Source organism: Chionomys nivalis, chromosome 2 (genome assembly GCF_950005125.1).
Source record: "Chionomys nivalis chromosome 2, mChiNiv1.1, whole genome shotgun sequence".
NCBI lineage: Eukaryota > Metazoa > Chordata > Mammalia > Rodentia > Cricetidae > Chionomys > Chionomys nivalis.
This window is the reverse complement of record NC_080087.1, coordinates 1,959,647-2,022,858: the sequence shown is the minus strand read 5'-3', so window position 1 is coordinate 2,022,858 and position 63,212 is coordinate 1,959,647. Positions and strand designations below refer to the sequence as shown.

The window sequence follows — 63,212 nt, the reverse complement described above, 5'->3', positions numbered from 1 at the left end:
ACAGAAACTGTTTTGCAAAAGTATAAAAGTTGGGGAGAGCCTTTAGTTCTAATTGTTCAAAGAAGAGGACCATATCTAGTAGAATATAAGCAATTTGTTATTTGTAGCATAAAATAAGCTTACTGAATTACTTTCTACTGTTTTTTTTCTCCAAGATAACATTTTTATTATTTATTTTGGAATTTTGTACAATGCAATCATATTGCACTTGCTTTCCATTTCTCCCAGGTCCATTCTCTCAACTTTGTTCCGCCATTCCCCACAAAAATAGATAAATAAATAAAAAATAAAACTGACCAATTCCAAATTGCGATGCCCATATACTCACTGGAGAATAGTCAAGCTCACAGTGACCAGCCCCTTAAAGAAAACAGACCTTCCCCACCCCATCCTGCCAAAAGCCATCAACTGTAAAGAACAACCCTTCAGCATCTTTCTCAGCTTTTCAGGACTCTTTGCAATAGCTTCTTTACTAGACTCTTGTTTTTTTTTTGGGGGGGGAGGGTAAGTTGTCCCAGAAGCCTTTAATGTTTCTCATTCTCAGTTATGAGTCCACATCCATTGATAACATTGCAAAAAAATCCTATTCTCAACATTTATTATGGAAGGAGCTAGCATAGAGGACATTCTCAGTTCAGTACAAACTGTATTGTATAAAGTATGTGATTTCTCAACATTAAGGTCTTACTATGTAGTGATGATGGACAACCATCATCAGTAACAGATTATTGTTTTGTTTACCTTTCACTGGAATTTTTATTTAACAATCCATGACTTATGGAAGAACAATTGTCCACACATGCAAGATACTTCCATTCAAACTCCCTTAATTGTTATTATTAATTAATTAAAAATTTCCTAGCCCAATTACATTCCCTCCCTCCTCTTCTCCCAGTTCCACTTTAACCTCTCCCCCATCAAGTTCCTCTCCTTGTTCTTCAGAAAAGTTCATGCATTGCATATATATCACCCAGCCATGACATACCAAGATGCAGCAAGACTAAGCACCCACTCTCCTATTAAGGCTGAGCGAGTCAACCCAGCAGAAGAAAAGGATCATAGGAGCAGGCAACAGAGTCAGAGAGAGCCCTTTTCCCTCTGCTGTGATTCTTACAAGAAGACCAAGAAACACAGCTGCCCCACAAGTTCCGAAAGCCCGGGTCAGTTCCATGAAAGTCTTCTGGTTGATAGTCAAACTCTCTTTTAAATAGAATATTGAATTGTCTTAAAAAATAGTAGGCTTCCATATGACCCTTACAAACTTCTTTAGTTTGGTATTTGTTTACCTTATTCCTCACCCTTCAACTCCTTCATCGTTTATCTACATCTATGCTGAAATCTTTCTATACTCATTCCCACTATCATGTTTTGTTTTGTTTTGGAAGACACATCTAAAGGGGAGAGTAAGGGATAAAATTCTCCTAAAAGTATATACATCAGACTCTACTTGATCTATATTTCTCCCTAGTGCTTTTAATGAAACTATGATCCACTGCATTTAATGAATAAGTATAACACTTGTTTTTAACACCTTGACAAATTGTTGCCTTTATTAATGTGCTATATCTGTCTACATATTTTTTAACTAATATTGGTTTGCAGTCCACTATTAAGACCTTTAATTGCCTAAGTAATCCTAAGCATAAATGAAACTATTGGAGGTATTAAAATACCCAACCTCAGATCATTCTAGGAAGTCCTAGGGACAAACACAGCATGGCATCATGACTAAAGTGAGATACAATGGCAAAGGGAACTAAAAGACAGAAATAAACATGCTGAGTCAAGGTCAATTAACTCTTGAGAGTAATGACAAAAAAATATATTTTGGAAAAATGACAGCCTGTTCAATAAATGGTGCTCAGCAAACAGGATATGATATGAAATAAAAATAAAATTAGATTGATTTCTCTCAATCCTCTCTAAATTACCTTGAAATTGATCAAAATATTTAGCATAACATAACAGAAAATACATTATTTAAATCACTGCTTGGCACATTAGCTCTAGCTTCTTATTGGCTAACTCATAGATTTTAACTTAACACGTCTCCATTAATCTGTGCATCACCATGAAGTCATGGCATATCAGCAAAGTTTTAGCAGGTCTGTCTCTGGCAGCAGCTCCATGGCTTCTCCTTAATTCCTTCTTTCTCTCAGCATTCAGCTTAGTTTTCCCCACCTACCTTTATTCTCTGTGCAGGCCCAAGGCAGTTCTTTATTAACCAATGGGATTTACAGCATACAGAGAGGAATCCCACATCAGGAAGACAAATTTAAAATGTTATGATTCCACTTCTCAAGGCTAAGAAGATGGTTAAATGGTTAGGCATGGTTGTTTTTTGCAAAGGAGACCAGGGTTCAATTCTCAGTACCCACATGGTGACTTGCAAACACCTGTCACTGTGATCACAGTTCCAGTAGGTTCACTACTCTTTTCTGACTTCCAAGAACACTGCATATAAGTAGGACGCATATATACTTATGTGCCCAAAAGTTAAGAAGAAAAAGTTAAAAGTACATTAAAAAATTCCTTTTCACTTCAGTCAAAGTGGCCATCAAGAAGACAAATGAAAACAAAAGCTAATGAGGATCTCAGTAATGAGAAATCATTATTCATGACTTGCAGACACATGACTGCTGAACCACTATGGACATCAGTGTGGAGGTTTTCTTCAGAAAATGAAACTATTAAGCTCACCACTGATTTCTTAGTCCTAACACAGTGATATTTGTTCATCTATGTTAACTGCAGTTTCACATTAGCTAAGAAATATGTTTGAAGAACTCTACTAACTACTAAATAGATAATGAAGTGCAATTAAGAGCCAGTGAGATGACTCAGCTGGTGAACATGTTTTCTATCATGTCTGACACTCTGAGCTCAATCCCCAGAACTCCCAGAGCCTAATGGTGAAAAAAGCCTGTGGAATCATGCAAGTTGTCATCTGTTCACCACAATACACTATGGCATGCACATAAAATCTTTCCCTCAAGAAATAGATTCATCAATAGATGATAGATAGATAGATAGATGATAGATAGATATAAAAAGGAAGATATAATCTTCAAAAAATGAAATTGCAGTTTTGCAGGAAAATTGATGGAACTAGAAAGCATCTCAAGTTAATTATGCTACACCCAGAAATATAAATGCCACATTTTTAATATGCAGATTCTAGATTTTTTAGAAATATGTTTGTATAGTTGTATGTGTGTGTGTAGGGCATATGAGCCATAAAACAAAAAATGGAAACTATGAAAATGGAGGATTTGAACTCAGTTTGTTAGGTTTAGTGGAAAGCATCATTATCTAATAAACATCTTCTTGGTCCAATAGCTTTGTCTGAGAAAAGAATCTTCCTGGCTGGTTTGGAACTTGTGACTTACCTCAGGCTGCCCTCGAGCTTGCAGTGTTGCTCCCAGCATTGTCTCCTAAAAACTAGTGTGACTTCCATGTTCTACAGCATAAACCCTCACATGCAGACCCAGTGCTATATTGGTTTCTCGTTATAATAAACACGTTTTCCAAATCATTTGTTATATGAAAAGAATGAAAAAAACATACAATTTTTTAACCTTTAAAAGCTATTAATCCTCAAGTTAATTCTTGTATAGAGAAATAACTTTACAATTAGTTTATAATTCTTCATATATTTTATATTTTCTTTAATAACAGTCTTAGCCTCCACATTCCCCAAACTATTCATATTTTATATAAAATTAATACCAAAATATTGCATTTTTATTAATGGGTAGGCTGTGTATTACAAGTCTCAGGTCCTAGGCTTGAGAGAAATATGGGATTTCATGTAAAATCTTTTGAGACACTATATCCCATTTCTATAAAGAGTGTTATGTTCTTTAATTGAATGAGAATTTAAAGAATTATCAAATAAAAACTTAATAAAATATTAAAAAAATAAAAGATAAATTCTAATTTGGCTGTGGCATACAAAATAAGTATAAACACTCGAAAAAATGAAAGGCAGACCAAACTGTGTTTAGAAACCAATGCTGCCAGCTCTTTTTCAAACCCTGGGGAACCAAAAGTGAATCTCACAGGTTCATGACCTCTCAAGGAAAGTTCCTTAAACTCCAGTTGGAACCTAGGAGGAAAGTTTACTTCCTTCATTTTATTTTGTCTAAGACCATGGTGGAGATAGTACTAGAAAAGGCTGATAGCATCTTCACCTGTATCCCACAGTCCCCTTCATATCTCTCCTATAGGGAAAAAGGAAGAGGATACAAATATAGTGTTTTGTTCACCACTAAAAGTACTTCTTCACAGAGAAGAAAGAAGAGTATCTTGAGATTTTCACAGAGTTGGAATGTAGGACTTCTCTCTCTTTCTCTCTCTCTCTCTCTCTCTTTTTTTTTTTTTTTTGCATTTTAAAGGTGCTTTTAAACTATAAAAATATGCTAGAGTACAGATTGAGGGCAGACTGCTGTGTTTAATGTAGTTATGGACCTTTGACTTTGTAACTGTTCTTGAGAGAGTTACAAAATTCTGGTGTTTAGAGTTCTCATCTTTAGTATAGAACACATAGCAAGCACAATGCAGATATTCAAGAATGAAGAGAACATGTGGAGCAAATAGGACAACATTTTGTAAGTGTCAAATATGTAACAACTGTTAGAGTACAAACTCCCTCTTTAATGTTTTCCTCTTCCTTTTATCATTCCATCATTCCTTCCTCCCTTCCTTATTACTTTCTTCCTTCTTTTCTTTCCCTTCCTCATACTTACATTACTTTTTTCCTTTCTTCTATATTCCTTTCTTTCATTTCTTCATTATGAACAGATGTTTCAAAAGCTCTTAAACTGTTACAAAATTAAACTTTTAGCTTGAAACCAAGCAAACTGAAAAAGTCATTAAATGGACATTTTTCTTATTCTATCTCTAAATAGGACTTTGGTTTTAGCAATCACAGTATCATTAATGTAGTATACTAATGTTCTCATCATTCTTCTGCTTTTTAATAAATATAGTATAGTTTGAGACTTTATAAAGAATACTGACACTGTCAGAGATTGAAGTGATATTCCACCTTATATATTTATTGTGAGAGAAGATAAAGTGTATAGTTTCTACAAATACATATTAACACACAGCACAGAGAAGAACATTAAATATCAGAGTGACTCCAACTATTGAGGCAATTATGTCCATTTAATTTTCTCTCATTGTGCTGGTTCTGTAGACATCATCAGGTTTTCATCCCAAGAATGTTCAGAAAAATGTTAAGTGGTTGATGTTCTGAACTAGGTTAGTGCTTTAGGCATGACGTGGTCTCCTTCTAAAAGAAATATAAATTATTCAGAGAAGAAAATTAGAAAGTTAGTCATCTATTAAGAAGAAGAAAAAAGGAGACAGATAATGGTACCTTCCCCTACATTTCATAAATAGTAAAACACTAAAGCTGGGACATTTAGGGAAATCTAAAGTGCAACAGTGAGAAGAGAGAGTGATTGTTAGTAACTGAAGGGAACAAAGACATCATAGAAAAATGTCTGCTTGGCTGAATTAATATGAAACATTTATTTTTAGTGATAATCTTAGATCAAAATAGAATAGGTTTAAGGAATTTGACATAAAAGCCAATTTAAACAAGATGTTCAGTCATTCTTTTCCTTAGTAAAATCTGTATTAGTTTGAACTATATCTTATAGAAATAGTATTTATACTGACAAAGTGCTACTAATCCTTCTGATAAACTTGAGTGTTATATATAACTTTTCATTAATATAGAAATCCTATTATTTGAAAAATAACAAAAATGTTGCTAACAATAGACTTGTTAAAATTAATGCGAAGGAAATAGTGCCAATGCAAACAGTGGGAACCAGAAAAGCATTTTTCCAGAAATCCCTTCTCCAGGATTTACCTCAGTGGCCTAATCTTTTGTGAAGGATCCCTGAACATGGTCACTTTCAAGATTTTGGTTCTTTTTAATTTTTTATTATCTTTTCATTTATTTTACATAAGATTTTGTTTCTTAAGGAAACAAAAATTATGGAATATTTCTGGAGACATAGACAGAATAAGTTGCTCCATAAATGAGAATGGGGATTTGAAATCTTTACCAAAGAACATATTGTGGTTGGGGTTTTGGTCCATGGTATTGCTGTTTATATAAAGTTTATAACAGTCTTACAGTGTTAATGAAAACAGTTTTGTAGTATTAGCCTGACTTTCATATCCACAAATATCATTCCTTCTTTAGAATTTAAGAAAGTAGATTATGTATTTACATTTTTATTCAAATTTTTTCTTCCAATATATTTTGTCCTTATTATTTCCCTTCCCTTAATTCACCCCAAATCCTCCCCTCTTCCCTTCCCACTCAATTTTTTAAAAGAAGAAAAGTTGATTTGGGGAATTTTCAACTATATTTTCTACTCTAAATATTATGACACTAGTAAATGACAAATGCAGATAAATTAGAAGTCTCCCCTACTGTGATATACTACCTTCTAGGTAATAAATTGCATGTATACTATCTATATTAGATTTTTTTCCACTTCCTCACATAGACTATTATACTGTTCAATCATTCCAACTTCATACAATTGGAATTTTACTTATATTAGTGATTTGCATTAGTGAATTTTAATAAAATTCTTGTTTAATTAGATCACTGTTACTGAATTGTTAAGTTATTTTAATTTCTCAGTATGTTTGTGATGCAGTAACATATTATGATATGAAATTTCCCCATCTCATTTTAGCTGTAGAATAAAATTTTGGAACTTGGGTTACTAATATAAAAGATTGAAGATTTTAATGATCTTGAAATTATTTATTAATATATTTTCTAAAGGGATTATTTGGATGAACACATTTTATAATTATAACAAAGTACGATTTTAATGAGGACATTTTAGGATTGATTAAAGTTATATATCAATTTGTATTTGCAGATATTTACATTTTCCTTTGTACTTACACCTTTCATAATGTTATTATGAAGAATTATATTCATAACCTTTCGAAAACCGATGATTTGAGGTGAACTAGTTTTCTCAATGCTACCTAGAATTCAGGCCATGTAATTATTTTGCTATCTTTAATAAATATATTGCTTCATTTTGGAGTATTATAATATAATTGCATCATTTCACTCCTATGTTTCATTGCCCCTCAGCATCCTGCATATCCCTCTCTGCTCCTTTCAAATTCATGGGTTTTTTTCCACTAATTATTACTATGTTTTTGATAATAAGAAATAAGAACATTTATATTTCTCTTTAATGTTTATTTTTACTAATTTTGAGGTAAATGAATATCATAACACCCCTACAAAGTCCTACTTAGTTTCATTTTATTTTTTTATTTTATTTATTTTTATTAAAAATTTTCACCTCTTCCCCTCCTCCCATTTCCCCCACCCCCTTCCTCTCTAGTCCAAAGAGCAGTCAGGGTTCCCTGCCCTGTGGGAAGTCCAAGGTCCCCCTCCATCCAGGTCTAGGAAGGTGAGCATCCGAACAGACTGGAATCCCACAAAGCCAGTACTTGCTGTAGGATCAAAACCCATTGCCATTGTCCTGGGCTTCTCAGTCAGCCCTCATTGACCGCCACATTCAGGGAGTCCGGTTTGATCACATGCTCCATCAGTCCCAGTCCAGCTGGCTTTGGTGAGTTCCCATTAGATCAGCCCCATCGTCTCAGTGAGTGGGTGCACCCCTCATGGTCCTGACTTCCCTGCTCATGTTCTCCTTCCTTCTGCTCCTCATTTGGACCTTGGGAGCTCAGTCCTGGGCTCCGGAGAGATGCCTCAGAGGTTAAGAGCACTGTTCGCGGCCCGATTGTGCTGATATCCAGAGGACCCGATTTCTATTCCTGTGGAACTCACGGTGGCTCGCAGCCTTCCGCCCTGAGCTCCTGCGCCCTCTTGTGGCCCGTATGGAAAAAAACTTAGCTTCATTTTATAAGTTCACCTTACTAAATATAAAATTTTATATTTGAGTTTTCACTACTTTGTGTTTTATTAATGTTTCCTACTTAATTAATTACTCATTTTAACATAGTTTTCAAAAATTTATGTGACAGTAGTTTATATATATATATATATATATATATATATATATATATAAACACTTATACACAATGTATTATGATAATTAGGAATTCACATCCCTGTCTCCTATTTTTATAACTCCTGCTAAGCCACCTTCTTTTCTCAACTATTTCCCAAGTGCTGACTTCTCTGTCTTTCTTTTTATCTTATTTTATTATTATTATTACAAATTTTCACCTTCTTCTCTTTTCCCATTTCCCTCCTCCTCCGCCCATTCCCCATCCCCCTCCCTCTCCAGTCCCAAGAGAGTCAGGGTTACCTGCCCTGTGGGAAGTCCAAGGACCTCCCCGCTCCATCCAGGTCTAGGAGGGTGAGGATCCAAACAGACTAGATTCCCACAAAGCCAGTACATGCTGTAGGATCAAAACCCAGTGTCATTGGCCTTGGCCTCTCATCAGCCCTCATTGTCAGCCATGTTCAGAGAGACCGGTATGATCACATGCTCCATCAGTCCGAGTCCAGCTGCCCTTGGTGAGTTCCCATTAGATCAGCTCCACCGTCACAGTGGGTGGGCGCAGCCCTTGAGGTCCTGACTTCCTTGCTCATGTTCTCTGTCTTTCTGCTCCTCATTTGGACCTTGAGAGCTCAGTCCAGTACTCCAATGTGAGTCTGTCTCTATCTCCATCCATCGTCAGATGAAGGTTCTATGGTGATATGCAAGATATTCATCAGAGTGGCTATAGTATAGGGCCAGTTCAGGTTCCCTCTCCTCAGCTGCTCAAGGAACAAGCTGGGGACATTTCCTTAGACACCTGGGAACCCCTCTAGAGTCCAGTCTCTTGCCGACCTTCAAATGGCTCCCTTAATTAAGATATATACTTCCCTGCTCCCATATCCACTCCTCCTACATCCCAACTGTCCCATTCTCCCAAGCTCTCCCCATCCTCCCCTTCTCACTTCTCTCTCCCCATCTCCCCTTACCCCTGTCCTACTCCCACCCCCAAGCTCTCAATTTTTATTTGCTACAAATTTTTGTCTTTTCTCTGTCCTGAAGATAAACTAGTCACTGTTAAATTGAGATGGAGCGTGTGTTAAAGTCACTGGTCAATATTGGAGTTGAGAATACATGGGAATTGTTGCTTTAAGGCAAAAGCACATAGTTAAGTCCTGTAGTTCTATAAACATATAATAATGTGTAAACCAGATACATTCATTGAAATAAGCTCATCTTTCTTTATTTATATATAGATAAATAGACAGTGGAATATATACCTTACTCTTTTATTCAGATATTTTAACACACATATATAAACATACATGTGTGTGTGTGTGTATGTGTGTGTGTGTATGTACATGAAAACAAGTGGGCATAAAATTGTACTAATAAATTTATTAATATATTTCAGTGTTCTTCACAAGAGAGGACTCAGACACAGTTGAAGTAGTCTCTGCCTGTGAAAATGAATTCAAGAGCTGGAATATTTATCTGGTGGTTTCATGGGAAAACAGAATAAGACAGCTGACTGTAGAGATGAATTATAGCTAGAGTTGGTAAGGACACTATGTGAGTCCTCTTTTCACTTGTTTACATTTTATGTTTTACATAAACCTTTCAGTTGAACAGGTAAGCTATTTATAAACACCCCTGCTATAGGGCAGTCTTAAAAATTTCAAATCTTGTATCTTAAAAACTTTGTTTGCATAAAAAGGCAATATTGAACAAATATTTGGAAAGTATAAATTATAAGACTCTTCAATCTACAGTTTTTCTTCTATGTAACTGTGGCCAATTTCTATATGTGCATGATTGAAACATTGATTTTTAATACTTCATCATTTCTCCTGTTAACTTTGTTAAGATATGTCAATCAAACATCAACAAAGAAAGAGGATACTTCAATTTTTATACCTAGAAATAAAGTATATAAAGACTACCACCACTCGGTAGTTCCTGTCTGAAAATATAAATCATCTTTCTTTTGTGCTCATTTCAAAGACAGATTGTGCATTTTAGAAACATAAAGTCTCTGTTAAAATACCATATAACGTCTTTTGTGAGTTTGAAATTAACATATTTTACTAATGTTCTCCATGAAAATAATAATAAACCTACAACTTCTCATTACCTAAGTTCAAAGCAGAAGCTTAACTTGTATTATCTCAGTTATCATGACAAAAGGCATTATTATATCATAGAGTTTAAAATGATGAATTAAAGAAAAATCTCTACACTTTTAACATTCACATTATAAACAAAAACAGACATACTAGGTCTATATGCTTTTTTTAAAAAACAAATTAATTCATTTGACATTCAAAAAAATCCTCAGAATGATCAAGACAATTTAACACGTGGTGATGATTTTCAATTTCATTCTAAACTATATTTTGCCCATTTTTCTGTTGGCGGATGCATGTTCTGATCAGACATTTCAGAATATTATCCTCTGTCTTCTAAGCAAATAGCAGACATTATTAATTCATAGTCTGTTCACTATGTGTATAACATAGAAATGGCTTCAAAATGTGTTTTGATATTCTATTTCGGGAATCCACTAGAGAATCATAACTGTCAGCATTTCAAAGACAAACTGCATGTGGTTGCTTTAGAAAATAAAAATAACAAGCAATTCAATTATATATGACATCTCAATATTGACTTCAGGAAATTATTTTTTTCTTTTTAAAAAAATTCATACATGTACACCTTATCAAGATTATTCCCACTCTTACTTTCTTCTTTCCCCTTCAAACTTCTACTCTACTTCCCCCAAATTCATTGCCTTTTCTTATATTACTTATATTAATATATGTGATATATTAATATATATGTGTATATGCCTATCATATCTACCTGTTATGTATCTATGTATCTATCTATCTTCCCATCATCTATCTGTCTACATATGCAAAAATGTATATATATATATATATATATATATATATATATAATCTTCAATTCAGTTAGTGATGTATATGTGGTGGGCAATGTACTTTTTTTCTATTCTCAATCAAGAAAAAAATTATTTACTACTACCCCAACTTGATGATAATAGCATACGTATTTGAAGCATTTTTTCCTGCTATTCACAGATTCACTTCTACATTCTCCTTGAAATTATGCAAAACCAGAGTTTTGTAACAGAGTTTATATTTCTTGGACTTTCACAAAACCCTAAAGTCCAGAAAATAGTTTTTATTGTATTTTTCTTCATCTACATTGCAACTGTTGGAGGCAACATGATAATTGTGGTGACCATTGTCTGTAGCCCAGCACTGATTGACTCCCCCATGTACTTTTTCTTGGCATTCTTGTCACTACTGGATGCATGCTTCTCTTCTGTCATCACACCAAAAATGGTTGTGGACTCCCTCTATGAAAAGAAAACCATCTCCTTTGGCGGATGCATGGCGCAGCTCTTTGCTGAACACTTCTTTGCTGCAGTAGAAGTGATTGTCTTGACAGCCATGGCTTATGACCGTTATGTGGCCATTTGCAAGCCCTTGCACTACTCTTCAATCATGAACTGGAAGCTCTGTGTCACGTTGATGGGAATAGCGTGGACAGGAGGATTCTTGCATTCTATCATACAAATTATCTTTACTTTGCAATTACCCTTCTGTGGACCCAATGTCATTGATCATTTCATGTGTGACTTGTTCCCATTACTGGAACTTGCCTGCACTGATACACATATATTCGGCTTTTTGGTGGTGGCCAACAGTGGGTCTATCTGCATAATAATCTTCTCTATTTTACTTGTATCCTATGGTGTCATCTTGTTCTCTCTTAGAGCCTATAGCTCTGAAGGGCAATGGAAAGCTCTCTCCACTTGTGGATCCCACATTGCAGTTGTGGTGTTGTTCTTTGTTCCGTGCATATTTATATACGCCCGGCCTCCATCTGCATTTTATTTTGACAAAATGGTGGCAATATTTTACACTATCCTAACTCCCTTGCTCAATCCTCTGATTTACACTTTTAGAAATGAGGACATGAAAAGCTCCATAAAGAAACTGTGGAAGAGATTGATGCAGGTGTCTGATAGAGACTGAGATGTAGAACCTTATAAGAGCTGTAGTCCAGCTCTGGATGAGGGCAGGGTCTGAAGTGGGTGTATGCAAAAGCAGTAAAGGAGAATTCAGAAATAGGAAACCTTTTTATTTTCATTTTATAGGAGATGGGCAGAAGGAAGTACATCACGTGACCTACTATGGAAACCTGCATCTCTGATAGACTTTATTATACACAAATCATTTCTTCATAGATTTTCTAAAGTCTTTTTGGACTACGTAAGCATATCAAAGTAAAAGAGGAAAAATGAGCGAACGACAGAGCTCATAAGAACTATGATCTACATTATAATAAAATTAGTTCTTTTAACTCAATGTCTTTTTCCTGAAAATTAGTGTCACAAAGCTTGTGGTTACATAAATAATACACAGAATGTCTCTAAGTTTAATTAAATTAATAGATCAGAAGTTATTTCATATAACCTCTTCTATCAAGCTTATCTTGTATAATTTTATTAACCTACTATAAGGAATATCTGATTATTTTATGGAAACAAAACCACTCAGTTCCTTTTTAATTTTTCTTTTTCTTCTCTATTTGTCTTTCATATCTGATATAAGACCACAACCTTTTTTTTTTGGCTTTTGAAGTGATGTGCTCTGCTTTTTATTCTTTATGCAATATCAGAAAAATCTTGATTTGAGAATTCTGCTCAGGAAACCAGGCAGTTCACTAAACCAGAATATTTCCTGTTGTGTCTTTGTCGTAAATCTTTGTTTCAAATTCTTCCCCGTCTTTATTAAAATCCTGGAAATGTTAAAAGAAAATCAAAATGCCTAAAACTTCTCACTTTACTTTCAGGAGGGTACCAAGGCTTTTCATTAGATTTATAATCAAAATATCTTCCTACCAATGATAATTCAGTGTTTCTGAGGCATAAGGTGAAAATCCAATGATTCATTTTTAGTTAGTAAGCTTCTAAACTTTCCCTAATCTTTTTCTTTAATGTCTTTTCCCAGATCCTGTGTCTCATGTTTACTAATACCACTTAAACAATATGTTCTATAGAACACTCAATAGTTTGAATAGCTGATTCTCCTAGGTGGACTACCATAGGTTTTGTTCTTTTAATATCTGCTTTTATAAGAATTGCTACATTAGCCCATATCTAGTTGTGAGAAACACTGAATAGCAAGGGAGACAAATAATAAACATGTCAAAAACACAGGCAAGAGTTTTGCTGTAAATGCCACCAAGGGCAATGAAGAGCCAGTCCAAGTTGTCCAAGCACTGGAGCTTTGATAAGTAGTGCCTTCAAGATGCTTGGCACTGGGGGCTGGAGAGATGGCTCAGAGGTTAAGAGCACTGCCTGCTCTTCCAAAGGTCCTGAGTTCAATTCCCAGCAACCACATGGTGGCTCACAACCATCTGTAATGAGGTCTGGTGCCCTCTTCTGGCCTGCAGGCATACACACAGACAGAATATTGTATACATAATAAATAAATAATTAAAGTAAAGAAGCCAAGATGATTTTGATAAAGACGTTCTGAGTTCTCCTTTGACTATAACACGTTATGCCTATCACTAGCAAAACATCTTAAAAGGGTTAGAAATGATGTGCTAATTTTATTTTGAGTGTCAGTTCTTGGCTGGTAACTCATTATTTTCAAGTGTATATTAAAGAGGTTAAAATTTGTGCTTCCTTACATTGTAATAATTTTAGAAAAATGAAAAAAATATGGATATAGTTACCAAGGGCAATGAAGAGCCAGTCCAAGTTGTCCAAGCACTGGAGCTTCAATAAGTAGTGCCTTCAAGATGCTTGACACTGCAGCATCAGTAAAGAAGCCACGATGATTTTGATAAAGACGTTCTGAGTTCTCCTTTGACTATAACAAGTTATGCCTATCACTAGCAAAACATCTTAAAAGGGTTAGAAATGATGTGCTAATTTTATTTTGAGTATCAGTTCTTGGCTGGTAACTCATTATTTTCAAGTGTATATTAAAGAGGTTAAAAATTTGTGCTTCCTTACATTGTAATAATTTTAGAAAAATGAAAAAAATTATGGATCTAGTTATTTGTCATTCATTTTACATTAATCACAATTCTAAAAATTTTGTGGATTTCATTAATTCCTGGAAATAGTCAGGGCTAAAGACAGGCAAACAGCAAAGAACTCACAGGAGTCAGTAATACACGTTTCTGTGTCATAGGATGCCAGCATTTAGTATTGCCATATCTGCAGGAGCTACATAGTGTGAGTACCATTTGAATTTATTGAAATGTGTAATTTGATTAAATAAAATGTGGATGTGTTCCTCTAGTGACAGGTAAGAAACTCTTTCATATTGATTTGATATAGCAATTAATTGGGGAAGATGCTTATTTTTTAACTTTTTTATTGAGCTCTACATTTTACTCTCTGCTCCCCTCCCTGCCTCTCCCATACCCATTCAACCCTCCCCCAAAGTCCCCATGCTCCCAATTCTCAGGAGATCTTGTCTTTTTCTGCTTCCCATTTAGATTATATCTATGTAAGTCTCTCTTAGTGTCCTCATTGTTGTCCAAGTTCTTTGGGTTGTGATTTGTAGGCTGGTTTTCTTTGCTTTATGTTTAAAAACCACTTATGAGTGAGTACATGTGATAATTGTCTTTCTGTGTCTGGGTTGCCTAACTCAAAATAATGTTTTCTAGCTCTTCCATTTTTTTTGCAAAATTCAAGATTTTTTTTTCTTCTGTGTAGTACTCCATTGTGTAAATGTACCACATTTTCCTTATCCATTCTTCAGTCGAGGGGCATTTAGGTTGTTTCCATGTTCTGGCTATGACAAACAATGCTGCTATGAACATAGTTGAGCACATGGCCTTGTGACACAATTGAGCATCCTTTGGAAATATACCCAAAAGTGGTATTACTGGGTGTTGAGGAAGGTTTTTTCCTAATTTTCTGAGAAATAGACACACTGACATCCAAAGGGGCTCTACCAGCTTGCATTCCCACCAGCAATGCAAAAGTGTTCCCTTTTTTCCCACAACCTCTCCAGCATAAGTTCTTATCAGTGTTTTGAAATTGGCAATTCTTACAGGTGTAAGATGGAATCTCAGAGTTGTTTTCATTTGCATTTCTCTGATGACCAGGATGCTGGATATTTCCTTAAGTGTCTTTCAGCCATTTTAGATTCCTCTGTTGAGAGTTCTCTGTTTAGGTCTGTACTCCACTTTTTAAATTAGATTATGTGCTCTTTTGATGACAAATTTCTTGAGTTCTTTATATATTTTGGAGACCAGACCTCTGTCTAATATGGGGTTAGTGAAGATCATTTCCCATTCTGTAGGCTTTCATTTTGTCTTGTTGACTGCGTCCTTTGTTTTGCAGAAGCCTTTCAGTTTAGTAATTGTTTCTCTCAGTGTCTGTGCTGCTGACATGATGCTTCTTATTCAAGTATCAAGAAAGAGAAAACTTAAGCAAACCCTGTATTAGTAACATATGGAAATGGTGTGGCCCTATTTCCATAATTTCTGTAGTAACATGGTAGCCAAAGAATTAAAAACCATAAAGTTGGTTTTAAAAGTAGATTGTGGCTTAAATTTCTTATCTTTAGCTACAGAAATGAAAACAATTTTAATGTAATAATCATCAGCAAAATGACATTTTAATTCTGCCACATATTACACATAAACCCCTTAGATGAATTTCATTAGTCTCAGCTAGCCATGTGGTTTCTGAAACAAATATATTTTTCAGAAAAAATGAATTTATTGTTGTATGAACATTGATCAATTGTCAATTAACCATGTAATGCAGAAACAATACAGAAAAATCCATTCTATTCTTTTCTTAGTCTTTCATGACAGTTCAGAGTAAAAGAGTGCATTTCCCCCCTCAATATCAATATGACAGAAGATTTAGTCAATATAAGGATTGTGATTAGGGTCTAACAATCATCTGAAACATGCTGCTACATTACATATGATCACATGTGTAACAAAACCTCAGGGGCTTAAACAGGGCTCACCTCTCCAATTCTGTGCTCCATCATCTTTCTTCCTCCTAACATGGTTTGATTTTTGATGTCTTTGTCCCCATGACACAAGAATTTTGGCTCCTGATCACGTCATTTACTTATGAGAAGTAACCAGGCAAACTAATTCTGGCTCAATTTTTTTTAATGATACTTAGAATCCATATTTTGAAATACAAAACAATAAAACTTTACTCAGGCCATATTGTAGTGATCGATATAGATTTATTTCCAATCCACAATTAAAATCAAGCACTTGCTTATAATTTTATTCTTTCACTCCTCTGTATAAAATCTATCAATGATATGTAAGGAGAAGAATTCACAACACTTTTCACAGAGATAAGCAAATGCTTAGTGACGGTTACTCAATGCTTTTTATTCTTACTAGTTTTGTTAATGGTTTGACAAAGGTCCTTCTATAACAATTGCTGATTTAGGTTTTCATTTTGTTTTCTAAGCTGAGTTACCATAAGCATGGGAAAAACTACTTTCATATTTTTAACTCTTGGACAAAAAAAAATGTTGAGTTCACACTCAATTAGCTCATTGTAGTTACCATAAGTATTTAAATAAATTTAAATAATTTATTTCTGCAGAGAGCCGTGCTCCAAATGTTCCAATGACCTGGAATGAATGTGTAAAGTTGGTGCGATAAAGAAACTATGACAACCTGTTTCAAAATGAACTAGAGAGCGTGGACTGTTTTTAACTTATACAGTTAAATGGTTTGCATGAACAGTTTTACAATCAAATTTGTTTCCCTAATCTCATTCCCCTTCTGTCCCCTAACTTTCCTACCACTAACCATTAGCTACTTGATTTATAGTTCTAGTGTTAGAAGCATAGGCAGTGTTACAAGCAACAAAGGAAGTTATCTAACCAGACACACCTATATGCAGAACAGTGTGTCCAGTTTGCAGAATGTGTAGTTACAACATCATGCAAAGTGAAAGTTTTTTCTCTAGTGGTTAATATTTACAACTAGTAGGGTTTCAGTTCTTCCAATCAGCTCACCACCTGAAGCTGACTCAATTTATTCTGCATTCTGTACTACTCTGTCTCTTCAAGGAATATAAGTGTTTTTTCTATTATCCTATAAGCAATATAACTTTGAGAATTACTCATAATAGCTGGTTTTGCTTATCCCTTGTTCTGAAGTTCCCTTCCTCTCAACTTCCTACAGTCCTGGAACAGCTGTTAAAAATGAGGGCTTTGTGGGTTTCTATGATTTTGCTTCATTTTCTGTTCTTAGACTGTTCCCATTAACTGATGCAATCTATTTTTTAAATTTCTCTTAGACTCTTTTGGTTAAAATCATTCTTTCCAGAACAGTTATGTAAATTTTAATATTGACATGAACTTCTGTGACTCGTTCAGACTAGTCATGAGGTGCATTGGAAAGGCAATATCCTGTTCATAAGAATCCTAAATTTATGGTAACACTTTAACATAAAAGGCTTTAGTAGATGAATTAAGTCCACTGTAATCATAACAACATCTCCTCTGGTTCACCCAGAGGAGAGTCATCAGTGTGAAGCTTTTCTTATATAGTATCTATCCTATCCATAGCTCCTAGAAAGCAAAACTAGATGCAATCAGCAATATGATTTGCATAATGAAAACAAAGAAAGCAGGTAGTATGTGTGCTTCAAGGGTCATGCTCAGAATTGTTCAGTGAACTAACTATCCATTGGTCTTGCCAAAAACGGGTCAGAGTCTCCAGAGTCTTGCCACAAGGAGAGTTTGTTCATGCTATTCTAAGGCCTTGTTTCATGAGGAAGTCACATGACTCCTGGCAGATTTTCAATGTTAAAGTGTGGATTTTAAAAATATCTGGGGTCACATAATCTCTCTCTCTCTCTCTCTCTATATATATATATATACATATATATATATATAAATATATATATGTGTATTGTATGTATATTGAAGACTTATGTATGTGTATTTGTATACATATATACATGTACAGAGAGAGAGCAAGAGAAATAGCATTTCTCAAAAAGCTCAGGTTCTCCTTGATTGTTTTAGTTAGCTTTGCCCTCAGTTTGATATCTTGCATCTATCTACAAAGTGTGAAAATTCAGTCAGTATTGCGCCTTGCTCTAAAGTGCTAGGAAACAGCCTAGTGCCTTGTGTTTGCCAGGCATGGATGCAAATATATGAAAAGTATTCAAGAAGTGTGTGTGTGTGTGTGTGTGTGTGTGCCTGCACAAAAGCACAAGCATCTACATTTGAGTATATTCACTTGTGTGCATGAAGACAAGAGGTCAGCATCCAATGCTGTATCTCAGGATGCATCCTTCTAGTTTTCTTGAGCCAGCCAGTGTTTCTCACTGACAAAGAACCTCCAATTAGCTAAGCTGGCTGGCCAGTGAGCTCTAGGGCTTTTCCTATCTGTGCTTCCACAGCTCCGTGTTTATAAGTTTGCCATTATTCCTAGATTCTTTATATAGTTTCTGAACTTGGATTAAAGACCTTGCTCTTGTAGAGTGAATTATATAACATACATTTTTTTTTTTTGAGAAAAGGGCAAATCTGACTGGTTTGGATAATTTTATGTCAATTTGACACTAGAGAAATCAGCTAAGAGTAGAGAAACTCAATTAAGAAAATGTCTGCATACTATAAAGCCAAAGGAATGCCTGTAAAACATTATCTTAATTAATAATTTATGGAGGACATATATCATTATTATTGGTGCCATCCATGGGCTGGTGGTCCTGGGATGATAAAGCAGGATGAACAAGCCAAGAGGAACAAGTCAGTAAGCAACACCTGTACATGACCTCTACATCAGCTGCTGACTCCAGGTTCTTGCTCTGTTTGAATTGTTGTCATGACTTCCATTATGATGAACAATGCTACAAAATTGTACGCTTTATTTAAACTCTTTCCTCCAAACATATTTTTGGTCATGGTGTTTCATCACAGCAATAGAAGTCCTAAGTAATACACTGACCATGGTGGTTTGTAAGAAAATGCTACCACAAAGGGTGTAGCATTACTTGAAGGTGTGGTCTTGTTGGAGTTGGTGTGGTCTTGTTGTGTTACTGTTGCTGGCAAGTCAAGATCTAGGACACTGGGCAACTTCTCTAGCACTGTATCTGTCTACTCACCACCATGTCGCACTATGATGATAGTGGACTAGTCCTGTGAGAATGTAAGGCACTCTAAACATTTTCACTTATAAAGTTTGTCATGTCATGGTATCTCTTCACAGCAATAGAAACCATAAGTAAGAGAGAAATTGGTATCATGAATAAGCTTAATGTTGCGAGAGGTCTGGCAATGCTTTTGTTTGATGGAATATGGACCTTAGGACTGGGGATTTCAAAAGAAGCTAAATGTTTTAAATACTGCTTCATGCGCAAGTTCCCAGGTGAGGTGGCATGGGGCAAAGGGGAAATGGGATGAGAAATATGAGAAGGGGAGGATGGGAGGAGCTCGGGGGATTGGGATGGTTGGGATATAGGAAGGATGGATACGGGAGCAGCGAAGTATATATCCTATCTATGGGAGCCATCTTAGGGTTGGCAAGAGACTTGACTCTTGAGGGGTTCGCAGGTGTCCAGGAATATATCCCCAGCTGGTACCTTGGGCAACTAAGGAGAGGGAACCTGAAATGACCCTATCCTATACTGATGAATATCTTGCATATCACCTTAGAACCTTCATCTGGCGATGGATCGAGGTAGAGACAGAGTCTCAATTTGGAGCAACGGTCTGAGCTCTTAAGGTCCAAATGAGGAGCAGAAGGAGGGAGAACATGAGCAAAAAATCAGGACCACGAGGGATGCACCCACCCACTGTGACAGTGGAACTGATTTATTGGGAGCCCACCAAGGCCAGCTGGTCTGGGACTGAATAAGCTTGGGTTGATTCCGGACTCTCTGAGCATGGCGGTCAATGAAGACTGATGAGAAGCCAAGGACAATGGCACTAGGTTTCGATCCTAATACATGAACTGGCTTTGTGGGAGCTTAGCCTGTTTGGACGCTCACCTTTCTGGACGTAGATAGAAGGACCTTGGTCTTCCCGCAGGGCAGGGAATTTGGACTGCTCTTCAGTATCGAGAGGGAGGGGGAATGGAGTGGGGGGAGGAGAAGAGGAGTGGGGATAGGGGGAGGGAAGTGAGGGGAGGGGGCAATATTTGGGAGGAGGGGAGGGAAATGGGAAACGGGGAGCAGGTGGAAATTTTAATTAAAAAAGAATAAAAAAAATAAATAAAAAAAATACTGCTTCATGAGTCATGGTAAATAGAGCAAAGATAAAGGAAGTAGTGACCTTATGGCCAGATCCTACCCAGGTAAATTTCCAAATTGTGAAAAAGAATTAAATAAAACCTTAAGGTCAGGTGTAGTTGTGCATGTCTTTAATCCTTGGTCTTAGAAGCAAGAGGCTGGTAGATCTCTGAGTTTAAGGCCAGACTGGTCTACAAAGCAAGCTGCAAAAGAGCCAAGTTTAGGCAGTAAAGGAAACCATTAAAAACAGAGCTGGTGAAGATGTAATTAAATAAGGGAGATATGTTCCAGCCCTAACAAGCACCACAACTTGGCAACTTCATCCATGTGTTCCTGGTTTTATAATCAAGGAGTGATGAAGGAAAGCTGCAGAGGTCAGGCATATATCAAGGGTGTCCCTGAATGATAACCTAAATATGGCATTACAAGAAGCTAAGGTGAAGTTTGGATTGACTTGGAGACACCAAAATTTTGGGGATGACATAGTGGTAGAATACATGCCAAGGAAAGCTGCTAACAGGTATGGAATTAGCCCAAGAAAGAGAAATGTGTTTCAGTCAACAAAGCTTAAATAAGTTGGGGATCTGGAGAACATTTGATAACCGACATGAAAATGTACAGTTTGGTTTTCACTTTTGCTTTGGTTCAGTATTTTCTTGATATTCTCCCTTTCTTACATTTTGGAATGGTAATGTATATCTTGTGTCATTACATGTTGGAAGTATTTGATCTGATATTTGATTTTGATTTTACAGGGTATTACAATTAATATTTTTGCATGGATCTCAGAAGAGATGTTGAACTTCAGACATTTAGATAAGTTCAAGACTGTGATAGACAATGGTGACTTTTGTAGTTGGTCTGGATGCATGTTTGCATGATGATATGGCTATAAGTTTTTGGGTGTCAATGATTTAAATGTGGAGGTTAAAAAAATGACCTCTAAAGGGAGTAGCACTAATGGGATGTATGTCCTTGTTGTAGTAGGTTTGGTCTTGTTTGAGGATGTGTGTCATTGTGAAGGTGGATACTGAGGTTTCATATATACTCAAACCGTGCCCAGTGAGACAGACAGCATCTTGTTGTCTGCAAGGCAAAATGTAGGACATTCGGCTACTTTTCTGAGAGTAGGTCTGCCAGTACACCACCATGTTGCAGCTTTATTATAATTGACTAAAGTTCTGTAAATATAAGCCACCATAATTAATTTTTTTCCTTTATTGTGAAGACCTGACTTTGCAAACTCCAGTTTATAGAAGGGGCTTCATCTTAAGCCTTATAATGAGCCTGGGGGAAAGCAGATCTCAGTTCCAGAAATGTGCTCTTAGAGCAGAAATTTTAACAGATACCATCAAAATAGCCAATTAAAAACAGGACCATAAAATTTAACGAGTTCCAGATGTTCTTGGGAGGCATCTTGTGCTTGAAGATACATTGTCAATAATTTATAGCTTTTTGTTAATTTATCATGCCCCAAAACTGACCAATGGGTTCAGAAACTACCCTATTTTATGTACTCCTCACCCAGTCACAAAACTAGAGGACATAAACTTTCCAGACCATGGCATTTCCCCTTCCTCTTCTTTGGAGCTACAGTTCCCTTGCCCACTGCTTTGATCTGGTGGAGGTGTAGTCTTGAGTTTGAATATTAATTAAAACCCTCATATAATTTGCAACAGAAACCTGCTTCATGAATTCATTTGAGGATCAGAAACTTGGGCATAACATTATAAAAGTTGTTGTGATTATTGTGTCTCTACCCAGCAATAGAAACCCTAAATAAGACACTGACTAATAAGTCTTTCTATGTCATGTGAACGTCACATGACTCATGAATCTCTATCTTGTAATGTGAATGTATTTCCCATATATCCATCCCCATTGTCATTCCTAATGTCATATTATAGGAGGCCATTCCCAGATGTCAAAATGGTAAGTCTACCCAATTCAACCTCAAATAAAGTGCACAGATATTTTGCATGTAGTTGTAGAAACTGGGTTATCATTTACTTAATGGCTATCATATACTTATAAACAAATACATAGTATATTTATCTACCTAGGTCTCAGTTATCTCATACAGAATAATTTTTCCTAGATCCATTCATTTGCCTGCAAATATCATGATGTCTCTTTTTAACAATTGAGTAATATTTCACTGTGCGAATGTACCACATTTTATTTACCAACTCTTCTGTTCAGGGATATTTAGGTTATTTCTACTTTCAGATTATTTTGAATAAAGCTACAATGAACATATGTGATCAAGGCTTCTTATGGTAGTATGGAGTATCCTTAGGGTACATGCCAAGAGTGGCATAGCAGGAATTGAGGTAAATACATTTCCAACATTCTAAGTAAAAGTCACACTTATTTCCATAGTGGCTGCACAAGTTTGCACCCCCTCCAGCAAGTTGAGGTTTTCCTTATTCCACGTTCTTGCCAGCATTTGCTGCCTCTAATGTTTTGACAGGTATAAGACAGAATCTCAAAGTAATTTTGATTTACATTTTCCTGATGGTTAAGGATGTTGAGCATTTCTTGTAGTGTTTCTTAGCCATTTGAGTTTCTTCTATTGAGAATTCTCTGTTTAGGTATATAAACATTTTAATTGGATTATTCATTTTCTGATATGTACTTTATTGAGTTCTTTATATATTTTGGATAGTAGTCCTCCGTCAGATGTGGAGTTAGTAAAATCTTCCCATTTTGTAGAGTACTGTTTATCTGAATGACAGTGTCTTTTTTCTTGCAGAAGCCTTCAAATTTATGAGGTCTCATTTATTAATTGTTGAGAGTAATGCCTGTACTAACAGTGTTCTGTTCAGAAAGTCATCTTCTCTATCAATATGCTCAAAGCTATGTCCCCTTCCTCATCTATCAATTTCAGTGTGTCAAATTTTATGATGTGGTCTTTGATTCACATGGACTTGAACTTTGTTCAGAGTGAAAGGCATGGCTCTATTTGTATTCTGCACACAGCCACTCAGTTTTATCAATACCATTGTTGAAGATGTTACTTTTTTCTAGTATGTATTTCTGGATTCTTTACCAAAAATCAGGAGTCCATAGGTATGTGAGTTTATGTCTTCATCTTCAGTTTGAGTCCCCTGATCAATATGTTTATTTTTTTTTTACGTGAATATCATGTGGTTTATAATCCTATTGCCCTGTATTACAATTTGAAGTCAGGGATGTTGATACTTCTAGTAGTTCTCTCTCTCTCTTTCTTTTTTTGCTTTAGCTACAACTGTGTTTTGTATTTTTCCATAAAGAATTATATCAACTTTGATGAGGATTGCATTGAATCTGTAGATTGATTTTTGGTAGGAAGATCATTTATACTATGTTTATCATAATGATTTTTTAGCATGGAAAATCTTCATCTTCTGATATTTTCTTCAAAAATTTGAACTTTTTATTATATACATGTCTTTAACTTACTTTCTTATAGTTATCCCATGATAATATACATTATTTTAAGCTATGGTATAAGTTATTGGTTCCCTTCTTCTGTCTGTTTTCTATCTCTATAAGAGATCTGATTTTTGTGAGTTAATCTTATGTCCAGCTACTTTGCTGAGAGTGTTTGTCAGCTGTAGGAGTTTCTACATGGAATTTCTCAGGTAAATTATATATACTACTATTTCATCTGCAAATAAATGAGATTTTGACTTCTTACTTTCTCATTTCTACCCTTCTGATCCCCTTCAATTGACTTATTAATCTAATTAAAGCATCAAGTATTATATTGAATAAATATGGACAGAGTGGACAACTTTGTCTCATTCCTGATTTTAATGGAATTGTTACGGGTTTCCCTCCATTTAAGTTGATGTTGGCTATAGACTTGGTGTAGCCTGTGTTTATTATGTTCAGGTATGTCCCTTGTATGCACAATCTATGCAGGATTCATATCCTGGAGGGGTATTGTATTTTGTCAAAGGCCTTTTCTGCATCTAATGAAATGATAATGTGATTTTCTAATTTCCATTTATTTGCACTGTAGAAGTAGGAAATTAACTAAGTCTTTTCTTTATCCTCCTTTTCTTAACTAGCCTACCCTGGAAACGTTTTTACATAATTTTATTGGAGAAAGAGTAGTACCCTTTAATACTCTCTTTCTTTGCCAAAGCCAAATGTATTTATGCAGTATAAATTTTATATCTTTTAAAGTATGTGTCTGAATATGAATACATATGGGTAAGAACATATGTTAGTTGTTATGTAAAATAAATGAAAAATATTATTTAAATAAAATATTTTAAAACATGAGAAAAATTTTAAAAATTGCATTACTCTCAGAAAATGTCTGAGGTAAGAATCTTAAATAGAAGAAAGGTTTACATTGATTCATAGACTTACAGGCTTTACTTCATGTTTCCTTGATTCTGTTGCTTTGGGCATGTAGCAGAGCAGTAAAGTATATTAAGAGCATTAATAGAGAGGGTTTATTTAATTCTTGGAATGTGAAGAGAATGGAGGAACCCAATATTTACTTCAAGGGTACAAATGTATAAACCAAATTCCTTCTAGAACATAAAACTTACCATCTGAAAGTTCTGCCATTCCCCTTTAGTCTCACAGGCTGATGACCAAACTTTAGCTCAGGCATTCCAGAGGACACTCCTGATTCAAACTTTAACACTGACAAGTATCACAATACTGTCGTTTTCTCACCAGGACATTTTATTAATTAGCTTGTTACAGTAGCATATAATAGTATTCCATTGCTTTTCAACACAGTATTGCTTTAAACCTGAAGCAAGGGTAGGTTATACAATTTCAGTTTTCTTGTGACCATGTTCTAGTACCAACCTGATGTGATTTGATTTCAGGTACAGTTATATTGTCCTTTATTATGATTAAATGTAGGAAAACAGGTTGATTGTTTTTATTATTATTTTTATAATGTCAATCTGGTTAATGTTTAATATAAGAAGCCACACTGGGAAAATATATTTTAAAAAGACCTATATTCATGTTACATACAGGGTGTTCATAAATAAAAGAGAAAATATATTTGAAGATTGAACAAAAATCAAATCTCCATGACTAATGGTAATAGTACCATTGTGAATCTTGGAAGTGGTAGTAGAATGTGCAGTTATATTGTTGAAATATAGAGGTATAAGAAATGACAGTCATGTAGGCATCTCAATTTCAACCTGTCAAATACTGAAATCAAGATTGATAGTTGCCTGTGGCTAAGCTTCAGGACATCCCTATTGGGAGGACTTCAATAAGACCTCAAGTTTAAGAAAAAAATATGTAAAAATAAGAAAATGTTATTAGGTGCCTTGAATAGACATATAGGAACTTCCTAGAAACACATAGGTTGTGAATGACGATGGAGATTGGCATGTTCTGAATGACAAGAGGGAAAAAGAGTCATTTTAACAAGCAGTTATTGTAAAAACAGGGTTGGCAAGGATTCACAGAGAGAACGGAAAACGGATAAACAGCATTTATAATACATCTTGACCAGGCAGGGCACTGGAGACCAAAACATTACACAAGACTGCCAACTTAATCAGCTCAGAAAACCTTTTGTTATGTTTGGGGAATTGTGCATTGTTTTCAGGAGTCATTTTCAGTAGCTCAAATCTATAGCTCCTTGCCAAAAACTATTGGCTGCTAGAATCCATCACTGGGGAGTTGATAAGAGGCCTGTTAGTGTAGAAGTGGTTTTGGCAACAAGCATTGTAAACAAAGTATTGCATCAGACTTGGAGACCAAGAGACCATGTGGGAAAAAGACACTGACCACAGTGTGGCAAGCATCTCTGGGTATGCTCTGTCTCCTCTGTGCTGCAAATTCCTGAAGCAGAAGCTCACATACTAAGGTATCTGTGTGTGGGATGCATTAGAAAAATGCACTTTAATGAGCATTACTCGCATATAGATTACAGACCATAAAAATAATACTACGGAGAAGTAGCAGGCATATGCTTACTCATCCCTGATTATCTGAAAAGTAGTGATTTTTAAATTATGATATACACTGAAAATAATCATTTTATTAGGGAGATCCTAATTTCACATTAAAAATTCTGTTACATTTAAACAACTTTGCATGAAGAATCTGACTTTAGAAGGTATCAAATCTATTAAAGATATCAGAGGTTAAGAGCACCGGCTGCTCTTCCAGAGGTCTTGAGTTCAATTCCTAGCAACCACATGGTGACTTACAGCCATCTGTATTGAGATCTGGTGCCCTCTTCTGGTGTGTCCATGTTAACAGAACATTGAATGCATAATCAATCAATCAATCAATCAATCATTTGGAAGGACCATCTGTTCATCTATTTTATGCTTCTAGGTGGCATTCTACTAAGGAAAGAATATTATATCTCACACAGTACTTTAAAAGTTTCAAATTTATGCTTCTAGTAGACTTGGCAAGTCATGTGTAATTAAGGTATGATATTTATTTTACTTTATGTATATGAGTGTTTACATTTCATATATGTCTGTACAGTGTGTACATGGCTGGTGTACACAGACATAAGAATAGGTAACTGGATACCTTGGAACTGCAGTTGCAAATTGTTGATGGACAGAGTTTTTCTTTTGGGCCAACATCCAGCTCCAAATCATGACAAGGAGATTTATTATTAGTTTTGAATGCTTGGCCTAGCTTAGATTAGTTTCAAGATAACTGTTTTAGCTTAAATTATCCTGCTTCTCCTTGCCTACTTTTTGCCTTGGGGCTTTGTAATTTTCTTTACTTCTGTATATCTTACTTTCACTGCTTCTCATATGTACTTGCTGACATCTGCCTGGTTTCCTGCCATGGGTGTCTCCCTGTTTTCTCCTACTTCTCTTGTTTCTCCTTTTCTACCTGTCTCTCTGCCTAGCTATTGACTGTTCTGCCTTTTATTAGATCAATCAGGTACTTTAGGCAGGCAAGGTGAAACAAATGCAATACCACTTTACATAATTAAACAAATATAACATAAACAAAATAACACACCTTTACACAGTTAAAGAAATATTCTGCAGTATAAAGAAATGTAGCACATATTTACCCAATTAAAATAATATTTCACAATAGGTTGTGAATCTCTATGCTGGTGCTGTCAATTAGACCTGAGTCTTCTTCAAGAACAACTCTTTTTTAAAAATATTCATTTATTTATTATGTATACAATATTCTGTCTGCGTGTATGCCTTCAGACCAGAAGAGAGCACCAGACCTCATTATAGATGGTTGTGAGCTACCATGTGGTTGCTGGGATTTGAACTCAGGACCTTTGGAAGAGCAGGCAATGCTCTTAACTGCTGAGCCATCTCTCCAGCCCTTCAAGAACAACTCTTAACTGCCAAGTCATCTTTCCACCACTATTGGGACCTTCTTTATAGTCTATCTTACATTACTTCTTTATGTGCAGTGGACATAGAGCTCCCTGTTTATTGTTGCACATCTCCTGCAGATTGTGACCTACATTAAATCATTTGAAGGATTTTGCAATAAAGATACAAATAAGACAAACTATGTAACTCAAATAGGTATTTTGTTTGAAGTAAACGCTTGAGTGGAGAAAAACATGGACATCTGAGTAGTGAAATGGAAACATTGGTGTGGAGAAGTGAGGGCTATTTTGCCAAGAAGGCATATAATTAGGATCTTCTGGGTAAACTGGAAGTAAGTAAAAAGGGTGGAAGCATGAGGGATCAAGATGATAGGGGAGGAATGGAGAGGGATAGAAATGAAAGAGATAGCTCAATAAAGGGAGACATTATGATGTTAGGGAGAAAACTGGTGTTCAAGAAATTCTCAGGAATTCACAAGGATGACCCATTAAGACTCCTAGCAATAGCTGAGAGGGATTCTGAAAGAGCCTTCCCCTTTAATCAGATTAGAGACCACCCCACTTGTCATCATAGAACATTCAGTAACTGAAGTTTGCTGGAACCCATAGCCAAACACTGGGCTAAGCTTCTGGAGTTCAGTTGATGAAAGGAAGGAAGGATGAAATGAACAAGGTGGGTCAGGAGCATAATGGGGAAAGCCACAGCTGGGGAACCTGCATGGCACTGAACCAGAGACTCTGAATATCAGTGACAGTTATGTGGTTTGATCTTTTTGGAAGTGGGGGCTGGCAGTGACATCAGGAACTCTCCCAGGTGTATGAATCTATTCTGTGGAGCCCATTCCCTACAGTGGGATATCTTGCTGCGCCTTGGTATGGGAAAGGAGAGTGAGGGGCTTGGTCCTGCCTCAGTTTGGTATGCCAGACTTTGTTGACTCTCTGGGAGGCCTTATGTTCCCAGAGGAATTGATGGGGGAAAAGAAGAGGCAGCTGGTCAATTCAGAGAAGTGGAGGGAGGGAGAACTGGGGTTAGTATGTAAAACGAAACTTTAATATTTTTAGTAAATAATAAAAATGAACAAAATAAATGAAGCTTTTACAAACCAAAGAACTTCCAAGTATACCAATAGGCTCCCACATACATCCCAGATCAAGGACCAAATTAGTGGCTTAGAGCCATTACGTTACTCAGAACAGTGTTGACATCCAGACACAACTGCTGCCAAGAACGATGTTTGAGTCCATGGTCCTACTGTGGCTGGGTATAAGATAAAGTCTGGGTTCTGCATTGCCACCACTGGTCACATAGACGTCCAGGGTTGGGGTTAAAATCTGAAGCCTTGGTGGCATCAGATGGCCACATGACTGCCAGAACCATTCTAACCTGAGCAGTCATTACTTCTAGCAAGAACTAGGATGACATCTAGGCATAAGCTGTTGCGAAGAGCCATGTTTGAGTTGGTTCCCTTCTGCTCAGCCCCAAAATAATCACACAAAACTATATTATTTAAATACTGCTTGGCCCATTAGCTCTAGCTTCTTATTGGCTAACACTTATATCTTAATTTAACACATTTCTAGTTATCTGTGTATCGCCACATGGCTGTGGATTACCAGGTAAAGTTCTCGTGTCTGTCTCTGGTGGGGCTACATGGCTTCTCCCTCATTCCACCTTCTTTCTCCCAGCATTTAGCTTAGTTTTCCCCATACTCAGTTCTACCCTGCTATAGGTCCAAAGCAGTTTCTTTATTCATTAATGATAATCACAGCATACAGAGAGAAATCCCACATCAGGGAAGGTCCAAAGCCATCCCTACTATATCTAGGCTGAGCAAGGTATCCATCTTAAGAGAATGGGTTCCCCGAAGTCCAGTACAAGCAGTAGGGATAAATCCTGGTGCTACAGCCCATGGCATTCTATCTGCCTGTGAGCCCTACCTATCTTTTCTCTCTGCCTAGCTATTGACTGTTCAGATTTTTATTAGTTCAATCAAGTGACACAGTTAGACAAGGTGAAACAAATGCAGCACAGGTTCACATAATTAAAAAAATGCAGCATAAATAAAAGCAACACACCTTTACATAGTTACAGTAATATTCTGCAGCATAAACAAAAGTAACACATTATTCCCCTGTTAAAATAATACTCCACAATAGGTTGTAAACTTCAACATGGGTGCTGGGAATTAGACCTGCATTTTCTCCAAGAACAGCCCTTAACCACTGAGTCATCTTTCCCTCACTATAGAGACCTGCTTTATTGCCTATCTAACATAACTTCTGTACATACAGTGAACCAAGAGTCCCCATGCTTGCTGCCACATACCTGCTGCAGACTATACCCTACACTATACCATTTGAAGGATTTTTCAATAAAAATGCAAATAAGACTGATCATGCAACTCCAATAGGCATTTTGATTGAAGAAAACACTTTCATGAGGAAAAGATGAAAATCTGTGTAGTAAATGGAAATATTGGTGAGAAGAAATGAGCATTATAACCTAATGAACTATTTTACATCTCCTGTGTTGTTATCAACAACTTCTACTTTGAAAGAGATTATTTTTTCACATCTAGACAGGGCTGTTGAATACGAGAAGAACCTGCCATTAAGTAGAGTTTGTTTTCCTCACAAGGATCTTCCTACACCACTTTTTACCTCCAACAGCAATTCAGTGAAACGTCTTAGAAAATCCTGGCTAGAAAAATACAGAATTACCTTACAAAGTTGAGACATATCAGGAAATCAAAAGAGTTAGCTACTAGGCGCAAAAATGGACTTGATGGGAACTTCACCATGAGAGTGAGTACTGAATGTTTTAATAATGGTTGTCAGAATACAAATCCAGAAAGCAACAAATCATTTCACATGAGACACCCATTCATAACTTAAGAATGCATATTATTGTGATTTGGTTGCTTGCCCCTACAAAAGCAATAGAATGAGTCCTGATTCCCTGTACCTTACTCAACTTTATTTAGAAATAATGTCCTTAAAGAGATAACAATGCTAAAACAGTCTTAAGGTGAACCCTTATATAATGAGAAAGTAAGGAATAAAGATAAGCACATAGAAAGGAATGTGATATGCAGATGATGATAGATTGAAATGATGCTTTTAAAACCCAAGAACTTCTACATGTGCCAATAAGCTTCCCAGCTCTAGGAGATGCATGACATGGATTCTCCTCAGAGTTCTGTGCAGTAACCTATTTGATTGGTAGTGTGATCTCAAACTTTAGTCTTCGGAATTTTGACGGGAAAAAAAACTACTATTACCTAAGTTAATGGTAATTAAGGCCACCCAAGGAAACTCATCATAGATATTGTTTTGAGATCCTTAAGAATGGAGTACCACTCAGTGGTAAAAAAAAAAATGACATCTTGAAATTTGCAGGCAGAAGGATGGATCTAGAAAAAAAAACATATTGAGTGAGTTTCAGAAAGACAAATATCATATGTAATCACTCATAAGTGTCTTTTAGACATAAAGCAAAGAAAAACCAGCCTACAATCCACAACTCCAGAGAATCTAGACAACAAAGAGGACCCTAAAGAGAGACATACGTAGATCTAAATAGGAAGGAGAAAAAGACAGGGTATCCTGAGTAAACTGGAAATTTGTGGGTCATGGAAGAGGATAGGAAGGTAGAGGGGATGAAAGAATGGAAGTGGAGAAAAATGTACAGTCCAATAAAAATGATAAAAGAGAGCAAAAAGGAAAAAATAATGATTCATTTTCCCTTAAAATAAATCATGTGTTATGGTGCATCATATATCTAAACAATTTAAAATATTGTTAAAGGTACAGCTTTAAACCTAAACACAGGTTGTTAAAATTACTTGACTTTATTTTCTCCAGGTTATTTCAGAAATTTCTTTGGGGATTACCAGTGGGATGGTGTCCAAATCCCTCCAGTGCCCTTCAGTTCTCCTCTACTGAACTGCAGCTCCTCTAAAAGCTTTGAGCCTTGCAGGGCTGGACTTGGAATTTCAGAAGGAAGGAAGACGGGGGGGCACAGAGTCCAAATGAATTTCAAATTTTTCACATAAATCTGATGTGCTTCTCATTCTTGTTCTGAGTCCTGACAGGGTAAGTTTTAATGACTCTCAAATACTTTGTCATGAATTTATGAATCATAGATATTATTTCAAGTGCTGATGGGAACTGGTCAACACCAAAAGTGTAATCATTGCTATTTTGCTTTCTATTTTTCATCCTTTCTTCTTTCCTTTGCTTTTTAAAAATCCCTGAGTCTAAAAGAAAGTCATAGGCTAATCTATTCTTATTGTCTTGTTTTCCAGTAGAATTGTAATCTTTATTAACTTTACATTCTGAAAAAAGAACTGTTTGTCAGCTGCTTTTGATAACCTTAAATGACTTTCATTTGTTTGTTAGCTTCATATTTCAATCATTTGCAAGAAAATTTGAAGGATGTATTCCAACAGAAAATCTATCATTGGAGTACTTTATTGAAATCATAATTTTAAATTTAGGACTGATAAAGGCTGGGATAGGATATGGAAGAAAGAGAAAAATGCTTTTAATTACTTGAAATAGAAAAGTGATGGTAAACTAAAACACATAGAAATAGTATAAAGAAATCAAAGAAAACTAAACAAATATATATATAATAAATCCCAGAAAACTTTAAATATTCAAGTAAATAATCTTAATACAAAAAAGACTGTCAGTTTTTGCAATTATTTGGACTGATTATTCCACTATATAACTGGGGTAATCTTTTGTAGGCATTAGATTCATGTTTCTTGTGTAAATTTTCCCCCTGGTTTTAGTTCCTTCATCCATGATATCAGTTCTTCTCATGTACTCTGTGTTCTTATTAATATGATAGTTTTACTAATAGGTATTGGTCAAAATAGTTTACAACGTCTATAGAAATCCATATTTTTGGAAGGATTAAAATCGTGGAAGAAAATATATCCTCAGAGCTTTCCTTGTCTTACAAATTCTTCAGAAATGTGGAGATTTCTTTCATTTAAAAATAAGACAAATAAAGAAGATGCAGTTTGATGAAAAGAAAATAATGACAAGATATTTAATCTTTAGCTTGCTCTTATGATATATTTTCAATATATGTGTACATTTCATTGTTTATTGTGGATATTTCTGTTTTTCATAAGAAACCCCTGTGGTAAAAAATATTAGATAATATTATTTTTTATGAGAAAAATCAAAGCTCAGAGGAGAGTTCTTTGGATATACTCTGTATTCCCGCAGGTGTTAACATCCAAGGTGATGCCTGAATATGAGAAATTGATGACAACAACAAGAGTCTCCTGAACAAATTTAAAACTAAACTGGAAAATGAGGTGACAACTACGAAATCATAGTCATTCTGGAACCTGGAAAGAATCTACCCTCTTCTCCAAAAATTTCCTAGCCATTCTTTATCACCTTCATTACTAAATTTTTAAGATAAGTTTTAGTAGCACTCTTGAGATTGCTGTAAAGAGGTTCAATAATGTGACATAGTGAGCCCATTGAAGTAGAGTGCTAGCAGACATTTTCAGAATTCAACAATTTTAATCATTATGATGTGCTGAGAATAACAATAACCTCATTTTCAAATAAAAACAGATAATTCTATGGCTGTCAACATATACATCTATAATATAAACATTTATCAAACCAGTAGAGTGTACTTGCATCTTGATTTTGAACTTAGAGTATGTGTTTAATTTTTAAAATATTTACCTAGTTCTTCATAATAATTTTAAGATTTTTGAATTCCTCTAAGAACTACAATAAATTTATTATTTAGAGTATCAGTCTATGCATCTGTTCTCATGAATGAACTGTACTATACTTCAAAGTATTCTATTTATCTTTGTCATTGTTCTATCTAAATTAAGAAATTTACAATTGAATTATCTTAAACATTTAATGCATATACTTATTAGTTAAAATGACTTTTAAAATAAACAAAAGTTCTTGAAAGACCAAGTCTTAAGCCCAGCATTCTTGCCATATAAATAATCAAGCACATATAAACTATGGGATATGTAAACCTCACAGAATTTATCTTACTGGGACTTTTCCATAATGAGGATGTCAAGGCCATGTGTTCTGTATTGTTCTTGCTTTGTTACCTAGCAATTCTCTGTGGAAACCTGGTGGTTCTTCTCACCATCAGGGGCAGCCAACTTAGTGAGCATCCAATGTACTTTTTTCTTAGCTACCTTTCCCTCATGGATGTGTGTTTCACTTCCACAGTGGCCCCTAAATTGATTATAGATTTATTGGTACAGTGTAATGCTATATCCTACAATGGCTGCATAGTCCAGATGTTTTCTGCCCACTTCTTTGGTGCCACTGAGATATTTATCTTGGTGGTTATGGCCTATGATCGCTATGTAGCCATATGCAGACCCCTTTACTATATGATCACCCTGAACAGACCAGTGTGCTACGTTCTTGTGATAGTCTCAGTTATTGGTGCTTTTATGCACTCACTTGTGCATGTACTGATTGTTATCAGACTTCCCTTCTGTGGTGCCAATGAGATAGACCACTACTTCTGTGACATATTCCCCCTGCTGAAACTGGCCTGCGCTGACACAAGACTTCTCGTTATTATAGTCATTACCACCACAGGGCTACTGTCTATTTTGACCTTTGTTGCTTTGGTCATTTCTTACATCATCATTTTGTCCACATTGAGGATGCGCTCATCCAGGGGCCGACGGAAAGCTCTTTCTACTTGTGGCTCACATATAACAGTTGTGTTCATGTTCTTCTTGCCGCTCATCTTTACCTATGTCCCAATGGGTGATCCTGTTGTGGATGACAAAGTGTTTGCTCTATTTTACACTGTGATTGCCCCTTTGTTCAACCCTCTTATCTACACACTGAGGAATACAGATATGAAGAATGCCATGAGGAAGGTGTGGTGCCAAGAAAAACTGTCTGAAGGAAAGTGAAATTTCTCTGATGGAGACTTTTGCTCAGTTTTGTTCTATGTATAGAATTACTGTGAGCAAAACAAAAAAAAAATACCTAGATGGATAAAAGATGCAAGCCATGAAGAGAAAAAAAAATCTAGCCACAGAGACTGTAAGTATGACTTAATTAATTACAAGTCTTTTCTATTTTGATTCAATAGAACTTACTTTGTCTTATTATGTAGAATAATTATATAATTGGCAATTTTCACTCTATTTTGGGATACTGATGTTTTGTCTGAGATAGCTGTCATAAAGAAGTTCTAATCACATACGTTTTCATATTCCTACTACAGTTAACAAAATAAATTAAGGAAAAGAACCAAAACACTGTATTTGTCTTGTCACTTGGTATTATCCTCATACAACTCATGTTTCACAACCATGTTGCTGGAAAGTTATGGTGTTATTAGGAGACAGAATCTTAAAGAAAAGTTCTTGATACTCTGGGTCTCATAAATTTTCCCCTCTCTTCTTCATTTCTGCCTGAGCCTTAGTTGTGGGAATATTTTGTAGATATATCCATTGAGACCAGGCTCCAAAGCTCTGAATTTTGATTGGTCGATGCTTTCTATAGTGGAATCTTTCTTTTTTAAAGAGAAGTTTCCTTGATGAGGGGTGAGGATGACCCTTGATGACTGTGGACATAAAGACAAATGATTATAATGCTTTTATGGATTGTGCTGGTTTAGTTAATCATTGGTTGTAGATTTCTCTTCAACAACCATGACTTCACTAGCATTGAGAGGTAGCTACCTGTTCATAGGCATGATTTCTGTCTAGTTGAATGAGTCTTCACTTCAATTAGAGAGCTTTTATTTACTATCAATACATATGTGCCACTATTTCACCCTTAGTGCTATCATGCCATGCTGCTTGTCAACGTGGCTTATATGTGTCATAGCTGAGTAAAGCTTTTTTGCCTCTCTCCTTTGGAAGTGAGATAGGTGATATTATCCACCAAAGAACATAGCAATTGGTTGTCCAGAGCCAACTGGTCAACTGTGAATACATAATAAGGTAACATTTTATCAGTCACGTGATGGTGGTGCATGCCTTTACTCTCAGCATTCAGGAGGCAGAGGCAGATGGGTTTCTGTGAGTTTGAGCCCAGCCTGGTCTACAAGAGCTAGCACCAGTTCAGGCTTCAAATCTACAGAGAAACCATGTCTCAAAAAGCAAAAAATAGTAAGATTATATAAATACAACAGTTTATATTTAATAATACATATTTATTGCTATATATGTGTACACATATAACTATAAATTACGTATATCAATATGAATATATGTATAAGTGAGTGAATGTATATGTGAAACAACAATCAATTTGAAGAAAACCAGGAAGGAGGATGTGAGAGTTTTGGAGGGAGAAAGTAGACGGGAGAAATATAATTATAATATAATCTCACAAAACCCTGTTTTTATGCAATTAGACTCTTTAAGCAATCATTTCTAAAATCATCCATTGAAGTATAAGAATACTATTATTTTAATTATTATGTCCAATAATATATTTAATACTTTGAGTCCTAGTATATTATTTTAATGAGGACTTTCATATTAAGAATGATGACATCTCATTTATTTATTGCTCATTGGTAAGTTGATGAATAGGAATTTCCAACATTTGACCCCTCTAATGAAACATGAATTTGAAGGACTATCAATGTGTATACCAGTCTGCCTTCATGAGAACAATTAAAGTAGATGGAAGATGACTGCCTACAAGATTAGCACAAGCATACACAAATCACTATAGCTAGAGTTAAGACAAATTCCATCTTGTCTTTATCATCCTTTTCCTAACCCTGGAACAGAGAACGGCACCTGCTAGTGTCTGTAGGTGAGAGAGGTAAGCACACTATTTTGCCCTGGAGAAGCAGTATTTAACAGTATGAAATCCATGATGGGTAGCTTTACTCTGTGTATTAAACTAGCCCTGAAATCCAGAGCCTAGTCATTGCACTAGAACTACTAACTCAACCTCTCTTATAGTTTGGATCAATAAGGTTTCTCAAAGGCGTATAATTTACATGATGGAGGAGTTAATTTCATTGGTTACATAAAGAAACTGCCTTAGCCCTTTAATAGGACAGAAAATTAGGTAGGCGGAGTAGACAGAACAGAATGCTGGGAGAAAGAAGCCCAGTCAGTGAGTCGCCATGATTCTCCCGCCAGACTCAGACGCAGGTTAAGCCAGCTCGCCGTGCTACACAAAATATTAGAAATGGGTTAGATCAATATGTAAGAGCTAGCCAATAAGAGGCTGGAACTATTGGGCCAGACAGTGCTCAAAAGAATACTGTTTCCGTGTAATTATTTCGGGGCCTAAGCTAGCCATGCGGGCGGCTGGGTGCCAGGGACGCAGCCCCGCCGCTCCTATTTCAACAGTTACAGACTGATCCTCAGTCACTGAGACTATTGGGAGGTCAAAAATGGAGGAAATAAGCCGGGCGGTGGTGGTGCACGCCTTTAATCCCAGCACTCGGGAGGCAGAGGCAGGCTGATCTCTGGGAGTTCGAGGCCAGCCTGGTCTACAAGAGCTAGTTCCAGGACAGGTTCCAAAGCTACAGAGAAACCCTGTCTCGAAAAACTAAAAAGAAAAAAAAATGGAGGAAATAGAATATTCAAGTACGCTTGTGAAAAATGTGCTGAGATTTACAACTCATTTCTTTCATTTTGATTCTTGGCTATCATGAAGTGAGCATCTTTGATATACTATGCATTTTATACCTGAATATTCTGCCTCACCACAGCCTTAAATACTATGAGTCAAATGATCACAGACTGAAGCCTCTGAAACTAAGAGCCCAAATAAGTGTTCTTACTTATAATACATTAGTACATGTTATATAGATATACATTTATATATTATGTAGTATATAAAACTTTATATATGGAAAACTTTACAGAAATAGGTGTAGATATAGATTTAGATAGATATAAATGATTTAGATAACAGAAAGTTTACTAACTCAGCTTCCAAACACAGCAAAGCAAGAACGAGAGTTAAGCATAAGCAGTGCTTACGCTCATAGAGTGTGCTCTTAAAATTTCTCTGGTACCAAAAATGCTTCCACCATATTTGATCTAACCTTGCCTTATTGTACTAGTCTTTAGTCTCAGTCAGCCACCAGGATTGACCACCAGTCCTAGTAACCAGTGCATTTACAATTGAACTTGCCCAATTTCTAGAGCTACCTATTTTAGGATAGAATGTGTAGACTGAGCTTGTCAGCCCTCTGTAGTGCCAGAGAAGATATCAAAAATGGAAGGCTGTGTGACCTTTTTCTCTCTAGTTAGAAATAGTCACAAATTAGTCAAGATCTTTTTTTCTTTAGTGTTGGCATCATGTCCCATTGAGTGTTGATGGATTTCTACTTTGTCATTGCTCATTTTTAATTAATTGTTGATATATATCCTTATGTACATAAACATAACCTTCTCAATCTGTGTAATGCTTTCAGGGCTGACCATTAGGTAACTAATTCCCCTTCCATGGGGAAGTTTATCTCTCCCATTCTCAGGAATTTTTAGTTTTCTGTAGCTCTTTCTGTGGAATTGAGGCTTCGTGAACTTTCAGGACTTCCCTGTCTAAGTTAGCATATGTATCCTGTCTATTATTGTTGTAGCTCATGTTTAGTCAGTCATGATGCTGAGGTTTCATTGGGGTAGGTTCTGACATTACTAGGAGACACGATAGTATAGCAAACTCCATGATCTTGTGGCACTTACAATCTTTCTGACCAGGGTTGCAACCTGATGATTGATCCCTGAACCTTAGTTTCAGGAGATTTATTGTATAAAACTCCTGTTAGGAATAAAATGTCTTTCAGAAGCCTTTATTAGAGCCTCATTAAAATAAGTCTCCTAGACTCCTTATACAGTTCAGAAGGGATAATAGTATGTTTAAGCCCAGCTTCCAGTTCTACCAAGCAATCTCTCTCTCCCTCTCCCTCTTTCCCTCTTCCTCTCTCTCTCTCTCTCTCTCTCTCTCTCTCTCTCTCTGTCTCTCTCTCTCTCTGTCTCTCTCTCTCTCTGTGTCTCTCTCTCTCTGTGTCTCTCTTCCTCTCTGTCTCTGTCTCTGTCTCTCTCCCTCCCTCCCTCCCCTTGTGGTGTGTGTGTATCTCTGTATGTGTGTGTGTCCCCATGATTTCCAAATGTATCAGTCACAAGCCTCAAGGGTATACTTCTTTCTTCGGCCAATAACCAGTATCATACTGAGACGCAGGGTAGCTATCTATCATCCCAGTCCCACAAGCTGATCACAGTGAGTACAGATGCAAATTGGGTGTTGCCTTCCTGAATGACAGCAATCAAGGTTACTCAGAGCAGGGCTTCTTGCATTGTTACCATTTGCAAAAGTATTTTTTTTCTAAATGGTCATGCCTTTTGATGGATACATTGTGTCACGAATCATCTACTAGTGGACCAGAGAGTATAATTTCATCTTTCTAAAAGCACCCTGTGATTCATCATTTCAATTTTTTTAAAAAAATTTCATCTTGTAACTGTATCAACCCAGCTTTCTTTTTCAATGCCTTAAGTTTTGTTCTTTTCATTTTTAATGAAGTATTTTTATTAATTTTTAATTTTTTTGAGTATGTATTGGTGTGTATATAGATATGTGAACATTAGTGCAAGTCACCACAGAGTTCATAAGAGGATGTCAAGTCCCCTGGAGATAGAGTAAAACACAGTGAACCACCTGCTGTGAAAGTTGAAACTGAGCTCAACTTCTTTGCAATAGCAGTATGCACTTTTAACTACTGAGACACCTTTCTGGAACCCTAGTAATCCCATTTTCAAAGTATAATTTATATTTACCTTAAATTGATGCTCTGGATTACAACATTCTATATCTTACATTACAAATCTATAACTTACATTATCAGTATTTTAAAGTGCATTCACACTAATTGGTAAGAGGTTTAATATTTAGTCTATGTAATCCATGCATACATTTTACTCTATAGTAAAGCCATCTGAGTGACACTCATGACTACATATTAGATGTGATTTACTATAACTCTTATAATTCAATACAAATATTGAAGCTATCTTATCCAATGTGAAAAAACAAATTAAAACCATGAAATATATTTTAATGAAATTATATAACCATTATTCGCCAATATAATTTTTACAGGTCTTCCTAAGACAAAATTTCTTTTTCAGAGAGAAGGATTTACTGGTCTCTAATTATTCTTGAAGTATGTTTGTGAACATCAGGGTAAAATGTAATGTTAATCTGAAAGTAAAAAATGCAAGATTTTGGAGAATATAGGGAAGAGAGTTTATGCTCTTAAATAAGAATTTCTGTCTACAGCACATATATTATCATTACAAAATAAAAATTTAATTTATAGCAAGTATTGTAAACATTACTAAAAACACTCAGTCATTACATAGCAAGTAATTCATTTCCTTGATTTTTTATTTTTTTATTATTATTTATTTATTTTTATTCTTTTTAAATTAAAATTTCCACCTGCTCCCCATTTCCCTCCCCCTCCTCCCACATATTGCCCCCTCCCCCCACTCCCCTCTCCCTATCCCCACTCCTCTTCTCCTCCCCCCACTCCTTTCCCCCTCCCTCTCGATACTGAAGAGCAGTCCAAATTCCCTGCCCTGCTGGAAGACCAAGGTCCTCCCACTTCTATCTAGGTCCAGGAAGGTGAGCATCCAAACAGGCTAAGCTCCCACAAAGCCAGTTCATGTATTAGGATCGAAACCTAGTGCCATTGTCCTTGGCTTCTCATCAGTCTTCATTGTCCGCCATGTTCAGAGAGTCCAGTTTCAACCCATGCTTATTCAGTCCCAGTCCAGCTGGCCTTGGTGGGCTCCCAATAGATCAGTTCCACTGTCACAGTGGGTGGGTACACCCCTCGTGGTCCTGACTTCCTTGCTCATGTTCTCCCTCCTTCTGCTCCTCATTTGGACCTTAAGAGCTCAGGCCGTTGCTCCAAATTGAGTCTCTGTCTCTATCTCGATCCATCGCCAGATGAAGGTTCTAAGGTGATATGTAAGATATTCATCAGTATAGGATAGGGTCATTTCAGGTTCCCTCTCCTCAGTTGCCCAAGGTACCAGCTGGGGACATCTCCCTGGACACCTACGAGCCCCTCTAGAGTCAAGTCTCTTGCCAACCCTTAAATGGCTCCCTTAGTTAGGATATATACTTTGCTGCTCCCGTATCCACCCTTCCTATATCCCAACCATCCCAATCCCCCAAGCTCCTCCCATCCTCTCCTTCTCAGTTTCTCACCTCCTTGATTTTTTAAAAAATAAATTTTTATTTGATTTGCTGACTCAGGTGTAGGGATAAGCCCCACCCATTAGGGGGTGTGTTCACCTCGGGCTAATGTTTACTGATAAATCTGCCCAGTGTGATCCCAGCAGCCCCTTTTTCTGCTTTCCTGTTCTCCGCAGGAACCTGTGGTCCTGTAAGTCTATTTCCCCATTAAAGCTGTATATATTTTTATAATCTGTCTGCATTCATTTACGTCATTACACTCAGGTTTGTAAGTGTAAGGACACTTAATAATTTGCTGTATTGTGAATATAAAATGTCTCACACAGGCTTTTGTTTTTGAAAAGTTATTCTATAGGATCCCATAGAAAGAACATTGCCCCTAAGAAAGATGGAAATTATTCTATAAGATGACATCCCCTCTCCCAATAAAGTTTGTCCTCAGGGTTAGGAATATCAATTAGGGATTGAATATAGCTGTTATAGAGTTGGGGGTTGCAGTCCAAATTATGTAGGCTCAGGAATTTCTTTTGAAAAAAAAACAGGAAGAGGATAATAGGTAGATTAGTGTGAGTTTACCCACACTAATAATAATAGTGAGAAATGGAGTGAATACTTGTGAGCTTTTATTTATAGACAATTTGCATTGCTATAGATTCTTGTATATTTTACAAATTCAAATTATATTTGTTATATTGAATGTGTTCCTATTTCTGTTTACAATAGTTGTAGATTTATGCAGTTACTTTGTCATGTTTTGTGCATGCAAGTTTCTACCACTGTTTAAGACATTTTATATTGATACAATTTTAGGACATATTTATCATATTGCAGTATACATTTCTACCTCTGATCAAAATACTTATACATTGTTTATGTTTTGAGGTCATTGTCCTCATTTGTTTAACGATTGTCTAATATTATAATGTGAAACCTTAGTCCTTAAGCTATATAGGTATTAAGAACAATAGGTCAATAGTCATACTTATAGTTAGACTAATTGGGTTCTCTAGATACATAGAGAATGTATTCCACATAGATAGGGAATCTTCAACCTCTGCAAAGAATGTAGAATATGGCATTTAAGTAACTTAGGGTTCTTTTGACTTGAGACACAATTGCTCCTGATGAATGTCTATATTCATTGTCATTGGTAGAGAGTGTCAGGTTGATCTCCATGAGTTCAAGGCCGACCTGATCCATAGAGCAAGCTCCGAGATATCTAGGACTGTTACACGGAGAAACTCTGTCTTAGAAAAAAAAAAAAAAAAAGAAAGAAAAAGAAAAGAGAGGTTTCCTGTGCTTTTTATAAATGGTAACATAGAGAGGAGGCAGGAGTCTTAAATGGACTCAGCAGGCAAATTTTCTTGCCCCCAGAACCCAAAGTCCTGAGTTCAGACCCCTAATGGCAGCTTTTGCTTCTGTGCAGAATGCACTTATATCATGGAGCTTTGCACTAAGTTTTCTTAGACTGGAAGACAAAGCAAAGTTTTAGGATATATTCTGCAGACCATCTGCTAAAATGATATGTGACACTGGGGGTATAAACTCTAAGCTTCACTGTTATCAAAAGATTTTTGCAATTACAATAATAATAGATTTGTTACAAGGAAATGTTGTTGGCCCAAGAGACAGAACCTCTGTGGAACAAAAGAAAAAGACTTGGCAAATGCAGATATTGAAGGCCATTGGCACACACATCATCACAATATATTGCTACATTTTGAAAGAAAGGTACAGAATTTTGATTTTGTTCAGTTTCATTTTTCTTTTGTTTTGTTGTAACCATTTCTTTTCGCAATCCTGTTCCAACTTTTTGTAATAAAAGTTTTATTCTGTGCATTACATTTCTTTGAAGAATACTAAAGGTGGGTTAAATAATTTTTTTTGTGTGTCAAGATGACAATAAACCTCTGTGATTAGAAATAAATTGCTATACTTTGAGTGAGAAAGATCCCTGTAATCTCTTTTTTAAATTATTGTTTCCTATCACCTACCAGGTGGCTCACAGTCACTTCAGTTCCAGTGCCTTCTTCATAGGCACTGCGGATATGTAATGCACAGGCACATATGAAGATAAAACACCCAGACACATAAAATAAAAGCAAACAAATTATTATTCTCAATTTTTAAAGATTAATGTGCATCTCAAATTAGTCTGTCTAACTATAACTGCATACCATTCTGAAAGAACTCTAGCCAGCTTGAGCATGGTGAACATTATACATGGCTATGAGTTGAAATGTAAAATTATGATGGAGATAAAGAAGACAAATAGGTACATGCATGATGAATAGGTGAGTAGAAGATGATAGATGAATAATTTATTCTCTGAAGTTTTTAAAATATATGACATATTACTATATGACCTAGAGTCATAAGTGATGTGCAATAGATCTAAAGTCATTCATTGTGTCTAACAATGTCCTCTTACCTACATATAAACACCACTCCCCCACCTTTAAAATCCATGACTTAACCATTTTTCTGTTTCCTTCAGTCTTATATTTCAAGTATAACTGAGATCACATGGTGTCTATCTTATGTCAAGCTTATTTCAGTCAACACAATGTTCCCATCTTTGTTCTCATAAGAAAAATCTGTTATACTAAAATCTAAGACAGATTCACAGCAGAGTGATAGTTTCTAAAACACTCGGATGTAGCAGACAGGTGTTGGTCAGGTCAAACATAGACCTGAGTAACAACTTGAGATTTATTATACAAATGTTACCGATAGATAACAATGGTAACATACTGCATTTCAAAATTTTCAGAGCACATTTTAAATATATTTACTGTAAAATACATAAGGTGATAAATCAGTTAACCATTTTAGTTTAATCATATCTATCCATCCATCATCTTGCTTTTTATGTATCTATATTTCTATATAAACATTCATCATCTTTTCCTTCCATCCATCCTAATATCACCTAACGCAAAACTATATGTAATTTTAATTTTTATATATGAAAGACCTTTATTAGAATATTACAAACGGATACAGAAACTTTCATATACATTTTACTCTATTTCACATGTTGATAAAGGTAGGAGCTTAACTCACTTATTTGTAAATTGAAGTAAGAATTCAGAGAATTTACAGCAGATATGCATTTCAGTGACTTCCAGTAGATTCTCCCTAGAATTTTAGAAAGTTACCTACCTTGGTCCAGATTCATTTTGTGTGTTACAAAATCTGTTTTCACACAGGATTTTGATAGCGTGACTTTTTCCTTCGCATTCCCAGGAGTATTTTACATTAATGATGCTAAGTACAGGAGTCTAGGGGAAGTCATTTGGTAATAAGTCCCCATTCTCTCAATTAAGAAATATAAGACCGATAAATTGAATTTTTTTATCTTCTCACAACCACTTCCCATTCGAACACAGAACTCTTCTTTTTCTCTTAAATATTACACCTGCTATGTCATTTGTTGCTGTTTTTCTGCCTGAGTCGTGTTATTCCCAAAACACCAGTAACCCTCAAAGATGACCCCGGAGATTAAATCTTCAAGCAAAAGCAAAAAGCCTTTATTCAAGCTTGAGCTTGGAGATTCTCCATGTATCTGATGCAGTGAGTGCTGAGCTTGGGCAGGGTAGGGTTTTCATCATAGTAGAGGTTGGGGGTGAAGGGATTTCCAGTGTTCAAGACCCTGTCTGGCTGATATTTGTGAGGGTGTCCTAACAAAAGGGGAATAGGTGTGTACTGGACTCAGGGTTGCCTAGTGATCTTATCTAATCTTATGTAATGGTTGGAATGTCCAGACTATCAGGTACTTTCCCTTAGATACTATCCAGGCCCTGAGTGGTGTCAGTTTATAGCTTTTCCTGGAACCTGGTGTTTCCTGCCAGCAAACTGAAAATCAGGACTACTCTCTTGGCTGGTTTTTGTCAAGTCTATCACAGCAGTAGGGGTGACCAAGCTGTTCTGGGCCTCATAAGTCACAAAGCAGCTACTTTTAACATTGCTTCCTTGCTTAATAAGTGATCTCTCTGTGAATACAGGTGTTTAGGTGTGGTTTATGCCTTATCCAGAAATTCCCACTATGTGTGGGGTCTCCTTCACTCAAAAAAGCTGAAAACCTACAGCATCTTGCATTTGCAGGCAGATCAGCAGGTTGAAGAGTGTTCTTTTCTGGTTGCTCAGTGTTTTAAACCTCTTCTTGGCAGAAGTGGTTTCTGTTTCTTCCAGACAGCAGGACTTCTTACAGTACTTGCAGCTTGCCTTATCTAACAGTGATTCTCAGTAAGTTTCTGTTGTTTACTCTTGATATAGACGGCCTAGTGACTTAGGTCAGATTAGGAACTTCCTGAAGCTATCTTTTGTTGTTTACTTTCTGTCTTAAGGTGCTTTTCTGTGGGATGGACTTTCTCTGAAAAAAAAATTGTTATACAACATAAAGTGTTCAATATCATCAGTTTCTGAAGAATGAAAATGACAATTTGCAAGGAGATGCTGTTTTTACCCAATTACAAATGCTTCTATCAAGAATGCTAAAGATTACAAAGGATGGTAAAGATATAGAAAAAATTCAACTACTGAAACATAGTAAGGGAATGCATTTTAATGTAGCCATTATGAAGTACTGTTTCGAGATTTAAACACACAAACACACAAAATACCCATGAGCCAGCAATTACACTGAGTACATATACACATGACAGAATACAGTATGTCTAAAGAGATATTAATATCGCTGATTACTGTATCTTTACTAGCAATAGACAAGGTATGTAACCAACTGAAGTTGCCATCAAAAGCTAATTTTACAAAGAATATAATAGACAGTGAAGTGCTATATATATATATATGTGTGTAAAATAGAAGTAAATCTTATCATTTACAATGAGAACAAAGATGGGGACATTGTGTTGACTGAAATAAGCTTGACATAAGATAGACACCATGTGATCTCAGTTATACTTGAAATATAAGACTGTAGGAAACAGAGAAATGGTTAAGTCAAGGATTTTAAAGGTCAGGGAGTGGTGTTTATATGTTGGTAAGAGGACAATTTTATACACAAAGAGTGACTTTAGATCTATTGTACAGCACTGTGACTCTAGGTCATATAGTAACATGTCATAGACGCTTTTAGGATTAATTACAGTGAAAGGTAAAATAAGAACTGCTGCCAATGGAAACATGACATTCTGAGTCCTAAATCTATGAATCTAATTGCCAAGTTGGATAAGACAAAGCTAAAAAACTTGCCACTAAACTCTAAGTGTACAATACTATGTTTTCTGTAAATAAATATAAATTATAAAATTAGAAATATATATGGATATTGGCTTTCTTTTACAACACAATTTCCAACAATTTAAAGATGGTCCTAAATAAGTTGCTTTCATTTTGTCAGAAGTAGTTTTTAAAACATTGTTGATTATAAATTCATAATTTTGTCAACTCTGAAAACACATGAAGATGCTATGTGCTGTACAAAATATTTAACCAAAATTTAATATTTATGTTAAAGTTGACAAGTATATCTTATTCAGTGGGCTTATCAGGAGAATAGTTTAATAAAGCCCTGAGTTTAACAAAATTAGGTTTTACAAATCTTACTTTCTTAAAATAATACTAACAGGATTAAAATATCTTGTAAAAATTGATGATTTTTAAGATTCAATACTATTTCATTAAATTATTATATCACATTTTCTGCATGCAACCATACGGCAATGGGTATATAATTCTCTCTTATATTGCTTATTTTGGGTAATGTTTTATGGCATTAAGAACATTCATTGGCTTGGGAGTCTGATTTCCAGGATTTTGCATAAAAACTCAGGAGTGTACTTTTCTGGATCAAGGTGTGATATCTGTGACTCCCATATGCAGTGGGGAGGAGATTGATCCTGTCTCAACTTGTTATACCAAGCTTTGTTGACAACCATGCAAGGCCTTACCCTTTCTGAGAACTAGATGGGGAATAAAAAGGAAGTGGGGAAGGGAACAAGAGGAGAGGAGGGAGGAAAAACTGTGGTTGATATGTAAAATAATAAAAATATTAATATAAAACCAGATTCCCATTTCAGGTTTAAAGAATTCTCAAATAGAAACAAGAAACTTCTTATTCAGAGATTATAAAGAGTCAAGCCCCAAGTTTTGGCTTATATTCTTGAATGAGTTTAAAATAATATAATGGAAAAGACGAGTATTTGTAATGGTTAATAAACATGTCCTCATATGCAACAAAACTGTCTTTCAATTGCACCTTGTAGTCTCAAGTCAGAAGGATTTATCCTGCATTGTCTGAGAAATCTATCATGGCCTTCTGTGAGCGCATGTTACTGCAAGATAGCACTAATCCTCCTTTGGGATTACTCCCACGACCCACATTCACTTCTATGTCTAGGTTTACATTTATCTCAAAATGAGATCTGTGAGCTGATATACTATATCACAAACGCCTGTATGATTAGACTAATTTATCCAGAGACTATGAATTTGATAAAAAACTGTGAACTTTTGTGAATGCCCTGACTAGTTCTCTAATCATCATTCTCTTCAGTCAAAACTTACTGTGGGAAAAGTCACTGAATTGAAAAATATCAATGCTAATTTACTAATGAAATTATGGGATGGCAAAGGATCACTGGTCAGGACATAAGTTCCAAAAGCATGTTTGCACAGTTACATAATGAACAACATTGAAAGTAGAAGCCAGAATTTTCTGACCTGAAAAACTCTATAAACTTAGCTTTTCAGATTAGAGCTTTTCTAGAAGAGTGTCAATATAGTCTATTGGAAATTGACTTAAGGCAGATGAACAGTGTGTGTGTGTTGCTTAGGTTATGTGTCTGTTGTAACAAATACGGAACCTGAGTTAGCCTCTTTGCATCTGGAGCACTCATTTCTGCTTCCCTCAATATAACACACCACATTTGACAATTATTTATGTAATTATTTATGTATTTATGTAATTGTGTAAGTCTTCCATATTGAGATCATCCAAACTATCCATGTCATTTTGTCTCCAGTTCATCTGAAGTTGCATGATTGCTGGTTTATTTGTTTTCTGGCTGAGTTTTTCTACTAAACAATCTCTTAATGGCATTTTTCATCTGATTATTTCTCAAGGTGTAGATTAATGGGTTTAGCATGGGAGTTATCACAGTATAAAAAATAGCAACTGCTTTATCAATGGGTAATGTAGCTGCAGGTCTCATGTACACAAATATGCAAGGTACAAAAAATAAAATCACCACTATAATGTGAGAAACACAGGTAGAGAGGGCTTTGCGTCTTCCTTCTGCACTGTGGGTCCTTAGGGAGCACAGGATGACCATGTAGGATATGAGCAGAAGGAGGAAGTTTAACAGACAGATGAAGCCACTGTTGGCAGCAACAAAGAGACCTAGAAGGTGTGTATCAATACAGGCTAAATCAAGCAACGGGTTCAGATCACACATAAAGTGATCTATGACATTAGGGCCACAGAAAGGAAGTCCAATAATGAAAAGAATTTGTATACCTCCATGAAGAAAGCCTCCAGCCCATGACACTCCCACAAGTAAATTACAGAGTCGTCGATTCATGATGGCTGCATAATGCAGAGGTTTGCAGATGGCTACATAGCGGTCATAGGCCATGACAGTAAGCAAGATGACCTCAGCACCTCCAATGAAGTGTTCCCCAAAGACTTGGGTCATACATCCATTGAACTGAATGGATTTCCTTTCACGGAGTGAATCAACAATCAACTTAGGAGTATTGACAGACGAGTAGCAGGCATCAATGAAGGAGAGATAGGCCAGAAAATAGTACATAGGGGAATCCAACAGTTGACTATTTGTAATGGTGGCCAGAATGAGCAAATTTCCTACCACAGAGAAGATATAGATTACCAAAAATACAGAAAAAACAATTTTCTGCATGTGTGGGTTCTGTGTGAGTCCCAGGAGAACAAACTCAGTCACATTGTTCCTGTATTCCATCTAGTTCATGAGACAGGTAAACATATTTCCTGGGGGAAAATTAACACATCCTCATGTTTATTTAATTTCTATATTATAATAATAGTGATTAAATTCTGTTAATCAGTAAAATGCAACCAGATTTTTTGTAAAAAATTCAGAAAGAATTCTAGATACTAATGACTACTTAAGACTATAAGTTTTCTCCTTAGTGAAAATAACTGAAAGTTTATGTATATGAGCAATGTATATAAATATACTAGAAAATCTTAAGTGTGCTGAATATTTGGGATGACTCGTAATGTAAGAGGAGTTCTAATTATATTCCCAGAGGCAGCTAAATCAACAAAGCATAGTGGGGTGTATAGTTGTTGAGTGGAGTGTCGTGTCCATTAAAGTGAAAATATTTACAGCTTATTTATAGGAAATGGACAGTAAGATAAGTGAAATCATGATTTGAGTAGAAATGTATTAGTGAACTTGAGTAAGAAAGAAACATGAACACTAACATCATAAACTGAGCATTGGCCTTAACTGAAACACACTGGCACTCCCTAGTTAGTAGCTGCTAGGGAAGTTAATAGCATTAGATGTTGGAGAAGAAGTTCTAGTAACAGAATAGTAATGGGACCATTTTAAAATTACTTGTGAAAATCCAAATATTTTGAGCCATGTCCAAATTCCATGTTATATGTATTTGCAACAACAATATAAAGCAACAAAGCAGAAAAGAAACTGATGCAAAAATTTAGGGTAGATAGTGCTGAGGGTGAGAAAATATGGGTTATTGTGAAAGAATAATGCTTAAGCCTACATGATAATTCTGAAATTGTCCATAGCAAGACCGTATTCCTGCCATGGCTACTATGTGCCTTGCACCCAGGACTGCTTTTAGCACTTTAAATAGCTAGTATTATTGTTATTCTTTATCAATTAAGAGAAAAGTACTACTCTCTAGGTATAAAAACAAAAACATTGAGATAAAAAAACACTGGCTGTTAGCTAATGATTATTTTTTTTTGATTTTTTAAAACACTTGTTGGTTCAGTTCTTCATATACACCAAAGAGACTGTTGGAATATATTTTCTACAAATTATCATGTTTTCTTCTTTGAAATATTATAACAAAGAAATTATGTTTCCTTCCTCATATAAACAGATAAAAGGGCAATGTTAATTATACTACTTTGCTTCTTTCTTCTATTTTTATCTTCCAGTTTTAAAGTATTAAGTGCTTCAAATCATTCAACTATATAACCATATTATTATGTTAAACAGATGTTGGTCTATAAACTACTGCAAATATGGCATAATGACTTACTAGTAGTATATCATTTCAGAAACAATTTCCTTTGATGAACATACATAGCCTAGGTCATAGGGTGAAGCATAATGGTTTGACACTTCATTCAATAACACAATGGAGTGTTTCTGTATTCTTGGAAGGATTCTTTCATCTTAGCACATCTTTTGGTCACTCTTCTTGTATATCACTATATAGGATAGTTTGCAAAACTCTTGGGAACACTGGGAAAATGTGCTATAAACAGTGATCTAGTACTTCAATTCAAGAATTATAGGAAAAATTTGAGAATTCTAGTTCTTCTTCTAGTCACCTTGGGTTTATTTTCCAGCAATTCACACACCTCCTTCTTCTTCAGTCTATAAAATTATAATAATAATAATGGTATAACATTATATGCTATGAAAATTTGATACGATGGGAAGGTTTGAATGAGGCATTTAGTAACAACTACAAGGCTACAATTTATTTCTTAAAGTATAAATACAGTTACTAGATAAATATAATTGATAGCATGGGCACCAATATCAAGAAACATTTAACTTTCCAACAACTTACGAGGAATCCTTTTAATATTTCAAAAAAGCTACATAGACTTGAAATATCCACAAAACATAACCCCCAAATTAATTATCTGTTCCTGTACTTGGAATCATAAGCATATATTTACTCACTTAATATTTATATTTAGGATTTTCAGTGTGTGGTCAAGCCAAACTGATTAGCCTTAGTTGTTAAAAGACGTGTCTCAAGGTAAAACAGTGATAGATCTAATGAGATATAGTCCACCTATTCATCTATGGGACTCACATTATATGATATTAAGTAAATGATACTTACCAAATATTGTGAAAAGTTAGGGTGAGGGTGAAGTACTCTGTCTTTACCTGACAAACCGAACTAACTCCTGTATACAAAAAGTCACAGTATCAACTAATCATCAGCAGTCCTTAAAGGTATTCCATCATAGATCCAGCTCCAGTATGGACTTTGAGTGTTCAGAAGAGACCGGGATGGTGGACTTTTAGTGTGCAATCTTGGCATTTTTGCAGACATCCAAGCATGTATTAAATAGTGTATCCATAGAAAAATTCTTTCCTCTTTCTTAAATGTAAAGATATTTCCCTGACAACATGGGGTTTCAATCTATAATGAATTCTTTTAGTACACTATGTACAGATGATCTTTATTCTCTGATAGTGGTCCTTCATTATAAAAGGCAGGGGCTGGCAAGATCGCAGAAAAGTTTCTATAGAACCTACTCGACTCATGGTGAATCTTTCTGTGGATATGTGATGTCCAATGATACTGCATTTGTATCCTGAATTACAAGGGTATTTAAGGAAGTTTCTGTGAATGCCAACAATCTTGTTACTGTGCTTTCTCTCTCAGGAATTAATTATCTCTTTGATGGAAAAGCTATTTCTTAGAATACAGAATTTTGGAAAATATGTATGACTTACCCAGTCTTCAATAGAAAACAAAATTCCCCAAGCATGGAAAGATAGCATTTAGTAGATTCCTTTCCCTATATAACACTTGTTAACAATACTGAATGCCATATAAGCTACAGTGTCCTCATTCTAGTTTTAACAGCAGAATACAGCTTCTCCTATGATAAATGGGACATTGGGTACACTTGGAATTTTACCAATGTGATATTCTTTCTGAAAATTTGCTTAATATCTAAACCAATGAAGTCATATAATTGCCAGCCTTTAAAAATACAACTGCAAAAACTTTTTCTTCTACCTTTCTGGGTGCTTTTGATCTTTGCAGAATCTCTACAAATTTCCATATTATACTCATCTCCATGTTATACTTACCAGCAGGGCTAGTTTGTGGAGTCCTGTCTCAAACAAAACAAACAAACTTCCACAAACAGTGGGTTTCAAACTTATCTCTTTGTATTATTGGTGATTCAACATTTAATCATCCATTAAAATGATTAGTTCTAAATTGTTGTTATCATTTCTAATCCATCATCTCATGTAGTTTATGTTGACCTTGTAGTCAATATGAATCAGAGAATTAGCTGAACTGCTTGCTGATCTGCCTACCTCTGCTTCCCAAGTGTAGGATCCTTTTTCTGCTTTTTCTCAGTAATCCAATTAGGTCTTTGACAATTTAATACATCTATAGTAAACATGCTAGTTACTCTTATGTCTTGGTTGTGAGCCTAGTTGTTAATGGAGCTTAAGCAGATTTCCAGTTTCATTATCACTACCCTCACTGACACCTCTCTTTATATTTTCCCTAATCCATGTCAAACCAAATCTTTCTACTTGATGAGGGATGTCTTCCTGTATATGTGATGCACTTATTGGTTAATGATTAATGCGGCTTTGTTATATGGAAGGGCAGAATATATCTAGGCTGAAAGACAAAGAGAGAGAAAGTAGGCAAAGTCAAAGAGACAACATGTAGCTGTCAAAGGAGACAGAAACCACAAACCTTACCTCATAAGCCATATCCTTGTGGCAATATACTGATGAATAGAATTGGATTAATTTAAGATATAATAGCTAGCTCATAATATGCCATTCACTAAGCACTGTTGTAATTAATATAGTTTCCATGTTATTATTTGGAATGGGTGGCTGGGAACTGAATGAGCAGTCTCTGTGTACAAATGGCACCAACATGGGCCAACAACATCCATACAAACCCTAAGAGAGCTTGAAAAAGCATTCTAGATATAATAAAACAGTTAAGTATGACTTATTTGTAGCCACATTTTTTTTCAGATATGCTCCTATAAGAGAAGGCTTCCTGATTCAGCATTAGCAGCAAAACCTGCACATCCTCTTTGAGAGACAGTATCCTAGTTCATACTAGTGCAGTTACAGAACACTTAAATGGGGTTTGTGAGCAGTATGTTACAGATTGATTAATGACAACATGATCCACTGGATCCCTGGAACTTGGTCAATGAGCATGGCTTGCAGAGGTGGGGAATATGCCTCCACCACGTTGGACTGGGTGGATCAAAGAGGCAGGGCCCAGGAGTTGGTTCTAGCCATGCATGGTTAGCAAAGAAAAAAGTGCTCCTGGTAAGAAAATGATTACATATATGTAATAAAGACAGATTCAGACAAAAATAAACCTCAGAGTAGTTCACAGTCTGTTTAAAATATATATATAGAAGGAGGAAAAATAATATAAAGCGTTATTTTAAAAAGTAAATAGAGTTAAAAATAGAACAAAATTATTGAGACAATACATAGAGTAAAGAAGTAAAGATACTAAACATTGAAAGGTGATAGAAAAAAGCCACATAAGGATGGAAAATACACAGAGAGTCTGGATTATGTATACTAGTATATTGTCTTTATGTTTTTTGACTGTGGATGAAGTAGCAACAGAGAGACATTTTATTGTATGGACTACCAAGATAATCCAACTATATATTTTAAAGGTATCTGTCCTAGACCTTCTGCAGACACTAAGAGACCATAGATGCCCACCCAGACTACTATGCCCAGCAAAAGTTTCAATTGCCATAGACAGAGAAAACAAGATATTTCTTTCTCCCATGAAAGAAATACATTTAAACAATTTAGCTATCCACAAATTAAGCCTTACATAAAGTACTAAAAGGAAAACCCCCAAGGAGGTTAGCTGCACCCACAAAACCCAGGCAATAGATAATCATACACAAGCAAAACCCAAAGGCAGAAAACACATACACACACTACCACTGCCACCACAAAAGCCAAAATATATCAGGAATTAACAATCACTGGTCACTAATATCTCTTCATATCAATGGATGTAATTTATCTATAGAAAGTCATAAGCTAAACAAAATGGCTACCAAAACAGGATCTATTTTTCTGCTGCATAGAAGAAACACATCTCAACCTCAATGACACACATTAACTCAGAGTACAGTATTGGCAACAAGATTTTCGAATCAAATGGACGTAAGAAGCAAGCTGATATAACTATCCTAATATCTAACTTAATATACTTCAAACTAAAGTTAATGAATTCTTAAATATACATTACATTTTTTAAAATGAGCTACACAATCACAATACCTTAATCAAGAGTATAAATATACATATAACAAGATTGACCTTAAATTTGTATCAATAAACCAAGATCCATACCAATTCAAATTATTCATATCTATAGCATATCACCCTTTTAATCTAAACAAATAATTATAAACAACATTTGGTAATATGGGTGTAGTTCTGTCCATGCTGCTTCCTGTTGTTTGGGGCATTGTTAATCAGGTTTTTCATGGTGTATCCAGTGTGCTAGGTTCATCTCAGTCAGCAGTTGGTTGAAGTAATTTTTGGCAAGGTAATTTTTTGGGGGGGGTGTTCTTGGTAACCATTCAGGAGGTTGTGCTCTATCAAATATTTGTCTGGAAGGATACCACAGATTCTCATCCTCTATGGAAACAAAAAAAGATACCTTTTAGTTCAAAGCAACATATCTTAACCCCAAATTTGGAAGTCATGATACCTTTATAAAATACAAGCTGGTTTAGCTTAATAGCCCATACAATGAAATGTCTCTTTGTACTTAGCTCCTTCACAGTTAAAAAATTCCAAAGAAATCACAATAATATACATAATCCAGACCCTCTGTTAATTTTTCCTCTTTATGTGGCTTATTCTTTATTTATTCATTTTAATCCATGACTGTTTGTACTCTGTCTCTTTAAAGATTTTACTCTTTTTAAGCGTTAACTTTATTTTATGACTCTCTATACTTCTTTTCTTCTTTCTTCCAAGACTACATCCATTTATCCAACAGTATGACTCATCTGAATTTGTCTTTATTGCATATCTCTAAATATTTACTGTCCAGGAATGCTTTTTAAAATGGTAAGTGCTTCTTAAAATTTAAGCTGTGTCATTACTAGATCAAATACAGTAAATCAATGCTTGCTCTACCCAGCCCAGCATGGGAGAGCCACTTGTGTCTCTGAGCCACAGGTGCACTGCCCTACTTCCTGGCACTTAGCTGATCCACTTTGCCACCAAGCAAGCTATAGTACTTTGTTCACAAACCCGATCCAAATGGTCTGTCGCTAGAGCCAGAGGTCACACTGGTAGCATAGCCCAGAAAGCTACTTTTTTCTGCTATGGCTGAATCAGGAAAATCTCTCTAAATCGAACTGTGGCATACCTCCATCAAACAGCAAGAAGCTGTGTTAAGCTCTGTGTTTTTGTTTTTAGAATTCCTTTTCAAACTTTCTCAGGTTTTAAGTGGATTCAGTTGGCCATGAGGGCACCAGTCTTTAAGAGGAGGGCCCGCTTGTTTGTTCCCTGCCTCTGACTAGGTTAGAACAAAAATAACCACATAGAAACTATATTAATTAACACACTGCTTGGCCTATTAGCTCTAGTTTCTTATTGGCTAACTCTTATATTAATTTAACCCATTTCTATCAGTTCAGTCCTCCCTGCTTACCTAAGTTCTGCCCTATCAATAGGCCAAGGCAGTTTCTTTATTCATTAATGGTAATACAGCACACAGAGGAAACTCTCACATCATTGCTCCTTCCTCAAGAGTCAAAAAATTCAAAGACAACACAAAGCACACAGCACTAAGACTTTCTGTGCATTTTCCATGACTTTTTTTCTTACAAGGTTTCTCTTTTGTTTCCACAGAGGATGAGAATCTGTGGTATCCTTCCAGACAAATATTTGATAAAGCACAACCTCCTGAATGGTTACCAAGAACACCCCCCCAAAAAATTACCTTGCCCAAAATTATTTTTTTAATTTTAATTTTTGCTTTTTTGAGACATGTTTTCTCTTTGTGCTTTTAACTGTCCTGGAACTCACTCTGTAGATCTGGCTGCTCCTCAAACTCACAGAGAACCACCTGCCTCTAACTCCCAAGTGCTGGGATTAAAAACATGTGCCACCATGCCCAGCTCCTCTATTTTTAAGGACTTTTTCTATCCCTTTTCTTTTTTTCTCCCAAGCCTATGTATACACACACACACACACACACACACACACACACACACGGTAAATCATTTTGAGTTTTTTCCCTTATCTTCATCTGTCCTTCGTGTTTATCTCTATTTTTTCTGACCATGTGAGTCATTAATTTGCTAAGCATCATAGCTAGGATTAAAGTTGCTGGTTTTTACCTTATGTTTTTGAGAGTTTAGCTTGTAGAGGTACAGGCAAGAAGCACATGTTTTGCCAAAACTCTGTGGAGTTTCTAGATCCATGCCATCACCAAAAAGCATGCTAGTGACTGACTGCTCATAAACGTCATTTAACTGTTTGTTGGCAGACCTTCTTTAAAAAGGTGAGAGGTTTATGCCATTAATGCTGCATCAGAAAACACCTCTTAAAAGAGGTGCACGTCTGCTCACCAACAGCAAAAACAGACTACTTGAGAAAACCAAGAGGCTGCATTTGACTCTGTTCTTGTCTGTCTCGAATCCATTTTTGTAAAGCTTTCTCAGGCTTTATGTGGAAATTCTTACCAAGCATTTGAGCACCAATGAATTATTCACAAAAATGTGCAGCTTGAGTTGCAAATATCATACAAGTTGCTTCTAATAAGAGAAAAAGTAATTCTGTATATTAAAGGTAACATGGACAATTGTTTAGGTGCTGGCGATTTTTCCACTTTTAAGTATTACACCAATGTTAGTGAGTACTTATAAACATAAAGTATTATATATGTCATCTAAATTTCCAGTGGACTTAATTAAACATTGATGAATAATTTTCAAACCTCCATAAAATGATGACCTTAGGATAATATTGATAAGGATAATTTAACAGTTTAAAGTTTTTCCCTGAATAGGGATGAAGTTACCTGAGAAGTAATTCAACATTTATTGCATATGTCATAAACCCATCACATATCACCAGCTTCTGTTTTTTAAAAAATATATCTCAAAACAAAAAAGGAAAAAGGTCACAGGACTTTATTATCACGAGCATAAACATTGGAGAATTTATGTCAAAGATCTAATGCATATATAAAAGAATTATTTAATGTGTGAACACTCCATAGTGTTGATTTTACATTCACAGCTGTAACTACTGCCCAAAAGTGCTCCTGAGACTGTTCCCCTTGGGTTCCCCAGTATTTTAGCTTAAAGTATTTCAGGCAATGAATCTTTAAAAGCTACAGTGGACTAAAGATTCATGGGAGAAATAGGTGCTTTTGACATCTGTTCTTTTGTTTCATCTAAAGGTCACAGAAAAAAAAGAGAAAAAATTTCAAAGAACACAAGCTATCCCAGAAAAATTTGGATCCTGAGAGAAGTAAGTATTGTGAATAGCGCTACATATATATACACTTCCTGACATATCTTTGCTCACAGTTTTTTTTTTTTTAAATAAGACACTTAAAATTATGTGGCAATTCTAGGGATATTTAATTTGACAGCCAAAATTTCAAGTAATTTTTAAAATTATGATATTCAGAAATAGGCAAACAATGTTGAGCTACAAGTTCCCTGTTTGTCCTATGCAGGCGTGTCCTGTTATGTGTCTATTTAGAAAACAGGCAAAAGTTAAAATGCATAGGGCTCATCAAGTCACCATGAAGAAAAAATAAGAAAGGTGATGAAAGCTGTTTAATGCTGTGTTCAAAGAATTATTAATGTTAAATATAAAACATGTAAACTCTTCCTTTAATTGCACAAATTATTGATATCATGTAGTTTTACAGTTTTCCCTAATAAGTTAAGCTTATTAAATAAAGCATAAAAATTATAGAACATTCTTCCTGAAATTTAACACTAATAACATATTCTCATGGTTTTATTAAATCTCAAGTGTTACACTTTATTGCTGTCCTACATTTCTATTTTTTTCCAGTAATAAAGAAGTTAACATATCTTTGTAAACAATTTGATCGAGGACTTTTTATTTAAATATAAATAAATAACAGGCTTTTAGAAAATAGGGCTTACATAAAAGGTACATTACTAAATAAGGTAAAATAAGTTTTCTCTAAATGTGATTATTAAAGTTGCTGTATATGTGAGAAAGACAAAGAAAAGGAGAGAGTGGAAAGACCAAAAAGGGGGAGGCAGAGAAGGAGGCTTGAGGGAGAAAGTGAGAGAAATGCAGAAGGGCAGAGGAAGAGATGAGAAAATGGGGAGAGTAAAAGTGGGGTAGAAAGAGGGGAAAAGGAGTGAGAGAAAAAGGAGAGAGAGAAGGCGAAGATATTGATCTCAGTTGTGTAGGAATAGAAAAATAAAAAAGAGAATAGCATGTGTTTGACATGACAATCATCAACTAACTGTTATAAATAGAGGAAGGAGGTTAGCTAGATGGGGTGGGGTCATAGAAGGATGGAGGACCATGCAGAAGAGGAGGATGGAAAAGCCTACAAATAAAAATGCTATCAATGGAACAACAACATTCTCTCCATTTCCTGGATATTGATGCAACAAGGTTATCCCCTTCATACTTCTGACTGCATAGTTAGAGACACTCTTGTTGCTATAACTTCTCTGTCATCATTAGGTGTATCTTCAGAGTTGGACCCCAAATGAGCATAAATTTTCCTACCTCCCTCATTCCAGGAGATCTTCCATCATCTCCCGTCCTTCCTTCTTTGGATCATTCTTTCTTTTCTCTCCATTATCCCTTCCCTATCTCTCTTCCTTCATTCTTTGCTTCTTATAAGTCAATTTAAAATAGAACAAAATGGACATTGGGACAGAGTAGACCTTCTGGATCTTTCAACATAATGGTATGTTTTCATTGGTCTTCTAGTACTCTATGGAATAATCTTGGAGCATTTCTGTACATACAGATCTTCATTTGGATAGATAATTTGATCATTGCAAATAAGATAACCCTGGATTTTTATGTTAAAAATCCATGATTCCTTCAATATCTCAGAAAACTTTGAGCTATTAAGATTTGTGCTTTGTACAGTTTTGATTCTCTAGTTTATGCATATTTCTTTGAATTCTCATTCCACGGTTTTTTTCAGATAATATGAACTTGAACTAACTAATATAAAGTTGATATTTTCTTTTGTCTATTTAATAGTTGCTTAATGTGAGGACAACCAATCTCCTTGTTGGAAAAGACAAAATCCAGAGAGTCACATCTTCTCACCAGTGAAGCATGTTGCATGGAGATTTCCTCACTCATAAAAAAATAAATTCACAGCATCTGAGCTGTTCTTGTGACAAACTTCTGGCCTTACTGCATCTACTGAAAACCCTGATTTGTTTAAATCTGTAGTCTTTAAGAAATAAATTATTGTGTTGTTGAAGAGAACCTTGAAACACTGTTAAATCATGGTACAAACACTAATTCCTTTTGTTTTCCAAAATGTCAACATCACATATCCACCATATTCTCAGTATGCAATGAAAAGAGCAGGTCATGTCATTAGGAAATGAACATGTCTCTGGAGTTACTCTAACACGTCAGTAGTTCTAAAATGTACGTTTATATTTTAACATAATAAATAAATAAATCTTTAAAAAAAAAAGAAATATAAAGATGTACCCTCTATTGAAATGACAAACATATAGTTACAAGTTCTTTAACCATAGATTCTCTGTGTCTTGAGCTTTATTAGAATTATCCAAAGAAAAGCCCTGAAAGTCTTGTCAGCTAACTCAGGCTATTTCACTTGTGTGATTAAGAGCTTTGCACATTTTGGAAAATGATTTTTGATTCCACATGATTTATGAAATGCTAATTTTGACTTTAGGTTCTTATAGATAAGTCATATATGACATACAGAGAAAATAAATTGAAAATATGTTATATTTAATAAATGACAGAAAATTATAATATAATATAACATTTTTATTAATAGGGAAAAAATTAGTGGAATTCTTGTTATTGGACAATATTACAGTGGAATTAATAGAATGGAAGCAGGAAATATATTCAGCACTTAGATATGCTTCATATGTAAAGATGTGTTTTGTTAGCTTACCTTGGCTATTTCTATAATTCTTTACATTTAGAATGCATATCAGAACAGTACTCAACTGGTTCTATATAAGATAAATATATGAAAAATATTTATAAAATTTCTATGCATAGAAAAATTATTAATAATATGTAGTTAAACATTGGGAGTATGATTATACATTTTATCTCAAGGAATTAATTGTTATTAAAAAATCTAAATATGATGATTATTATTCAATCTTCAAATTTCTATAAAACTAAAAATGCTATTAAAGTTGTGCCATTAATTTTTTTTTAATTTCGGATGAACTAGGTTTCAATTCAGCATTTTGTACCCACCTAGAGTTCATGGAAAATCATAAAAATGTCACAGAGTTTGTTTTCATAGGCCTTTGGGAAAATAGACAAATGGAGCTGTTGTTCTTCCTCTTGTTCCTGCTGTGTTACCTGGCTGTCTTAATGGGGAACTCCATCATTCTAGTCACCATCACTTGCAGTCACTTAATTGAACAACCGATGTACTACTTTCTATGCCACCTTTCCCTCATGGACCTCTGCTACACCTCCACCGTGGTTCCCAGGCTCATTAGGGACTTGGCTGCTACAAGAAAGAACATTTCCTATAATGAATGCATGACCCAGCTCTTCACTGCCCACTTGCTGGCAGGTGTGGAAATCTTCATCCTGGTGTCCATGGCCTTGGACCGCTATGTTGCTATTGTCAAACCCCTGCACTACTTGATAATCATGAACAGAAAGAGGTGTCATGTGCTGATTGCTACGGCCTGGGCAGTGGGTTTCTGGCACTCTATTGCTTTACTTCTGATGGTGCTCAGTCTGCCTTTCTGTGGTCCCAACCACATCAATCACTACCTGTGTGATGTCAAGCCTCTTTTGAAACTGGTCTGCAAAGATATCCATGTCGTTAGCATTTTAGTAATTGCCAATGCTGGAATCGTGGTCATTGCCATTTTTGTTCTACTACTTGCTTCTTACATACTCATTCTATATCATCTGAGGACAACATCATCTGCAGGGCGACGCAAAGCTCTCTCAACCTGTAGTTCTCATGTGATGGTGGTAGTTTTATTTTTTGTGCCCTGTATTTATATTTATATTCTACCTGCAGGAAGTGAGAATAAGGATAAGGAAATTTCTGTGTTTTACACTGTGATTGCCCCCATGCTGAATCCCCTCATCTACACTCTGAGAAACAGTGAGATGAAAAGTGCCATGCATAAGGTGTGGTCTCGAATGTCACATTCACAGTTAAATAAATGAAATATTCTTGTGATTGTGAGCCTATGTTTCCAGGTCAGCTATCATATGAAAGATCACAGAAAGCACAAGTTATATGTGTATGTGAGGGGGAGAGGGAAGTGGGAGTTATTAGTCAAAAAAACAACAAGTTCATCCAGAGATGATCAGATAGATGTAAAAACTGCAAAAATAGCCTTGGTTTGGTAGACTCCTTGCTTAGGACGAAAGTCCTAGATTCCTTTCCTAGTTACCCCCACTCAACACACACACTCAAATTGAAGCTCATCTTTAAGTACTTCAATCCTCTGTCTCAGAAAAATGTCATGAACTGTTTTTATAGGATTTAATCCATCTTTCTCACTTGTTTGTTTTTACTATTTTCTTGAGTTTATTTTTTTATGTCATGTATTCATTGTACGTGATACTGAATTTTCTAAAGGAATTTTCTCATATGTATTAGTATACTTTGAACATATTATACTTCCATATTTCCATATCTCTACCCTAGTATCTTCTCCACAGCTAATTTGGGTCTAAATACATAATGTGAGAACTCACTATGCTGAAATAGGTACAGTATTATGATTATAGGCTTTGGGATTTGGGGAGTTTGGGGGGACATTCCATATGTGGAACTCTAGTTCTCTGTGCTTACTAGCCTGTAGTAGTCATATGAGTATATTTTTATGGTACATGTGTCAATCTGTAATATTTCACAAATGGGAGATCTCAGTTAATAAATTGAGGTCATAAGGAGGCATGTCCTATGAGATACTTTCTTTCATTCCTGTCTTTCTTCATGTGAGGTCCTGCATGTGCGTGATGTAAGGTAATCAGAAAGGGCAGACTTACAACTAAGAGAGGAGTAGGTCTGAACTCAAAAACAACAGAAGCAATGGCCTTAAGCATGGAATTTTGCCATTCTTACTTAAGGAATCTTTATAAGAAGAATATTGTTCACATCTAGGCAACATTCTGTATCTCCTGACTGATGCCACAGAAGAACATCCACCTAGAAGCATTTTTTAAATATGACAAAACTAGCTACGCAGCAAGAAACTGCTTTATTCTTTAAACCAATGTTAAGACCTTGCCAAGACACACATGACACTGGAGGATCATTTGCTCCACTTTGCCAAGTCAAAGTAGGTCACTCTCCTCAAGTTCCTACCCACAGAGAAGTCTGTCAGATCTTCTGAACTCGGCATCTAAAGACAGTTACTGTTTCTGGATCTTTGGTCCCACAGTAACCACGGAGAAATTTGGGACTTTCTAGGTAGTTGGAAATCTGTCTCACTTATGCTTATCTTTCTCAGATGTGATGGCATTGGATGAGTAGGATACCGATAGCCTTACCAGCTTTCCTCCCAATTCCCCATTAAGGCTACAACCAGCTTGGTAGCTCACTGGTTCATTAGTTAAGTTTCCTGTTAAGAGTACAGACAGATGTTCCTCATTCACTGGCTTTGTGGTAGAGGATAAACAGGTTTCAGATGTAACTTCAGAGGTTTACAATTTTAGCACTGAAAATGCAGTCTTGAACTGATAGGGCCCTGATTGCAAACAGTATTCTGGAGTGCTTAACTTTCTGTTGATTTTACTCGTCTCAGTTTTTAGACACAAATTAGCACAGAGAGGTTATAGAACCCTACAAGTATATTCAGCTCCCTCTTCCTCCACTCACTCAACCTCTTTTGTTCAATGAATTTAGTTTTAAATGTGTGTTTCATCTAGCTAAAACCATGCCCTAGGAAAAATGTTTATCTATCTATCTATCTATCTATCTATCTATCTATCTATCTATCTATCTATCTATCATCTATCTATCTATTTATTTATTTTCGATGTCCATCTTTTAACCCCAAAGCCATAGCCTTTTGTTTTGACACCAAGGTGTAAATCTGTTCCAGTTGTTTTACATGTATCTGATTTGAAGAACATCTATTTAACTGAAATATATCTCATACATCTAGAAATTCTAA

General features: G+C 35.7%; 4 protein-coding genes across 4 annotated transcripts; 3 read left to right on the top strand and 1 right to left on the bottom strand.

Moving 5' to 3' along the window:
- The first annotated feature begins 11,113 nt into the window (after positions 1-11,113).
- LOC130869338 (olfactory receptor 4C15-like) lies at positions 11,114-12,076 on the top strand. The gene has a single exon (XM_057761337.1). It carries the CDS (start codon positions 11,141-11,143, stop codon positions 12,074-12,076), a length of 936 nt encoding a protein of 311 aa, XP_057617320.1. The 5' UTR covers positions 11,114-11,140.
- Positions 12,077-33,642: 21,566 nt separating this feature from the next.
- LOC130862181 (olfactory receptor 4P4-like) lies at positions 33,643-34,569 on the top strand. Its single transcript, XM_057751667.1, has one exon. The coding sequence runs from the start codon at positions 33,643-33,645 to the stop codon at positions 34,567-34,569; it is 927 nt and encodes a 308-aa protein (XP_057607650.1).
- Positions 34,570-47,865: 13,296 nt separating this feature from the next.
- On the bottom strand, positions 47,866-48,795 carry LOC130866530 (olfactory receptor 4C46-like). The gene has a single exon (XM_057758051.1). The coding sequence runs from the start codon at positions 48,793-48,795 to the stop codon at positions 47,866-47,868; it is 930 nt and encodes a 309-aa protein (XP_057614034.1).
- Positions 48,796-60,318: 11,523 nt separating this feature from the next.
- Positions 60,319-61,251, top strand: LOC130870499 (olfactory receptor 4P4-like). The gene has a single exon (XM_057763269.1). The coding sequence runs from the start codon at positions 60,319-60,321 to the stop codon at positions 61,249-61,251; it is 933 nt and encodes a 310-aa protein (XP_057619252.1).
- Positions 61,252-63,212: the final 1,961 nt, after the last annotated feature.

Excerpts from the sequence above, each read along its gene's own strand:
- LOC130866530 (XM_057758051.1), bottom strand. The coding sequence starts at position 48,795 with ATGGAATACAGGAACAATGTGACTGAGTTTGTTCTCCTGGGACTCACA.
- LOC130862181 (XM_057751667.1), top strand. The coding sequence starts at position 33,643 with ATGGGATATGTAAACCTCACAGAATTTATCTTACTGGGACTTTTCCAT.
- LOC130869338 (XM_057761337.1), top strand. The coding sequence starts at position 11,141 with ATGCAAAACCAGAGTTTTGTAACAGAGTTTATATTTCTTGGACTTTCA.
- LOC130870499 (XM_057763269.1), top strand. The coding sequence starts at position 60,319 with ATGGAAAATCATAAAAATGTCACAGAGTTTGTTTTCATAGGCCTTTGG.